At 53.9% G+C, this 63065-nt stretch overlaps 1 protein-coding gene and 2 long non-coding RNA genes across 4 annotated transcripts; 1 reads left to right on the forward strand and 2 right to left on the reverse strand.

The window, feature by feature from the left end:
• Positions 1-34128: 34128 nt before the first annotated feature.
• Positions 34129-44468, reverse strand: LOC133258627 (uncharacterized). Its single transcript, XR_009740116.1, has 3 exons — positions 44386-44468; positions 35583-35994; positions 34129-34763 (listed from the first exon to the last, which is right to left on the reverse strand). It is a non-coding gene; the product is annotated as an uncharacterized LOC133258627 (long non-coding RNA).
• Positions 44469-44515: 47 nt separating this feature from the next.
• On the forward strand, positions 44516-60452 carry SPACA7 (sperm acrosome associated 7). Of its 2 annotated transcripts, XM_061435400.1 has the most exons (6): positions 44516-44667; positions 47817-47878; positions 49305-49406; positions 52511-52606; positions 59610-59690; positions 60298-60452. In XM_061435400.1, exons 1-6 carry the CDS (start codon positions 44585-44587, stop codon positions 60312-60314), a joined length of 441 nt encoding a protein of 146 aa, XP_061291384.1. In that variant the 5' UTR covers positions 44516-44584; the 3' UTR covers positions 60315-60452. The 2 variants fall into 2 exon arrangements, 1 of the variants encoding a protein (XP_061291384.1); XR_009740117.1 differs by lacking the exons at positions 44516-44667; positions 47817-47878; positions 49305-49406 and adding an exon at positions 50330-50463.
• Positions 44550-48729, reverse strand: LOC133258630 (uncharacterized). The gene is made up of 2 exons (XR_009740118.1): positions 47817-48729; positions 44550-44667 (listed from the first exon to the last, which is right to left on the reverse strand). It is a non-coding gene; the product is annotated as an uncharacterized LOC133258630 (long non-coding RNA).
• Positions 60453-63065: the final 2613 nt, after the last annotated feature.

The raw sequence follows: 63065 nt of genomic DNA on the forward strand, positions 1-63065 counted from the left end.
TGCGCCCCAGGAGCCAAGAGCTGCACCCTGGGTTCTTATCCAGAACTTCCTTGTAGATTTCCTTTTTTTTTTTTTTTGCTATTTCGCCCTTGTTTTTTTCTCTGTGGCCTGCCTGCGGGGGGAGCCCCATCGGGGCCTCTTCCCCAAGCCGTTCTGTGTGCACTGAAGAGCCGCTGATGGAGTGATCCCGGTACAGCTCAGTATGCTGAGCAGGGACCCGGGTGTGAGCTCAGTCTGACGTGAAGCAGCCTCAGCACTTTGCAGCCCTTCCGAGTTCCCTTTTCACTGTGAGGAGTGGAGAAGCAGCGACCTTCTCTAATCTTATGAGCCCATGAATTTGTGGACTCTCCCATTAATTCTGCTTGTAAAGTAGCCAGATCTTCTCTGAGCTACACCCCATGTTGTAATGCTTTGTCAAATGTGGACAGCGTCAGCTGTTGTGGGTTTGGTGGTGTTTTCCTGCAAAGAAGAGATGCTGAAGTCCCTCTCCTCGGGGGCACCCGTGGATGTGACCTTATTTGTAAATAGGTCAAGGTGAGGTCACAGTGGATTAAACGGACTCTAATCTAATCCCTGGCGCCCACAGGGAGGATGCCCCTCGAGGACACCACCACCAGTCACCCAGGGAGAGGCCCGAGTGACCCAAGACAGAGGCGGAGGGGCGCTGCTGACAGGCGAGGAGCACAGGGTCCCCAGGAGCCGCCAGGAGCTGGGCGAGGCAAGGAAGGGCCCCCAGGCCCGTCGGAGGGGGCCCGGCCACGCCCACACCTCCCTGACTTCCGGCCTCCGCACCCCTGCTGTTTCATGCGTTTTGGTACTGCCTCGAGCCAACCAGCACCAAGACCCAGCCTCCAGTCCAACACCCTCCTCTGGACCCGCACATCTGGAGCAGGTGAGCCGAGGGCCCAGGAACCGGGGGCGCTTCTTTCCCCCACGGCCCTCTCCATCCTCACACGGATCCTCCTCTTTTCAGCCTTCACAGTTTCCTTTCTTCTCAACATCTCACTACAGTAACAGTGCTGCATATTGCGGGATTTTTAAAAATAGGCTTATTTTTTTTAAGATTCACAGTAAAATTGAATGGAATATACAGAGATTTCTGCAGGTTAGTAAGATGTAGTCTAAGTGTACATATCTTCATCACCAAGGAGAATACACTCCAGGCTTCCCTCGTGGCTCAGACGCTAAAGAATCCACCTGCCAATGCAGGAGACACAGGTTCGATCCCCAGGTCGCAAAGATCCCCTGGAGAAGGAAATGGCAGCCCACTCCAGCATTCCTGCCTGGAGCATCCCATGGACAGAGGAGCCTAGCGGACTACAGTCCATGGGGTTGCAAAGGATGGGACACAACTTAGCAACTAAACCACCACCGCCAAGTACAAATGTCTTCGTCACTTAGGAAAATACACTCCAGATTAAATGACCTGGTGGGGCTGGGAGGTCACTTCCTCAGTTTCTCCATCTGTAAAGTGAGTGGCGGGACAACCTCGGATTGAAATGCTGACCCTGCTGTAGCTCCTCCTCAAGGATCTTCCTAAAAGACAAGTGGACCCACACCCTCTTGGACACAAACTGTCCAGTTTAAGCCACAGTGAAGAAATTCTCCTGACAAAGTCAACAGAGACATTCTTCAAGAACCACGGGGACTGGGTTCTAAGCCCTCTGTGGGAACAGCCCCTAACAAGCATGGCCTTTGGCACCTAAACACGCAGCCCCTGACGGTGGGTAGAGGTCAGACGGAGACTGTCTGGATGTGGCTGGCACTGAGTGAGGACCCTCCAAGGCAAGGACACCATGACTTTGGACCACACGAATCTGGATGTGGCTGGCACTAAGTGAGGACCCTCTAAGGCAAGGACACCATGACTCTGGACCACACAAAGACCAGAAGGCCGGGAAGGTATATATTTTTTCCGCCAACACTCTTTTCTGATTTACAGATTTGTACTTCTCTTCTTTAAATGGTCAAGTTATTCTTGATGTGTAAAGACTAACAATGTCTTTTACTGGGAATAATCCATTTTAGATTAGAGAATTAATGTTCTCCTGGTATTTATATCAGTTCAGTTCAGTCGCTCAGTTGTGTCCAACTCTTTGCAACCCCACGGACTGCAGCACGCCAGGCCTCCCTGTCCATCACCAACTCCCGGAGTTTACTCAGACTCATGTCCATCGAGTCAGTGATGCCTTCCAACCATCCCATCCTCTGTCATCCCCTTCTCCTCCTGCCTTAAATCTTTCCCAGCATCAGGGTCTTTTCAAATGAGTCAGCTCTTCAAATCAGGTGGCCAAAGTATTGGAGCTTCAGCTCAGCATCAGTCCTTCCAATGACTATTCAGGACTGATTTCCTTTAGAATTGACTGCTTGACTCTGCTTGCAAGGGACTCTCAAGAGTCTTCTCCAACACCACAGTTCAAGAGCATCAATTCTTCGACGTTCAACTTTCTTTATAGTCCAACTCTCACATCCATACATGACTACTGGAAAAACCATAGCCTTAACTAGATGGACCTTTGTTGGCAAAGTAATGTCTCTACTTTGGAATATGCTGTCTAGGTTGGTCATAACTTTTCTTCCAAGGAGCAAGCGTCTTAATTTCATGGCTCTAATCAATTCCCGCAGTAATTTTGGAGCCCCCAAAAATAAAGTCTGTCACTGTTTCCACTGTTTCCCCATCTATTTCCCATGAAGTGATGGGACCAGATGCCATGATCTTAGTTTTCTGAATGTTGAGTTTTAAGTCAACTTTTTTACTCTCCTCTTTCACTTTCATCAACAGGCTCTTTAGTTCTTCAGTTTCTGCCATAAGAGTGGTGTCATCTGCGTATCGGAGGATATTGATATTTCTCCCAGCAATCTTGATTCCAGTTTGTGCTTCATCCAGCCTGGCATTTCACATGATGTACTCTGCATAGAAGTTAAATAAGCAGGGTGACAATATATAGCCTTGACATACTCCTTTTCCTATTTAGAACCAGTCTGTTGTTCCACATGGAGAAGGAAATGGCAACCCACTCCAGTGTTCTTGCCTGGAGAATCCCAGGGACGGGGGAGCCTGGTGGGCTGCCGTCTATGGGGTCGCACAGAGTCGGACACAACTGAAGCGACTTAGCAGCAGCAGCAGTTATTCCATGTCCAGTTCTAACTGTTGCTTCCTGACCTGCATACAGATTTCTCAAGAGGCAGGTCAGGTGGTCTGGTATTCCCATCTCTTTCAGAATTTTCCACAAAGTCAAAGGCTTTGGCATAGTCAGTAAAGCAGAAGTAGTTTTTCTGGAACTCTATTGTTTTTTTGACGATCCAGTGGATGTTGGCAATTTGATCTCTGGTTCCTCTGCCTTTTCTAAATCCAGCTTGAACATCTGGAAGTTCATAGTTCATGTACTGTTGAAGCCTGGCTTGGAGAATTTTGAGCATTATTTTGCTAGCGTGTGAGATGAGTGCAATTGTGTGGTAGTTTGAGCATTTTTTGGCATTGCCTTTCTTTGGGATTGGAATGAAAACTTGCCGGGGACCAGCCCCGGCTGATCCAGGGTATTCGAAGGAGAGACGGCATAGGCGAGGATCAGGATACGATAGCTTCAATTAGATATTAATTAGAGATACAAAGAGTAATAGAATAAGGATAGCTCAGTAGGAAAATTCAGTGGAGAAAAGAGGCTGAGTAGCTTGGTTTACGCGGGGGACCAATAAAACTTCAAGACAAGAAGTTTGCACCACTTACGTAGTCCGCAGGCGTCCTTCCGTTCTCCCGAAGGAGAGGAGACACTGAGGCCTCCCCGGTCGGATCTTAGAAGCCCAGGCAAAATTAGTAAGCTTGGTGGGTTCCACGCTCCAGATGGAGACTCAGCCAGAGGGAGAGAGAGACATGGGGAGACCAGTATTTCGAGAAACTGATCCCAATTCTTTATTTTCCAGAGTCTACTTTTATACACTGAGATGTTATGCAAAAGTCACGTGGGGTCAGCAGTCCTGACTTTTATCAAAGTCAGGTGCTTCATACAAATGTATACAGAGGTCTTAGGGGTGTTACATCATCTTCTGGCCAGGGGGGCCTGCTGACAATTTACGACCCTCTCCTTGTGACAGCGGTCAGTCAATCAGGACACTTATTTCTCCAGGGCTGATTATTCTCAAAACAGACGCCACCCAAATAAAGTTACATTCCTACAGGGTGAGGGTGTAGTGGGTTTTAGTTAAGGAAAGAATTTACTTAGCCTAAGGTCTAACGTGATTAATATCAAAGGTTAATACTTATTCCTTCTATATATTCATTAATGTGTGTAAGGGCAGGGGATGTGGAGACGTAGCAACAAACATTGGCTCAACAAATGAAAAACCCTTCACCAACACAGTTTCTAATTAGCCCACTATACTTATAGTTTTCTAACTTCTCTAAAGAACCTGTTTTTAGAGGGTTTAAAGCATCTCGTGCCTCTCACGGTTGGGAGGCTGTGAGCAATCACATGTGGCCCGACGAGCCTGTCAGGCAGGCTAAAGAACCTTCAGAGGAGTTTGTAGGTTAAAACACTCTTGTCACACCCAAGAGTTTTTATTGACTGGAGCTCTAGGTTAACTCCTTCTCTGAAAGAGGTGGTGGGGGACAGCCCCCCGTAAAGTCAGAGGTGTAGGTAAGAGCACAAAGTAGTAAAGTAGGCAGGCTCTGGTTATGGGGGTAGATGCTCGAGGATTTCCAGGGGGACTCCTGAGGCTCGATCCCGCCTTTGCGTATGTCGAGCCTCCTTCCTCATGACCTTTGTCACGGGCGGAGTACCTCACTCTGGCCCCCAACAAAAACTGACCTTTTCCAGTCCTGTGGCCACTGCTGAGTTTTCCAAATTTGCTGGCATATTGAGTGCAGCACTTTCACAGCATCATCTTTCAGGATTTGAAATAGCTCCACTGTAATTCCATCACCTCCACTACCTTTGTTTGTAGTGATGCTTCCTAAGGCCCACTTGACTTTGCATTCCAGGATGTCTGGCTCTAGGTGAGTGATCACACCATCGTGATTATCTGGGTCATGAAGGTCTTTTTTCAACAGTTCTTCTGTGTATTCTTGCCACTTCTTAATATCTTCTGCTTCTGTTAGGTCCATACCATTTCTGTCCTTTACCAAGCCCATCTTTGCATGAAATGTTCCCTTGGTATCTCTAATTTTCTTGAAGAGATCTCTAGTCTTTCCCATTCTATTCTTTTCCTCTATTTCTTTGCATTGATCACTGAGGAAGGCTTTCTTATCTCTCCTTGCTATTCTTTGGAACTCTGCATTCAAATGGGTATATATATCCTTTTCTCCTTTGCTTTTCACTTCTCTTCTTTTCACAGCTATTTGTAAGGCCTCCTCAGACAACCATTTTGCCTTTTTGCATTTCTTTTTCTTGGGGATGGTCTTGATCCCTGTCTCCTGTACAAAGTCATGAACCTCCGTCCATAGTTCTTCAGGCACTCTGTCTCTCAGATCTATGCCCTTGAATCTATTTGTCACTTCCACTGTATAATCATCAGGGATCTGACTTAGGTCATACCTGAATGGTTGAGTCCTTTCCCCACTTTCTTCAATTTAAGTCTGAATTTGGCAATAAGGAGTCCATGATCTGAGTCAGTCAGCTCCCAGTCTTGTTTTTGCTGACTGTATAGAGCTCCCCCATCTTTGGCTTCAAAGAATATAATCAATCTGATTTTGGTGTTGACCATCTGGTGATGTCCATGTGTAGTCTTCTCTTGTGTTGTTGGGACTGGATTTTTGCTATGACCACTGCATTCTCTTGGTATTTATATATGACAGCCTCATTCAATCACCTTCTGACCTAAAAATTGTATTTGTTTTAGGACTGAAATATGGACATTGTAACCTGAATCCCCTGTGTGAAGAATTCTAAAAGCAAGGGGTCATAGTGCAAACATTTTTTTCATCTTAAAAACATACACAAACAGGAAAAGAAAATGGAAAAAGTTCATGTCATACATGTGCAAAAATTCATTGTGCCAACTTCAGAATCTGTCTTAATCTGTTTTGAAATGAACTTGATCTTTGACACTTAATTCCTTCTATCAACAGCAAGATTCAAGGCTCTAATTTGTAGAGGTTTATAAAACAGGGAAAAAACTTTCTAAATATCAAGTGTTCAGCTGCTTCAGCTGTGTCCTACTCTTTGAGACCCCATGGACTGTGGCCCACCAGGCTCCTTTGTCCATGTGATTTCCCAGGCAAGAATACTGGAGTGAGCTGCCATGCCCTCTTCCAGGGGATCTTCCCAACCCAGATATCGAACCCACATCTCCTGCATTGCAGGCAGACTCTTTACCAGCTGAACCATTAGGGAAGCCCAAATATCAAATAGTGCTCACAGAACCAGAACGTAAATGAAGTGGATGTAGTCTAGTGCCAGATTTAATTCATTTGCACATACATGGAATCTTTTTTCCTTAAGGATCAAACATTTGGGGCTGTATTGGGATCTCCTTGGAACTGAAAGTTTTAGAAGTGGAGGCGCTGAGAAATTCTAACAGCTCTCGACATCTAAGCTCTTGATGGCGGCTCTGTGTACTCTCCTGCATCTTGGAAAGCTTTTTCTAAGTAGAAGACTTTTAAAATTCAGAAGTTGAAACCCCCTCTCTGCTGAAGAGAAGACAGAAGCCACTCTTAGGCATTACAAATATTATCCATCCTATGTTCAACATCAAAAGCTACAAACCAACAAAAAGACAAAATAGTCAAGGGAGGAAAGAGCACACAGGAGAACACACGTTTTCCCCTTAAAATGTCGATGGGTCTTCACAGACCCACTTGCAGGAGCCACAGGGCAATGGCACCCCTCCTGAGAGAGAGACCCCAGGCTCTGAGGACCCCTCGCCCAGCAAGAGGCTCAGCCCCTGTCCTCAAGCCCCTCCCCTCCCAACACTCACTTGGCTTCCAGAACAGCTTTAGAGCAACCCATGCACGTTTACTTCACAAGCACGCACTCGACGGCACACGCAACTTGTGCTTACTAAACATTTCTCTGCCTCGCCACACACCGCTGGCCAACGCACAACGAGATTAGCAGTGAGTACCAAAACCCAGAGGATAAATCAATTACACTTCCATGTAATTCTTTTTGGCTCTAAATTCTGTGGGCGTTTCTAATTTATAACAGTTTCTCTGGCTATCATGTTCCGATTAGCAAATATAGAAAAAAATTGTTGTACTACAGCAGCCTGGATGGCGTTTGGTTTTCCTTTTTTCTGTTTCCACAGTCCCTGAAGCTCATTCAAAGGGTCCACCCCCCATAATCCAAACAAAAAGCATTTACTAAATAACTAGTATAGTGATGTCTCACTCAAGTGATTTTAAGGACAAGTGAACAAAGATAAAACTTTACCAAGAAAACATGCTAACAGAGGGTCTCGGTGGTCTCAGGGTGAGTCTGAATTTTTGTCCAGAACATTCCTGTGATGCACAAGAGAGTAAGCGGGAAGGAGGGATGGGGGAGGGCAAAGACAACCAGAACTTCTAATTCAACCTTAGAAGGCAGGTCCACTCCAATCTCAACTATATTGTACAATAAAATTGATGCTTCATCTGATGGTACATAACACTTTTTACTATATTTGCAAAAGTGTCTTTTGGTTACATATTCCAAAACCTTGCAAAAACAAATTAGCAGTTTCTCATTAACTGGGCCTTTAAAAGGTTTAAAACGACTGGGTTTAGCTGTGGTAATTTAGTAATAATGCTATCTCGGTTTTGACTTCAGATTTTGGAAGCATCTATCTTTATGTCTGTCTTCCCCCAACAAAACCCCTAAAACAGGTCTTCTCAAACAATCTGTGGGGAAGCCCTGTTTGCTTTTTGATTCCAACCCATTGAAGACACTACTCTGCAAATTTAAATGAAGATAAAATGCTAAGAAAATAAAAAGCAAATACAAAATACCAGCCCTAATCAGAAGAAACATCCTGTGTCAAGTGACTGAAACGCTTTCTAGGCTGTCTCTCCATTTCCATGTTACCGTGGACTAACAAGCAGTTTGGAGCACAAGTCATCTGAGACGGGGCACTGCATCGTGTGGCCTAGACTGTGGTTCCCAAAGTGTGTGCCTGGGTACCCAGGGGTGCCGCAGTAAACCCACAGGACATGGAGAGACTGTTTGCATTTTCACAGGGAAGACCCTGGCTCTCAGCTTCGGTGGTCCAGCTGGTGCACCCCACAGACTAGCCACTGGCTGCACTAGTTCACCATTTTCCGTATCAGGCTGTACTCCATTCCTTCCCATAACATCGTGTTTGCAAAGCCTGATGTTCAACAGTCGCTGACATAAAAAGCAAGTATGCTCTGAAATCCATGTTGAGCAGGAAGGGACTGGGGCAGAGCCCAGTCTGATCACACGTGTCCACATGTCATTCAGCACCCAGTGGACATATGTCATCCCGTGGACATCAAATCCCCTTGATAAGGAATTCTGGAGACTGGAAAATGAAGCAAAAATATTGTTTCTTTTTCCTTCAGTTTCATAAATTCTCATTGTTTGGACCTAACTACCGAATAAACAGACCTGTTCAGGGTTTGTTCTGGCCTCAAGCACTGAGGAAAAAATCACTGCAGCTTTGCAGCCACCAGGAAGGAGCGGGTCACTCCGTGCTGTGCGTTCTGAGGGGGTGCCCGTTAGGCACTCACTAAGTGAACAGTTGACTCGGTCCATCAGTCCTCCTCCACCTCAGGAATATGCAGGGTCTCAGTAACCTCCCAGATTCCATGCAGAGGTTTCTGTTGAATCATGAAGATGCCGTAAGTGGTGCCCGCTATTCCCCCCTCACCTTTAAGTCTCACATGTCCAGTGGGAGACCTTCTCCTTACCTTGACACCATCCGGGACTCTCACATGCTATTTTGCTCAAAAAGGATGAGAATGAAGCGGTTGGGGGCAGAAGGTGATGACTGTTCTGGAAATTCTTATTTGTGGAGAAAGTCTCGCATCTTCCGGGTAACACATCGGTCCAGGGTGAAAGGAGGGCAGAGCCCAGGAGGGGCCTGGAGAGCTGTTTTGAGTGCGGGATGCAAACTGTCCGCGTTGTTAAATAACGAATTAAAACAGAAAGGTTTAAGTCTCCTCAGATTTCCTTCTCCTCTAAATCGTTCATTACTCCGGGGTGTTTTAACTAATGTTTTCCCCATTTGACATTTGGACCCACTCGACTTTTAAAAAGTCACAAATTGTCCCTAATAACAGCACAAATTATGTCAGCTGTTGACTATCACAGCATTTTTTAGCACTTTATCTTTTCCCCGTTACAGTGCAATCATTTTCATTAACCATTCCTCTATCCAAACAAAGTGCCCATTTAGCATAATAATAAAGCAATTTCCTGTTCATTGATGTTGACTGAGTCCACGGAAGTGACACTTGGTGGCTAAAGTCACAGAGCAGAAAAGCGCCAAGGCTCAGTAGAATCATCCGCCTAGCGCGGCCTGGGCTCCAAGGGGACATCCCCCCCTGCCCGGCATCATGAGGCTTCGGCACTGACCCCCCAACTGCAGGCGATGGGGAGCAGCTGACCCCCGGCACCCTTAGCCTCACTGATTTTGCCAGAAAACTGAATTTGTTGATCCAGGCCTCCTCTGTTTCCCTCCTCACTCCCAAGTGCATTCCCAGGAGCCATGCCACAAACGCTGTTCACTGCATACTTGGAAATTGACCTCAGATCCCCCTGGAGCAGATGAAAAGGAGGAGAGTGTTCTTATTTTTAGAGAAGAAAAACAAGCAAAAAATGTGATCATTCAAAAGAGGGAATCTGTTAAGGACCAGTCATCACAGCGGTGTTTGTGGCCCACTTCCTGTGCCTGGAGACACTCTCCACAGACACATGGGTGGTGCCAACCCTCACCACAAGCCCCGCTGAGTACCAGTGTCACTGGGACCTCAACCACTGCCAAGAACCGGGAACAGTCCCTTGGCACACCCACCAAAATGCCATCTTCATCAGCTTTGACAAAGCTCTTTGCAACCAACAGCTCCCGCAACGGCACTTGCGCTGTAATCCTTCAATTCTTAGTCCCACACGGCGGACACTGTCACCAGGGCCCAGGTGGGAATAGAGGGCGAGCACTGTGAGTCAGGGCGCTCCCGAGGACCCGGCGGATAAGCAAGCAAGCTAATGAACAGAGACGTCCGTGTGTGCCCACATGCGTCTATATACATTTCTACTTAAAGGTTTATCTCAGTGATCCTGGCGGGGGCTGGCAAACCTGAGACCCACAGAGCAGACCACAGGTGGGAACTTTAGGGGAGTTGATGCCACAGGGATTTCCTGAGGCAGAATTTCCCCTCCTCTAAGGAAACCGACCAGGGGAAGCCCAGCCACGTGAAGAAGGCTGACTGTGGGTGTTACCACGTCTGCAAACACCTCCTAGTGAGGTGCGGGTGTTTGACAGAGTACCTGGGCACTACCTGGGCACTGCGGCTGGCCAAGCTGCCACCCACGCTCTCACCACCAGGGCTCTGCCCAGGCTCACCAGGACCCGCGTAGCAGGGTAGACTCAGAGGCCTGGTCCAGTGCATGAAGAACACGGGCTGAAGCAGAGCTCGGTCCCAGCCAGATGCTGAGAAAGAGGTGTCCTCCCCACAGCATGCGACCCACCTGAGCCGAGTGAAGGGCGACCTCACGGGGCCAAGGCTGCGGGTCTGCCCTTAAGTACCGGGAACTTGGGGTGCCACCGCGTGCCTCTTTCTGACATATTCCTGCACCCCCAATGGCACCAGGCATGGCCCCAGGGAAAGTTTTGCATCTGGCTCAGTTGATGCTATTAAACAAGCCACCATCCAGGCAACATCAGAAATTACCAGAAAGAGTCAGGTGGGGTGGGAGCAGCCGCTAATTCAAGCCCCAGATGCCCCAGTTCAGGACGCAGAGCGAAGCAGAGGGGGCGGCCGGAGCTGCCGGCTGGACCCACCTCCCGAAGCCAGGGAAGATGGGGACCACCGTGCAGGTGGCCTGGGCAGCTCTCCAGGGACTGCAGGGCGTCCTCCTGCTCATCAGGAGGACTGCCTCCTGTCTCCCTCCCCAAAGTGAGCATCTTCAATGCCAGCCTCCATCTCCCTACATCTCTGGATAGGCAGGTCTGGGCAGTGAGATGGGTGACAGGAGAGGGGTGACAGGAGAGGGGGTGACAGGAGTGGGTGACAGTAGAGGGGTGACAGGAGAGGGGGTGACAGGAGAGGGGTGACAGGAGGGGGTGACAGGAGGGGGTGACAGGAGAGGGGTGACAGGAGGGGGTGACAGGAGGGGGGGTGACAGGAGGGGGTGACAGGAGAGAGGGTGGCAGGAGAGGGGGTGGTAGGAGGGGTGACAGGAGAGAGGGTGACAGGAGAGGGGTGACAGGAGAGGGGTGACAGGAGGGGGTGACAGGAGAGGGGGTGGCAGGAGAGGGGGTGACAGGAGAGGGGTGGTAGGAGGGGTGACAGGAGGGGGTGACAGGAGGGACGGAGGTGACAGGAGGGGGTGACAGGAGAGAGGGTGACAGGAGGGGGTGACAGGAGAGGGGATAGCAAGAGAGGGGGTGACAGGAGAGGGGTGACAGGAGGGGGTGACAGGAGAGGGGGTGGCAGGAGAGGGGGTGACAGGAGAGGGGTGACAGGAGAGGGGGTAGCAAGAGAGGGGGTGGTAGGAGGGGTGACAGGAGAGGGGTGACAGGAGGGGGTGACAGGAGAGGGGGTGACAGGAGAGGGGTGACAGGAGAGAGGGTGACAGGAGGGGGTGACAGGAGAGGGGGTAGCAAGAGAGGGGGTGGTAGGAGGGGTGACAGGAGAGGGGGTGACAGGAGAGGGGAGACAGGAGAGAGGGTGACAGGAGGGGGTGACAGGAGAGGGGGTGGCAGGAGAGGGGGTGGCAGGAGAGGGGGTGACAGGAGAGGGGTGGTAGGAGGGGTGACAGGAGGGGATGACAGGAGAGAGGGTGACAGGAGGGGGTGACAGGAGAGGGGGTAGCAAGAGAGGGGGTGGTAGGAGGGGTGACAGGAGAGGGGGGTGACAGGAGAGGGGGTGACAGGAGGGGGGTGACAGGAGATGGGTGACAGGAGGGGGTGACAGGAGAGAGGGTGACAGCAGGGGGTGACAGGAGGGGGTGACAGGAGAGAGGGTGACAGCAGGGGGTGACAGGAGGGGGTGACAGGAGAGGGGTGACAGGAGAGGGGTGACAGGAGGAGGTGACAGGAGAGGGGGTGACAGGAGAGGGGGTGACAGGAGAGGAGTGACAGGAGGGGATGGTAGGAGGGGGTTGGTAGGAGAGGGTGTAGTGATTTTCTTTCTCCCTTCCTTCCTTCTTGTTTTTTAGAAATGGAATTTTAAAACAGCCAGCAACTAAGGCAAACCCGGAGGATAACTGTCTCAACCATTTGCATAATGCAGGGCTCAGGGGGAGGACGCAGGCAGGCCTTTGATTTGTGTGACACAGTCTAAAACAGGGAACCCTGGCTGGCGTTAACCCGCGTCCTCGGAAGCACGATTACCACGCGCTTAGGGCCCGGTCTGGCTGCGCGTCCCCAGCCTGCAGTCTTGGGGGGCCGCGCTCTCTGCGGTCCGGCGCCCCCGCGGACGGTAGCGCTGTGCGCTCACGGAAGGTCACCCCTCCCGCTTTGGTCCCTGTTCCCAAGGCGCCAGTCCCGGGAATGGCCCTTTGTTCCTAACGACGCTGGTCCCCGTGCAGGCCGCGGGCCGGGAGCCGGTGGAGCCCGGGGTCTGCACTCAGCCCTGGGCTGCCGACGCCGAGGCTCCTCACAACCTGGCGTGGGCCGCCCGTGAGCCGCCCTTCCGCCCGCCGGTGTCCTCACCGCCAGCGGGCGACGCGGCTCCTGCGTCCTGCCGGCCCGGCTGAGGGGTGACCCGCGACTGGGCCTCGCGGGCCGCCGAGGGGCCACTCGCTGGTGCGTCCAACCTGCCGGCCTTTCCTCAGCGCCCGCCCAGGGGCCGCTCGGGGCCTCGCCCAGCTCCTCCGTCCTTCCTCACAGCGTCCGGGCTCTCACCGCTTCCTGTGGGAGGCGCGCATGCGTGCACACGGCGCCCGGGCGCTCACCGCTTCGCGTGGGAAACGCACGTGTGCACACGGCGTCCGGGCGCTCGCTGCTTCCTCGTGGGCATCAGGAACCTAAGGTCTCGACACCGTCTGATGAGTCAGGGGGGCCAAGGGCTCTGGGAAGGAAGCCCTGGGAAGCCCGAGCCCCCGTCTCCAGCCCCCAAGGCCACAAGACATCGAGAGACTGTCTGCTTTCTCTCTGCGGCCGAGGGCAGTGAGGTGCCGTCCGTGCTCGGGGAAGGGCCTGTGTGGCAAACACCCCACAGCGGGTAGAGAGCTGGCCAGGCGTGAGGAAGCCCTAACCCATCACCTAACCCTGGAGAGCAGCTTCCCAGGTGGCGCTCTTGATAAAGAATCCGCCTGCCAAAGCAGGAGATGTAAGAGACCTGGGCTCGATCCCTGGGTCAGGAAGATCCCCTGGAGGAGGGAATGGCAGCCCCCTCCAGTATTGTTTCCTGGAGAATCCCATGGACAGAGGAGCCTGGCGGGCTACAGTCCGTGGGGTCACAGAGAGTCAGACACAACTGAAGCGACTTAGCACTCACGCGTGCATCCACAGAAAAGTGGCCGAGGGCTAACCCACCCCCCTGGGCTTTCAGATGTCCAAGCAGAGTCCCAAGCCCCAGGCCCCTCTGGCTGGCAGGCTGGACCCTCTCCAACAGTCTTTCCACTCACACGAGGTTCCCGCACTCACCCTCCTGCGCTTCCACCCGGGACCATCTTAGGGTTTAGGGGGAGTGACTCAGGGAGAAGAGAAGGAGAAGCGCTGACCACCCCAGGGAGAGAAGCCGCGTGTCTGCCCGACTCCAACCCCACAGCCACCTGCTTGTCCAGGCAGGTGAGAGGGGGGCGGCTCGTGGCCCTGCCATCCACATGACCTGAGACCCCAAGCCAGGTCCAGGGAAGAGTTTTCTCCTTCAAGATGGCCCCTGGACACTCAGTTAGGATTGGGATAAGAACCACACTCTTCATTCTCTGAATAAGTTGGCAATTTCTAAGAATAAGGAGAAAAAATAAAACTTCAATAAGAAGGGGGTCAATTTTGTTAATATACAGATTACCTATAAAGGAAAGATATTCAGGCTGGCACTTGATTTTTTCAACTGCAGCACCAAATGCAAAATAGCAATAAAGTCGTATTTGCAGAGTTACAGGTAAAGGATGATGAATTATATGATTAGTCAATTATGGTTTAAATGTTAGGACAAATAAGCCTGTATTTAGATGGGCAAGAACTCAGAAACCATAAAGTCACTTCTAAAGAATTACTCAAGCAGGCACTCCATACAAGTGAAAAATGAATTAGTAAAGGAACTTCGCATGAAATGCAGAAAAATGTGATGTTGAACAAACAGCCAAAGTTACCAGGTCTAAACATCCATCGATGATGTAGAGCTGATGCAACAGTTAAGCCCAAGGTTTTGAACACATTTAATGTGTTTTGCTGGTTTTTTAGTTGTTGGGGCTGGAAAGCAAATTCAGGTCCTATTTATCCATCTTGACCAGATGCAGATTTCAACTTGTTCTTATCAATTAAGATTTCTAAATGTTTCTGGTAGGAGAAATGCCATTTGGTTGTTAATATTGATACACATTGCTTAACATTGGCAGATGTCCTGTGGATTTGAAAAGAGATTCTAAGTGTTTGTGGGGGTGATGTCGATCTACAGTCTAGTCCCCAAGATGGTGACAGTTTGTGTTTTCTTCTCAGTGTTTACATTCCCTACTTTTTCTTGTCTTTTATGTTAATTCAGTGTTGAACAGAAATGGTGATAGCCAGCATTCTGGAATTGATCTTGATTTTTGTGAGAAAAATTCTAAAATGTTTTACTATTAGCAATGAGCTTTGTTGTAGTTTAGAGTTTTTCTTTTTCTTTTCTTTTTTCTTTTTGCTGTTATTTGAGAGATTCATCCACTTAAACATAATTTCTATTTTAACAAGATTTTTGTGACAAATGTATATTGAATCTTATCAAATGTCTCTGAGAGTTTTAAGATCACAAGGCTTTTAATCTGGAAGGACACTAAACTCAACTCATAGGATTTTCTGAAGTTGAACCAACTCCAGAGAAACGCCCTTGGGTGGGGCCTTTGACGTATTTAAGGTGTTCAACTTGGGGTTTTGCTCAGGACCTGTGCCCTATGCAAATGTACGAATGCATGTGTTCACACTCAGTCGTCCAGTCGTGTCCAACTCTGCAACCCCAGGGACTGTAGCCCGCCCGGGTCCTCTGTCCATTGGATTCCGCAGGCAAGAATACTGGAGGGGGTTGCCATTCCCTTCTCCAGGGGATCTTCCCAGCCCAGGGGTCAAACCCGTGTCTCTTGCGTCTCCTGCATTAGCAGGCGGGTTCTTTACCACTAGCACCGCCTGGGCAGCGTGAGTACAGTCAGCCTGTAATTTTCACAGGGGATCCTGCCTCTTCACCCACACTGAAATGTGAATATTTTTGGAGCCCAGTCACTCGGAGACGTGTGGTCTTCCTTATCCTCAGCACAGTACATGACCAACATCAGCACGAAGCAGACATCTCTCACAAACAAAATCGAGAGGAAAATGACGGGAAGACAGAGGTGGGTCATGACCGGGGCCGCACCAATGATGCACATCCGCCGGAGGAAGCGGCGGGGGGCGTCCGGGGTCTCCCAGCCGCAAGGGCAGGGGTGGAGGCTGGGCCCAGCAGAGACGAGGGAGAAGCCGACTCCAGCTGTCCTCTGCCTCCGCGGGGCGCCGAAACCTGGTTGCCATCAGCTGAGTGACGGTCAAGCGCCTCTCTGCTTTCCGTGAAGAGCCCAACTCCGTGTAGCGGTTCCCGCACACTTAACGACAGTCGACCTGAGCATGTCACGCACGACAACCATACACACCCCCCAGAGGTTCTGACTGGGGCGCCTGTCCACCCGCTCCCGGCAGGGCGTCGCGGGGCGCGTCTCTGCTCCGGCCGGGTCCAGGTTTCTTATCTGCCAGCACAGAGCCCCTGGCTCCTCCTGGGCACACGCTAATCTTGTCGTAAGCCGGTCTGTGGGAGGGGCCGGCTTCCCCAAGCCGGGCACCTGGCTCCCATCCATGTAAACCCCTGGCCTCCGCGTCCGCAGTGACTCCAGGTTCACGCGGAGCCCTGCGACTCATCAGTTACTAACGAGGCTCCCCTCGGGTCTGCAGAAATGCCTCTGGACGCGTTCGGGGCCACACAGGGAGCCCTCTGCGCTTTCTGGACGAGAGTCCATGCGTGATGATGAGGATGGTGGTGACGACAATAACCTGTCTGATCTCACCACGAGCTGGACGCTGTGCTGAGACCACATGAACATCATCGCTCATCCTCATGGCCCCTTGAGGCCTCACTTTACCAATGAGAGTGCTAACTCCCAGAGCTTGCGGAGGGGCGTTTGCTCGAACAAAAGCAGCCTCGGTCGCCCAGGGGCCCCCCTTTTGAGCCCTCCCGACGGGCCCGAGGAGCTGCTGCGAAGGTGCTGGGCACGGCTGCGGGGCGGCCGACCTGGAGGAGGAGATGCTCGGTCCCCTTCGAGCCCCTCCTTCAGGGGCTGCTCTGACACCCCCCCCAGCAACCGACCTCCCCCCGTGTCCTGCAGGCGCCCTCCCCCGGGAGTGGGGAAGTCTCCCTTCAGCCAAAGGCATGTCCTGAGGAAGGGCCGAGCTGTGTGCCCTCGACGGGCCTGGGGGGCTCAGCCCACACTGTCCACCGTGGGGCCCAAGCTCGACCGCCACTGGACCAGAGGGAGGAGAGTGGAGAGCTCTGAGCGCCCCGTGCTTGTAGGAGTGTTGTTCATAACTCTGTAAGTTTTACAAAGATTTTTAACAGCAAGGGGTGAAAATGCCCCTCACACTCGACACAGGTGGAAATAAACTAAGGAGTGCGCCCGGGCAGGCGGGCCCACAGGGCAGCGGGTCCGGGCACCACGACGCGCAGCCCCGCACCTGCAGGGCCTCGGGCCCACGCAGCGCCTGCGGCCCACAGCACGGCTTTCTCCCGCGACGCGGGCGGGCTCGGGAAAACCCCGCCGCAGACCAACGTCTCTCCGGAGACAGCGAGAGGAGCCTCCTAGAGAGGCCGGTGAAGAGTCGCTGGGAAGGACCCGAGAATAAGAGGTAACGTCAACTGCGTAATGATGGCACAATTTCCAAATATTATGTGCGAGGCAGCCTCAAGACAAATATTTTTGAATTTTTAATGGAAAAATGGCATTTCTTTTATTTATTTTATATGTATTTTTGAGTGTTAACAAATAGTTCTAGTGGTAATTAGCATCTTTGTATATTTATTGAAAACCAGCACTAAATCTGTATATTTACAGAAAAACGCCTTCGACATAGATAATAGCACAATTCCATGTTTGTGAATTGACAGTTTCCTCTAAACACAGAGTAGAAATTCAGCAATTGTCACTACAGCTGTTTGTGAAAATTTGACAATAGATAAATAATGACTAGAAATCAATCTTTTCATTAAAATGCAAGAACGAAAAAATATCTAAAGGAATTTTATTATCCCTTTAGCAAGTCCAGGCCGGTCTTTAGGAAGCTCCTACACGTCGTCGTGGCCTTGTTTCTGTCTGTGGATGCCGAAGCGTCTCTTTCATTTCACACATGCGCGGTAGGGGCGCGGTGGGGGCGCGGTGCGGGGGCGGTGGGGGCGGTGGGGGGGCCCTGACTTCCTCCGACCCTTAACTCACCTTCAACATCCCCTCCTGACTTTTCCTGTCACTGAAGGCCTGGGCTGCACACACACACACTGTACACACATTCACACTCACAAACATGCACACACTGTAGACACATTGACACACACAGTGTACACACATTCACACATATGCACATACACTACACACATTCACACACACACTGTAGACACATGCACACACATGCACACACACCCTGTACACACATTCACACACATACTGTACACACATTCACACACGTGCACATACACTTCACACATTCACACACACACTGTACACATTCACACACACACATGCACACACACACACCCTGTACACACATTCACACACACACAGATGGCGGTTCAGCCAAAGTGTTCACACTCCTTATTCTGTCCACTGACCTGACCATCAAATGTGTTCCATATATAACCCTCCTCCCCCTCAAAAAATAAAACCAAAACAACAAACACAGACCGTTGGCTTACATCACAGCTGTTCATTCACTGACAGCATTGACTTAGACATTGTCTGCGCGGGAGAATTAGCTGTGTTGCGGGGTTTTCTCACAAGGAGGCAGGAACCACGTCTGAAGCGAAGGTGGATCAACATGATGAACCACACTCTCTTGGCCGCTCTCAGCAGGTAAACGCCACGGCCGAGTGGGCAGCAGCTGAGAAAGACCCTCTCCAATAAGTGTCAGCAGGGTCTGTGTCTGGTCCCGCTTGTAGGCATGAGGGCAAAAAACAAGAAAAAAGAAGAAAGATGCTGATTCTAAACCAACGTCCTTCCGAGGACCGGCCCGGGACCCCCCCTGTGGTGGCCTCTGGCGTTTCTTCATCGTTTCCATCCCACCCGCAGCACCTGTGCTCAGGCGCGCGTGAATGGACGCCCACCCTGAGCCACGGGGTGAGCTGCAAGGCAACCCTTGCACTGGAGGAGTGGGCTGATCCCCATCACCAAAGCCCAGCGTTGACAGACCTTCAATTTCCAGCTTCCCTTAAAGGAGAAATAGAGCATTTTCCATTTTGGAGCTGGAGACATTTCCTGCCTCTCTCCATTTGTACCCGTCTTAAACAGTCCAGTGGGGTGCTGCCTCTCACAAGGAAATTTTAGAAATGTAGCAATTCTTCAGAAATCAAGCAGCAAGCCCAGGTGTGTCTGTAAGTTGGCTTCACCCGTCCCACCAGATGAGGTGCCCGGGGCCCCCTCTGTGGCATGGCTTCCGTAACCGTTTGTCGGGTGAGCCGGCCAGGACCCTGTCTGTAGAATATGGTTCCCGTCTAGGTCAGCGTCTTAGGGGAGAGAAAAGCCCTTGAGCGCCTCTTCGCAGAGGTCTCCGTGCTGGGCCTGGCAAGGGGGCTGTTGAAACTGTTCGTCGGGAAACATCTCGGCTTACGAGCTGTGTGAGGTCCTTTCTGCTCGAGGCCGGGTGCTGGGCTCCCGGGACAGGCGCATGTACATCGTGGTGTACAGACACGTGGAGTGGAGAAGTGCAGGGAGGTGCCCAGGTCCCCTGGGGGAGCCAGGTGGTCTGGTGACTCCTTCCGGGTCTACCTACACCTGACCCTCCCCCCACTTTGCAAATCTTCAGTGAGACAGAGATGAGTCTAAAGCTGCTTCTTCCCTGATGGCTCCAAGCATCCAAGCAAGGCTCGTGGGCCAGAGGAGTTGATGTCCCCCACTCCCCTCCCCTCTGTGCAGGGCTCTGCTGGCTCACCACCCCGCACCCCAGAGCAGGTGTAAGGGTCAACCTCAGCACCCACGGGCTGGTGGGAGGAGGGGACGTCGTCTCCCCAGGGAGGCTGGGGTTCTGTTGTCAAATGAGGGGGCGTAGTCCTGCCACCCCCAAAACTCCCCTGAGCAGCCTGCAAGCTGTCACCGCTTCTGGTCTGCTGAGCAAAAGCCGTTGGGCCACCATCACCAGAAGTAAAAGCAGGAAGCTGCAATTCCAGCCCGAAAAGTTGCAAGATTGATGAAAATCCAGATGTAATCTGCTGTCCACACCCGTGATGGGGCCTCATCATAGAAAGAGGGGAGACGGGCTAGGAAAACGGTCATGCTCTTTTTGAAGAAAGCTGTCTTCCCCGTTTGTTTACAAAACCAAGTAGCTTTCTTCAGAAGTGGCAGTGGACGTGGTCAGTGAGGTGGTTTTATCAAAATGTCGAGTAACATACAACAATTACAATTAAGCACCGAAATCCAACCCAAACCAAGCCCTTTAAATGAACTCGAATGCATAAGAAAACATCAGACTGGTATAAAATGTGGGGTTGAAACGTTCCGAAATCCCTGGGGTGGTGTCAGTCACAGCAGCATGGGGTCTGGGGGAGAAGCCCCTCAGAGCCGGAGATGGTCTGCAGAATAAAGTACCGCGGGAGCCAGCATCCTGTGTGCTTTTAATAAAGCAGAGAGACGGCCCGGGCTCTGACAGCACTTTCTGCATATTCATATTTGGATTGTTGCATGTTTAACGTTAATGCTGTCTATTTTCTGCCTTTTAGGTGCTTAGGCGATTGTAACATTTTAACACTGCTCTGAAATAAGTGCTTTTTGTGAGAAGTTCATCCTCCAGGTTCAGACAGACTGCATTTCCTGGTAAAATTTTATTTTGCAATTATTACACGTTTTTTAAAACATCTTCATGCCACAAGATGCGAAGTCCAAAATATTTATGTTCCTGATTGTCAGCCTTTCCTTCTTATAGATGTCGAAGTGAAAGGAAAATAGACAACTCATTTTGTTGAATCAATACAGGCGTATTATCACAGCAAGATTATAATTCAGGTGCACAAAACCTGCATTTTCCGAGCCCAGCAAGGAGGCGAGTAGGTGCTCAGAGGCACAGCAGGTAACTAATATCAACAAAGTAGCCCAGATTCAAGTTCCAACAACAGAGCAGGGTCAAGCGGCCACCCACAGAAGCGGTGAAACGCAGAGTGAAGGCCAAAGTCCCCCCTAAGCCCACCTCCCAGCTCTGGAAGAAGTGTCCACCCAGGGACACGTCCGCAGCTCCTCCTGGCACCCACAGGACGGAGTCGGGGCGGAGGCGCCTCCAGCAATGATGACTGGCTTTCTGTCCAGAGCAGGCGGGAGATGGGCACCAACACCCCGTCTGACACCCCATCTCTCCGTGGCTCTCCCCCCGAGCATCTCAGCCGCCCACCTGTCACCTGGCACCCCATCTCCTTGTCGTCCCTCTCCATGCTGGGGTCTCTCTTCACGGCCATGGTCTCTGTTCCAGAAACAGCCGTGTAACAGGGTAGAAGAGACCTCAGTCACACTCGAGGAAAGCAGTCTTCTCAGTGTCTAAGCTCACTTCTGAACGCACTGAATGTACGTAACTTTGAATATAAATGCTGTGTCTGTGTTGGCTTACAGAGTCGGTCTCTAGAACTTCAGCTCCACACAGAGTTCCCTCCGATGAGTCAACAGCAGACCCCGGATATAGGACGTCTAAATGGGCTGCCGACCCAGCGAGACTCCGAGTTTGCAGGGCCAGCGTTCAGAGAGGAGAAAGCGCCGTGTTCACCAGCAGAGGCGTGGGCTGACCCTGACCTAGGCCACGCAGGGCCACCAGGGTGGCAGTGGGGACCCCAGGGTGTCTCCCAGGGAAGCCCACGCGCCCCGGCCTCACACAAGGAGCTCGTGCGGAGGTTACGAGAGTCTGAGTTTAGTTTAAGGAAATCAAGACGCTGTTTTCAGATGTGAGTCATCACAAGGCTCCCTCAGAAGACCATCTCGTCCTGAGGGCGTCTGCACGCGGGCCCCCGCTCGGCGCCAGGCCAGGCCTCCAACTGTCTGCCCCTGGGTGAGCGGCCTCAATCACGGGCACCAGGCTGGCCCGTGAGTAGGTGGGTGTGTGCCAACTGGAGCCTCAGGGCCACGTGTCCAAGTCCCCAGACAGCCTGGGGTCAGCACGGCTGGGGCCTCGGTTGGCCAGCACTGTGCACCCAATTCCTGGGGCCAGGGCTGGAGAGGCAGCACCGCCCAGCATGGCGGCGCCGGGACCGTCAGGGACAGAGGGTCTGGGCGCGGCTCCACCCGGATCCTGGCCTGACGGCCCCACAGCCGACGCCCCCGTGGGTGAGGACCGCCGGGGAGCGGGCATGTCCAGGTGCTCATCACTCCACACTCCCAGCCTCCCCGCCTGCCTCTACCCCTTTCTCCCCCAACCCCTGAGCCGACCTCTGACCGCACGTCCTCTGAGAACATAGCCACCTCCTGGGGATGGGGCCAGGGAGGCTCGGAATGCATCGGGGTGTGTGTCTCCACCCTTCTTAGGGGATTCAGAAGCCAGAAAGGTGGACTCTGGTCTCAGGTCGCTTCAAGGGTCCCAGGCACGCCCAGCACCCTGAGCGCCTGGGGTCTCACTCTGCCGTTGACACCGGCTGTGAGCAGCATGCAGAGACTGAGGACAGACCGGCCGGGCCTGCTCTCTGGGCCTCGGTGCTGGTGGGTCTGGGTGGGCGCTGGGCCTCTCTGCCGGGATCCCGCCGCACACCGAGTTGGCAGTGCCTGGGGTCGGGGCAGCCCCCTTTGCAGGCGGCCCTGGACACTCCCAGCACTTTGCGGGTGGTGCCCGCCGGCCACGGCCCCCAGGCCCGCCTGGGCCCTCGATGTCACCGCCCGCCTGGGCTCCTTCCCTGCAGACCCAGCCTGTGCTGAGCACGTGAACCCGTGCTCCTTAAGTGAAGGGAGCCATCTGCTTTTTAGAAGAAGACGTGGAAGCTGCTGTCCAAGCCTTGGGGACACCCCCGCGCTGTCCTGTGGCGGCAGGGGCTCCAGCTGTGCTGGCAGGTGACAGAGCCCGTCTGTGACTCCAGCAGTTCACGCTGCCCGACTCCGCGTCTCGACCCCACAGACGCTGACTCCAGGCAAGTGTTGGGCAGAGACCATGTGAATCCCCCAATCCCTAACCCCACCTCCCACTCACGGGACCCCCGCTTGGAGCTTCTTCTCTTCAAAGAGGCCTCTTTGCATGCGAGCTCCCCTGGGGTGTTCCCAATGCACACCCTCACGGGGCGGGGGGGCTCCCCCAGCGATCTTTGGGGCCACAGAGACCCAAGAAAACTGCTCTTCCAGCTCATGGAGGCTCTGAAGCTTCTCAATAGGCTCCTGGCCTCTGCAAACGGAACTGGGGACATTTATCAGCATCAAGTTGACACCGGCTCGGGTTAGATGTTAAGGCAAGCCTGGTGGATGTGGCAGGAAGGGGGCCCACGGGGCCATGAGATTGCGAGTGCCTCCCACGGCTAGGCCAGGGACTCTGGACTCTGTCTATGGGCCTGTGAACCCCCTGAGAGCCGGTGACAAATGCCCGTGGGCCACTCTACGAGGACCCAGACAGTCAGAAAGGACACCCCATCACTGTGCCTGCAGCCCCCGAGGCCACCCTCCCGGCCACACATGGCTCCAGGGCCGCCCGGGGCGCGGCACGGGGCTCTGTCACCACCATTCATGGGGCAACTTGTACTGAAAGCCAGTCCTTTCTGGCTCAGCAGACTCCAGGCTGCCTCTGGTGATTTTCGTTGCTTTAATTTAATTGACTTTAAAAGACCGGCAGCGTATTGGTAAACTCGCTCCCCTGTCACATCTCCAGGAGGGTTAACGACCTGCCCAATTATAGGAAGGGTCCCGACCTGCACCTGGTAATTAAAATTGCTGATCGCCTGCAGTTATCTGGCCGGGCTTAGAGGCTGAAGAGCCGTCTGACCCTTCGCCGCCGCGGGAACAATGTTTGCCGTCCGCCACCGGGCGCTCGGCCCAGCTCGCCCGGCCCATTAAGGGCTCCTAATGGGGAGCAACAAAGGCCCCGCGGCATCTGCGGGGGCGCGGGCCCCAGGTCTGCGGCACAGGTGCCTCGCGGGGCTGCCAGGAGCGCAGGCCGGGAGACGGGCAGCAATTAGGCGGCTGTGTTTGTGCAGAGCTGGCAGCGGGCCTCCAGCCTCCCCCGGGTCCCAGCCCCCCGGGGAGGGGACGCCTGCGCCTTTTGTCCCAAAGGGCGCTTGGTCAAAGGCCCTGAAAGCGGGTCTTTCTTCTCCTTTTTTTAATGTAGCTTCTCCCTGCTCCCACGCAAGTGGAGAGGCTGGGCAGCCTCGACTTCAGGAAGATGGGGGCTTCCCAATGTCGCTCTGAGAGGTCGTGGCTGAAGGGTTCACGGGCCAGGCGCTGCGTTCAGGCCCCCAGATGGCGGCTCCCACAGCCTCCCCCACCCCCCAGTGTCAGCACGGCTCCTGAAAACACACCCCTCCATGCAGCCCTCTTCTCCTCAGCGTTTAGGGGTGAGATGGTGCCAGTTTAGAAATCCGTGCTCCAAGTGGCCTCGACCACTTTGGACATAAAAGCAATGTAAGTCAGTCTATAAGCAAAAGATCTGTTCCAAATCTGGTGGGTCTCAATGCAGCAGAGAATGAGTAATTCATCAATGGAGCTGTAGATCCATCGATGTTAGCAGCTCATCCATGTTAGGGTAGTAACCACCTCTCAAGAAACTACCACTTGTCTGGACTTCCCTGGTGGCCCAGAGGTTAAGAATCCACCCGCCAGAGCAGGGACGTGGATTTGACCCCTGGTCCGGGAGGATTCAGCATGCTTCAGGGCCGCTGAGCCCATAAACCACGCCTAGAAAGTAGCCCCCCCACGCAGCAGTAAAGACTGAGTGTGACCAGAAAGGTAATAAAAATAGAAGAAGCCACCGCTTGTCATATTGTGGCGGAGCATCAGAGCAGCTTATCCACGTGTCCTTTTTCCAACCACATGTTGGAGGGAATCTGAACTGCCTTATACCTCAACCAAAACAACATAATTAAGAAAGAGAGGAGAATTCAGCACCCTTCTCGCTAAGTCACACATTAAAAAGACTTGCAAACATGTAAACCAAGACTATCCTCCTCATTAAATTTAATTTCGGTTTGGAAAATATCGCTTTTCATAAAATTATGCTATTTCAGTTCAGTTCAGTTGCTCAGTCAACCAACTCTGCGACCCCATGGACCACAGCACGCCAGGCCTCCCAGTCCACCACCAACTCCCGAAGCTTGTTCAAACTCACGTCCACCGAGTCAGGGATGCCATCCAACCACCTCGTCCTCTGTCGGCCCCTCTCCTCCCACCTTCAGTCCTTCCCAACGGCTGTGTTTGTGCAGAGCTGGCAGCCGCGCTGAGCAGCCGGCCTCCAGCCTTCACTGGGTCCCAGCCCCCCGGGGAGGGACTGCCAGGGCCTTTTGTCCTGAAAGGCACTTGGTCAAAAGCCCTGAACATGGGTTTTTATATTTATATAGTTATATTTATTTTGTATGATGTATTATGATTATAAATAAACATTTTAAATTATTAGTTCTAATATCTATTATTGTAACTATGAAAGTGAAAGTCGCTCAGTCATGTCTGACTCTTTGCAACCCCATGGACTAAGCAGTCCATGGAATTCTCTAGGCCAGAATACTGCAGTGGGTAGCCTTCCCCTTCTCCAGGAGATCTTCGAAACCCAGGTCTCCCACATTGCAGGCGGATTCTTTACCAGCTGAGCCACCAGGGAAGCCCAAGAATACTGGAGTGGGTAACGTACCCCTTCTCAGGCGGATTGTAACTATAGATAGGTGTAAGTCACCCAAACAAGAGCTGTCTGGTGTCTCAGTCGCTGTGGAGTGTGCAAAGCTGCCCACAGGCTAAAGCATCTGAGAACTACTGCTCCCCACCCTGAGTCGGCACCACCAAACCGCCAGTGGCGGAAAGGAGCTTATCTATGAAACAGGAACACACTCAGAGAACAGGCTTGTGGCTGCCAAGGGGAGGGAGCGGGGAGGGGTAGACGGGGGGTTTGGGGTTAGCAGATGCAAACGATCGTATACAGGACAGATAAAGAACAAGGTCCAACCGTGGAGCCCAGGGAACTGTATTCAGCATCCTGTGATAAAGCGTAAGGGTGAAGAACATGAAAGGGAGCGGACACACGGGCTTCCCGGGGAGCTCAGCGGTGAAGAACCCGCCTGCCAGTGCAGGAGACACAAGAGACGCGGGTTTGACCACCAGGTTGGGAAGATCCCCTGGATGAGGGCATGGCGACCCACGCCAGTGTTCTTGCCTGGAGAATCGCAGGGACAGAGGAGCCTGGCGGGCTGCAGTCCACGGGGTTGTAAAGAGTGGGGTGTGACTGAGCAACTAATGCTTTGACACTTTGCTCACTCATCTCGAGAGCTGTTCACCTTGTAGCTGGGTCACCGGGAGTAGACCTTCTGTAGCCCTTCCCCCACACCACGTTCTCTCTCGCTGAATGTGCCTTTTTCCTGTACGTATTTTACTTAAAATTCTCAAGGATTCAGAACGATCAGAATCTCTGTTTCCATCCTGGCCACCTGCAAAGCATTCCTTCCTTTCTCTTTTTTAAGGTCACGAGCCATCCAAGTCATGAGCAGGAGGAGACACACAGGGCCCCTCCGCTCATGTGCCTCCAGAGGCTCCTGGACCAAGAATGAAACAACGGTATCCATCATCACCAAGAATGAAAGAATGGTATTCACCGTGCACTTGTCATGCTAAACTGTTGATCTTCTCATCAGGAATCCCTGAAGGGAATGGGTCAACCTAGACAGCATATTAAAAAGCAGAGACATTACTTTGCCAACAAAGATCTGTCTAGTCAAGGCTATGGTTTCTCCTGTGGTCATGTATGGATGTGAGAGTTGGACTGTGAAGAAAGCTGAGCAATGAAGAATTGATGCTCTTAAACTGTGGTGTTGGGGAAGACTCTTGAGAGTCCCTTGGACTGCAAGGAGATCCAACTAGTCCATCCTAAAGGAGATCAGTCCTAAGTGTTCATTAGAAGGACTGATGCTGAAGCTGAAACTCCAATACTTTGGCCACCTGATGCAAAGAGCTGAATCATTGGAAAAGACTCTGATGCTGGGAGGGATTGAGGGCAGGAGGAGAAGGGGACGACAGAGGATGAGATGGCTGGATGGCATCACTGACTCGATGGACATGAGTCTGAGTGAACTCTGGGAGTTGGTGATGGACAGGGAGGCCTGGCGTGCTGAGATTCATGGGGTTGCAAAGAGTTGGACACGACTGAGTGACTGGACTGAACTGAGGGGGTCACTTTGGCGAGGTGGCCCCTGCAGGTGAGCCCACGGAGGCCGGGGGGCGGGGTTCTGGGCAGACATGCAGCGTCCCTCAGGACAGTGTCCCCAGCAGGCTCCACACATACAGGCCCCCGGGAGCCTGCCTGCCCCCGAGCGGGCACCGTTCCCACATCCCAGAGGGAAATGAGCACAGACGTTTGGAAACCAGGTGCCGTTGGGACCGGGCCTCCGCCAGGCTGTCCCAGGGATGCCTGAGCTCCATCGTCACTCCGGGGGCTCCAGGCCGAGACCAGCCCAGGGCTGTCTGGGACCCAGGGCTCTCAGAGGCCCCGGGACCAGGCTGTCTGCAGACCTAGCTGCCCCCAGGGATGCTGGAGGCCCATGCCCTCTGGCGGCCCAGCTGCCCTCTCATCCCTCATCAGAGGCTGCAGGGAAACCGCTTTGCGTGAGGCAGGCGAGAGGCAATTCCCTGTGATTGATAGCACTAAATATGAAACCGCATGTACCTTATCCTCGGAGCGGGGGATCAGAGGCTCATTGTTAGTGGGGAGATGAATGGAACTTGAGATAACCTTGGCAAATTAGGCGCATGTTAGCGTCAGGCTTTGTCACTGAGCAGGCTATAAATTACAGGCATATTGTAAGTCCGTAAACTCTTCTAATGAATTGAATGACAGTGGTAATTCAATGCGGGACATGCCAGCTTAACCCTTTTAAGAAATTAGCCCCAGGTCGCTACGATGGTACAAGCCATGATGCCTGCGAAGTTAGAGTCTGATACCTCCTGAGGGAGCATGGCCAGTGGATAGAACACCTGATTCAGTGCTCCGCAGACGGAAACGCAAGTCCCAGACCCTGTGGGCAGCTATATTACTTCACAGTTCACTCTTTTAGGAGTGTTTCCTCCCGCTTGTCATCTTCGTTACAGTCCTTTCCCCTGGAACGGTCCCACTGACTGTACGAGGGATAAGACGGGTGCGCAGTGCACTTCTGCGTGACTACTGAGCGCGTGGGGTATCTCGTGTGCTTGGGGGTAAAGGGTCAAACACGCTAACAGAAACGGGGGCAGAGCTCCATACAAAGGCACCACGGGCGGGGTCCTGCTGCAGTAACGAAGCGGAATTTATAAAAAAAAATAAGGTGCCAAGGCAGCCCCATGCATTTCGCAGCCGTTCCTGACAGGTAGGCCGCTGGTGACAGCCACGCGGGGAGGTGGGACACGGTTTCAGAATGTGCTGTATATTGGAGTAAAAGTTGCACGTAGAAATAGCTGACAAATCAGGGTTGATCAAAAGAAAAGTTTAAATTCGAATGGGAAAATTAAAGGTAATATGTCATGATTTAACATGTGTTGACATAGTGAAAAGCCTTCTTTCGTTCTTGTTCAGATGGAAGTAATGCAAAGCAGCACCCGCAGATGCGATTATTGCACGACGGGCACCTCTCTGGTGCCTAGTGTCACCAAACTAAGGATTTTAAGAACAAATCGCCCCTGTCTGGGTGCCCTTTCTCTCTTACAGAACACGGTTATCTTGTACTGTAGGTGTTCAGGGAGAATGTGCCTTTTATTTCCTTTATCTTGGGGCGAGCACTCTGCAGCTCTCCGCCACGGCGAGGAATTCCAGGCAGATTCGATGCCTGCAGCTCTTACGTGAGCAGATCCTAACTGGCGTCACTTCCTCTGCCTCCAGGAGCAGGTGTTCACGGAACACCCAGTCAAACTGAACTGAAGAACTTACGCCGCCAGGGAAAACGAGCAACAATCGTAGCTGTATTTTAATATTCCAACTGTGTCTTTACTCAGGTGGTCTTCAAGGGTCTTGACCAAAAATGTCGGATAAGAGTCTGTTTTAGTAACTTATGAACTGGGATCACTAAAGAATCTGAATCATTTGCCTAGAAATCTAACTCAGGAAAACAAGCTATGAAGCTGCTGTTTGCTGTTATGTGAGAAACTAGAGATACGCTCTGCACTGTGGGCTTGCTGTCCTTCTCTGGGGCTGCACAGACCATTGTGTTAAACCAGACCTTCATCTTTGTCAACGGGCATCCTTTCAGGCTGTGGGCAGAGCAGATGTCTTCCTCTGGGAGGTCAGTCTTGAGGGGCACTGGCCCGGGCGCCCCACCCGGCTTCGGGCCCCTCCTGAGCGAGGCGACAGGTATGGGTCAGGGTCAGGGAGGGAGGGAGTCCTGCTTGAGGGCACCCTGGGCTTGTGGTCCCGGCTCCTGGCCGCCAGCCGTGGCGGCAGAGCCCGCGGGCACAGCTGGTGGACGTTGCTGGATCCTGTGAGTGAAGAAGTGCTGTTGCTGTTTTAGTAAACAGAGGACATGGCAGCCCTCGGGGTCACAGCCGCGAGATGGAGCCCCCAGGGCACAGGCCCAGGCCCAGGGAGGTCTTCCCACCCTCAGGAAAACGCTAAACTCCTTAACCAGGGGCGTCTGGGTTTCCTTAGTTAACAGTAACCTTCTGCCGTTCTGACCACTGGTCTGTTTCTGGAACGATACATCCGGACCCCTCCCTCGCCTGTTCCGAGGATGTCTCAGAGCCATCTGAGAGGCCTCGTCCTGGGATGCAGTCCTCAGGAAGTCCCCCACATAAAACAGGATCCTCAACTTCTGCATGCGTGCATGCCAAGTCGCTTCATTCGTGTCCAACTCTCTGTGACCCCATGGACTGTAGCTGCCGGGCTCCTCTGTCCATGGGATTCTCCAGGCCAAAATACTGGAGTGGATTGCCATGCCCACCGCCACAGGATCTTCCTGACCCAGGATAGAACTCACGTCCCTTGGGTCTCCTGCATTGGCAAGTGGATTGTTTACCACTAGCGCCACCTGGGTTGTTTTTAAAAAGAGAAAACGTTGAGTGCTTCACCCCGAAGCCCATGCACTTAGCGCCTGGCCCTCCCCCCGACCTGACATTTTAGACCCAGTCCTCCTGGCTCTGGCCTGCCGCGGAGGCCCACACACCTGTGGCTGACACCCCAAGGCCTTTCCCTAGGGAGCAGGCATGGGGGGCCCACAGAGCCTTCTCACCTGCTGCGGCCGCTGTGTGCAAGCGACTGCCGGGGCTGGGGGTCAGGGGACGTGGGCCCGGCTTATCTAGGGCAAACCAGTTTGAAGCCAAATATAATTGTGTAAATTGAGTCATTTCAGATTAATTCTGCTAAAACCACATCATGGAACTAGAGCATGAAACTAAACCACAGAAGAATGGTTTTCAGAAAGAAACCAAAGTCTCTCAATATTGGGTTCACACCCAGTACCAATGACCAGGCATCACAACGGGAGCTGATAAAAATGAACGCAAATACAGAGATCAGGTACCACAATTTGAAAATAACAAAACTTCAGTGCCCCTGCTATGCAATCTGGTGGGGTGGGGAGGAACACTAACATATTCTGACTCCCGTTGGAGTCATACTGAAAACCTCGAAAGCATATGTATTTACACCCGAGAGTGTTAGGGCAAAACTGAGAGCAACGTTAGATCTGAGCAGAGGAAGCCTAGGCGTGTGGGAGGGAGTGGAGTCAGGTTTCCTTCGCACTGAGGTCCCGTTTTCAATCCAGTTCAGCCCAAAACAGACGACAGCCGTGGAGAGGGAGCCAGCTGACCGAGCCTCCAAGTCACACCCAGAGAGCCTGCACACACGTGTATAAATCACAACGGCGAGCTGCACCTCCAGAATTCTAAGACGGGGCCAGGGTGGCGGGATGAAGTTAAGGAAACTGGCCAAAGGCAGCAACGCCTGGTCTTTAGCTGCACTGTGCGGGGTCTGGTCTCACCATCAGTCCTGGGCGTCCGTCCCCTGGGCCCACAGCTCGGGGCCGCCTGGCCGGGCCGGGCGAGAAGCGCCTGACGCCATCTGGGCGAGCCCAGCACCCACGTCCCCAGGGACACACCAGACTCAGCGCCTCCCGCCCTCGAGCCTCTGTCTGTCCGCCCCGGGTGGGCGCCTCTCCCAGCCTGTCGTAGGGGGAGGCCGGGGGAGGAGCCCGGGCCCCGGGAGCCCGCACAGGCCCGAGGTGGGAAGAAGCAGCCTCCAGCCGGCGCCCGCAGACGGCCCGGCCTGAGAGCCGCCCCCCGGCCCGTGTGGCCGCCCCGTGTGCGCAGCGGGCCTGGCGCTGCGGCTGCCATTGTAGAAAGTCGCTCTGACCACGCGGACCCAGGAGGGCTCCATAAGGAGTGCACACCAGGCCGGCCTTACAGCAGCGGGATCTGGGTCGCTGCCCACTACCACTGTCTGCCCAGGCCCAGTCTGCCCAACGATCCTGAGTCCAGAACAACCCGGACGGGACTCTCCTGGGGCCCACGTCAGGACAAACCACAGGAAGGTCTGGATGCTTCGAATCGCCTGAACCTCCACACTCCCTGCTCGTGCTGATTCCCCTCCTGGGGGCTCAGACACCCGACACCTCACCCCAAACCGGCCATCAGCCCGCCCCCCCACAACCCCCACCCCGGGCCCACCTGGCTGCCGTGGAGAAGGCCCACCGCCCCGCTGGTCTCCAGCACCCAGCAGTGCCCCCACCTGACTCACGACTGCTCAGCTCCGTGGGCTCCTGAAGGTGGGGCCGGCCTCCCGGCTGGCAGCCCACCTGCCCCACTCACAGACCCCCCTCCTCGAGCGGCTCCCGCCCACGGGACCTGCCCACCCCCCAGGAGCAGGGCACGCCTGCGGGGCCATCCCACGATGCTCCCAGGCCAGAGGAAGGCCACAGGCTGCTGGGGTCAGAACAACATCCTCTTCACACCTGCGGGTGCAGAGCTCCAAAGCCCCTGCAGCTCTAAACCCCACCGCCAGCCACAGCCATGCTCAGACTGTCTCCCAACCCCTCACCACAGGCGGCAGCGCCAGCACACTGGGCTCGCTAGCCGCGCCTTTGCAGCTCCGTGTTCAGGCGTGTGTGTGTTTGTGGATGACTGTGGTGAATGGGCATGGTTGTGGATGGTTGTCCAACATTGTGGACGGTGGCCATTTGTTGTGGGTGGCTGTATATGGTCGTGGATGTTGTGTACAGTTGTCCATGGTTGTATATGGTTGTCCATCACTGTGGATGGTTGTCCTTGGTTGTGGATGGCTGTAGATGGACGTGGATGGTTGTACATGGTTATGGATAGTTCTGAGTGACTGCAATGGTTGTGGATGGTTGTCATTGGTTGTGGATGGTTGTCCTTGGTTGGGTGTGGCTGTGGATGGCTGTGGGTGGTTCTATATGGTTGTGGAGGATGGTTCTGAGTGACTCCAATGGTTGTGGATGGTTGTCCCTGGTTGTGGACGGTGGTGGATGAGCATAGCGGCTGTCTGTGGCTGTTCTAATGGTTTTGGAGTGCTCAGTTCATCTCACCAACTTCAGGTGGGTGAGTCTCCACAAACACTGCAACCCTTTGGCAGCCTCCGGGGCCACAGGCTTTGGCCCAGGACCATCTGAAAGTCGCTCCACCCCTTAAACTCCAACAGGCTCCCACGGAGGAGGTGCCAGTGTTTGTCCATTTAATCTTGCTCTATTACATTTTCTTTAATGCATTACATTTTGAAATATATGCTATTACTAACTAATTCCCTTTTACTACAGTTGATTTTGATTAATTTCCCGTTAAGCATAACACGGGTTTTCAGGAGCACAAGTTATTCATATTAGCAATGACTCTTATTCCAGAAAATGCAGGTTACAACCTTTTTTCTTACAAAAGGGATGGTGCTGGCTTGACTGGGTCGGGGACCGCATGGCCCCACTTGGGCGCCCCTTCGAGTCACCAGCTGATAGACTGGGCTCAGGGAGGCGGCCCTGTGGCCACTCAGTGGAAAACACACAAGCTTCCCGTGGTAAATAGGTCACCCTTCTGATAAAGCAAGCAGGCCATCTGCAGTCTGCCTCCGCCCACACCCAGAGGCTGCGCGTGTAACAGAACTACCGGAGTTCTGCACGCTGACCCGGGTGCACAGAGCCGGCCGAGAGCCGGAGCTCCGACTTCAGCATCAGCGCTTTCAGAACAAGGAGCACTCGGAGACTCGAGGCTGAGCTGGCCCAGCGCCTCTCGTCCTTGGAACCGCGCGTCTGCCAGGCATCGTGGGGACAGTTACTAAGGACGAGCCGTCTTCTTCTTAACCCCCAAACACTCATTGTTTTCAACCAAACGGCAACCAAAGTTTTTTTCAGATATTCTTATTAGCCTCCCCTCTTGAGGACGCTTCATCTGGAGACTTCCCTTGACTCACCCTCTCTGAGCCGCCCCCGAGGAGCCGGGACCTTGCAGGGCCGCCCACGCTCAAGGGCGCGTGGGCGGACTCCGGGTCATGTTTTCAGAAGGAAGACTCTTGGAGCTTCCAGAAGTGAGGGCAGCGGGAGGGGACGAAGTGAGAGGCCCCAGGAGGGTGAGGAGCGTGAGAGACGCGATGGGCTCAGCTCCAGGCCCAGGGGGCGGACAGGTCACCATCCAAAAGCCACGAGCTGCTCAGCAGAGGGGACGATTTCTGCGGCCATGGGGACATGCCATCTCGCTAGCCCTTCCAGGCTCTGCACTTTCCACAAGGGCCAGGGGGAGGTCTGACCACATGAAGGAGCCCGTCTGGCCAGGCCCAGCATCCAGGGAGGGACCAGCCCCTGCAAGGGAGCCTGGAGCCTGGCCAGGGAGCAGCCGGGGGCGGGAGGGTCAGGGAGCCACAGGGAGAGGCAGAGGGCACAGCAAGTCCAGACTCTGACCCCCAGCCCCAGGGGCGGCGCCAGGCCCACCTCGGAGGGGCCTTGGAGAAGGAGCTACTGCCCTTAGAGCCGCCAGACAGGAGGCCTGAGGAAGTGACCACGACCTCTGACTCCTCCTCCACTCCCCCAGCAGGAGGACCCCGGCAACAACACCCACGCTACCCTACCCGGTATTTGATCCGCATGCCTCCCAGGGGCTGCAGGTCAGCAGGAGGGTCTCGGACGCCCAGTCAGGTGAGCTCTGTCTGGACGGTGCAGCCCCCCGGGGGCTCCCGCCCACCCCGCTGCCCCTCCACCTCTGCCCTGCTGCCCCTCCACCCCCCTGCTCTGCGTGCCTAGGCCCTGGCCCTTCCGGCCTTCCCACCCTTCTCCCCCTCCTGCTGCACCCAGAGAGGGGGTGCCCATCCAGGACCAGGCAGTGCACGGGCGGGAAGGAGCCCAGCCTCAGGTCCCCGGGGCCCGAGCTCCCCACAGCCAGCGGGCTCAGCCCGGGGGGCCCCGGGGGCGCGGGCACAGGAAGCATAACTGCAGACAAACGCATCTGAGCCTAGAGCAAGCCCTGCATTTCCTTCCCTTCAAGGGAAATTTGAAACTTCCAAGTTCAAAACAACTCCGTTGTTCAGGTTTTTATTAACTCAGACGTTGCCTCAGGATGCTAAGTCAAGGTTTTCCGCCCCGGGCCACGGGCTGTCCAAGGAGTCCGTGACCAACTGCAGAAAACGCCTGTGAGGACGCGAAGTCGAGTCCCCACCACGTAGAGCCAGGACGGCGGGAAGCGTCACTGGGCCGGGCCAGGGATCTGTCCACCTGGCTTCCCAGGCTAAGGACACGGCATCTTGCTTTTCAAGATCAAAGTTAGTTTTTAAAATTTTACTCGCTTGTTTCAAATAAAAACGTGAAGACACGTCCAAACAACACCATTGCTTTTGAACCTGCAGTCGATCGGGACAGGTTTTGGCAGGGATCATCCAAGCCTGGCTCCGTGGCCCACAGAGTTACGTTCCCCGGTTCTGTGCGCTCCAAGAATACAGATCCAGATGCTGCATTTTCCCACCCTAGCCACCAGCCGCTGGACTTTCTGTGCTTCAGCAGTGGCGCTGGCCCATGACCTGCTAAGCGCTTGGCACGAATCTGATCTCACAATAACATTAGCCCTGGATCCCTCGTCCCCGTGGAAATGATATGGCCTCTCCTCTCCACTTCCTTAATGGCTCCTCCACAACAAAGCCGCAATTGAATGACCAACCTGGCCATCAATGAGATTTGGAATTAGATGTACCGAGTGTAAATCAATAGAAAAGAAATCAAAACTAAAAGGCCAGGATTATTTTGCCGCTCACTTTGTGCAAAACAACTTTGCATTGAACCCCGAGGCCACCTGGAGACTCCAGGACAAGTCTGCATGCTGGCTCGGCCACTAATGTACTGAAGAAGATTTTATGAGCAGACTCAATGACAGGTCTATTACAATGGGATCATAAATCTGGCCGGTTCACCTCCAAGAGCAACTAGATAACAAAATTAGACAATTCAAGATTCCAAGTGTTCGATTCTAAATTGAAAGGGACGATGCCCTTGGAAGGATCTCAGCTGTGTCTCCTGGGTTCCTGACTTGGATTTCCATGGAATTTCATGTTCCTGGGAATTTTAAATGCATCGCTTTCTCGATTCTATGGGGGTAGGGGTAGGGGTGGGAGGGGGTGGCATGCGAGGAAGCCCTCCAAGCATATGCATCGTGAGGACCTTTGGCAGCTTCCTCCCTCCGGGACAGGCGGCCCAGAGCGCCGGCCCTCCCCCAGCAGACCACACCAGGTAGGGTCCTTCCGTCGTCTCTGGTGCCCACCCCGGGCCTGCATCTTCAGACTTGCCTTTATCGCGTTGGGAAAGCCATTTTCCAACCCACTCAGCTCTTGGATATCAACAGCCGATAAATGATTAACAGGCTACCCCTTCCAGAAGCGTTTCATGTGACGTGGTACCCCCATAGCATACTACTTTAAGCAGAGGAAGAACTCTCTAACGGTGAAAATTCAACCACCTGAGCCAATAAGAAAACGGTTTGTACCTTTGCGGTTGGAAGGAGCTGCGTACTGTGTCGCCATCTACAGTTGGGTCTGGGAACTGCGGGTCCCTGTGGCGTTTCCACGGCGGTCAGCGGGGCGGGGCCGAGCACAGCTATTGCCCTGTCCTGAACTCGCGTCCGTCAAGAGAGCCGTCTCTCCCGCACCCTTCCTTCTAGTCCCAGCGCACGGGGGCTTTCATCTATCCTGCATCTTGTGAAGAACATGGGTGCTCACAGCGGAGCGTGAACGCTGGAGGGCGGGTGCTGGGGGCGGAGGATTTCGGGTGAGAGGAGCAGCAGACGCAGCGGGGTCTGCGCTGTGCTGGGTCAGCAAACGAGAAAGCGGTTTCCACCCATTCGTCCCTGCAGCGTCTCACGGCAGGCAGAGTGAGCTTTTCTGCTCAGGTGATCTTACCTGGAAAGCACCAGAGTGACAGAAAGAGATCTTAGCACTTTAAAGAAGAAAAATAACAAATTCGACCTCTTTTCTGGAATCTCTGAGGTCTGGGACGCACTGACCTACGTGAAGAATAGAAGAGAGAATTTCTCTGGGAAAACATGGGAGAATTGAAACAAAACATAAAATGGTGTTAAAAAAGAAAAAAGTGTGTGTGTGTGTATTTAACAAATAAACACATGACCAATCTGCGTGTTTTGAAATAGAGCTCCCTATTTCTATTTTGCAAGTGAGATTCTCTCTGTGCCCAGACAGCAGTAACTGATAACCTGTGATATTTCTCCAAGAATGATTTCAGGTTAAAAAAAAAAATGTTCCATGTTAAGCTGACATTCTCACCAAATGTACAATTTTACTGCCAGTTCACACGTTCAGCCAAAATTCCCTGGAGTTAATTATACATTATCTGCACACGTGTGTACACATTCAGTCTCTTCATATCTGTACACATTTTCTAGCACTTCTGCTCTGATTCGTAAAGAACCTTGACTGATTCACTTTAGCCCAGAGCTAATCCTACACCGTAGGGCTAAGTATAAAGCAAGTGACATTCTCAAACGGGTGACAAACATGAGAAGGCTGGGACCGTTAAGTGCTCGTTAGCTGCGTGTTGTCACATTAACTACGGGGTGTAGCACCAATTTTCTCTTCTTTGTCATGAGCCAACACTCTCCCCTTTCACGGAGCAAGTCTCCTTGCGATGCCATGCCCCGCGCACGCCCGGCTTCAGCTGCGTGCGTGTGGGGTCCTCTGGGCCTTATTTCCTTCACCACAATGTTAGCGGACCACCGGCAGAAAGCTGCCCACCCCACGTGTGCTGGTCACAGATGAGTGACTGAAATGGTCAAGTATCAGAAAGGAAATCTAGCCACGCTACCACTCAGTCCACACAGCGCCCACAGCCACAGCCGTGGACACTGGTTTTATTTCAAGTTGCGACTTTAGGATCTTTTTGGGCGGGGCATGCCATGTGAAATGTGGGATCTCAGATCCCCACCAGGGACTGGACCCGTGCTCCCTGCATTGGAAGCATGGAGTCTTAACCTCTGGACCTTGAGGGAAATCCCAAGGGTTTTCGAATCCTAAAGACAGTTATGAGACCCAGACATGTAGGATCTCCAGTTTCAATTCTTAGTCGCTTAGTCCCAGTAACTAGGACTGACAACTGGATTTGTGAACGCTCCTCGAAGAAGGCTGGGGTATTCGCCACGTCTGCTTCCACAGTGATGGGGAAAGCAGCAGTCAGGCTGGAGCACACGCATGACTGGGAGTGCTGCTGGTTTAGAAGCATCTTTCAGGTTTCTTTACCCTGTTTCCCTGTTTGTCTCTCTCTAGTTAATGATGTCCTTTGGGGGAAAAAACCTGCAATTAAGCTCAGCTAACAGAGGTCCTACTCCATAGCGGTGTATTTCACAAGGAGTGGGTCTGGATAAATATATCTAGCACAATATTACATCTAAGCCCTGATTGCTTGATACTAGTCTATATAAGCAATTTTTTCTCTTTTTTGTAAAGTGATCTGTACTCAAACCACTGTGTGTTTTGTAGAATATATTGATTTTTGCCAAACTTATTCCTTAAAGCAATACTAGGTTCTTTATCTGAATTCAAAAGACTTATACAAAACAGAGCCTGCAAATGGAGGTGGTCTTCTAGGCCAGTCTTTGCCTGGAGATGCTCATAGCCAAGCATCTATGCCAGACAGCCGAGAGACAGGGTCTCATTGCAAGTGTGTGTGTGTGTGTGTGTGTGTTTTAGTTATTCAGTTGTGTCAGACTCTCTGTGACCCCATGGACTATAGCCCACCAGGCTCCTCTGTCCATGGGATTCTCCATGAATACTGGAGAATACACTCCAGAATACTGGAGTGGGTATCCAGTCCCTTCTCCAGGGGATCTTCCCTACCCAGAGATCGAACCCAGGTCTTCTGCATTGCAGGTGGATTCTTTACCAGCTGAGCCACCAGGAAAGCCCTTATTGTATGTAGAAACATGTAAATAATTGGATTTCCTGTAAGAGCAACATTAAAACATCTTCCTCTCAGAAGACGTAGACCATGTAGAGACAAGGAAAATGAATGGACGGATGGGTGGACGGATGGGTGGATGGGTGGATGGGTGGATGGGTGGATTGATGGGTGGATGGGTGGATGGATGGGTGGACAGATGGGTGAATGGGTGGATGGGTGGATGGGTGGATGGATGGGTGGATGGATGGGTGAATGGATGGGTGGACGGATGGGTGGATGGGTGGATGGATGGGTGGATGGGTGGATGGGTGGATGGATGGGTAAATGGATGGGTGAATGGATGGGTGGATGGATGGGTGGATGAATGGGTGAATGGATGGGTGAATGGATGGGTGGATGGATGGGTGGATGGATGGGTGGATGGATGGGTGGATGGATGGGTGGATGGGTGGATGGGTGGATGGGTGGACGGATGGGTGGATGGGTGGATGGATGGGTGGATGGGTGGACGGATGGGTGGATGGGTAGATGGGTGGATGGGTGGATGGGTGGATGGATGGGTGGATGGGTGGACGGATGGGTGGATGGGTGGATGGATGGGTGAATGGATGGGTGAATGGATGGGTGGATGGATGGGTGGGTGAATGGGTGAATGGATGGGTGAATGGATGGGTGGATGGATGGGTGGATGGGTGGATGGGTGGATTGATGGGTGGATGGGTGGATGGGTGGATTGATGGGTGGATAGGTGGATGGATGGGTGGACGGGTGGATGGATGGGTGAATGGATGGGTGGATGGATGGGTGGATGGGTGGATGGGTGGATTGATGGGTGGATGGGTGGATGGGTGGATTGATGGGTGGATAGGTGGATGGATGGGTGGACGGGTGGATGGATGGGTGAATGGATGGGTGGATGGATGGGTGGATGGGTGGATGGGTGGATTGATGGGTGGATGGGTGGATGGATGGGTGGACAGATGGGTGAATGGGTGAATGGGTGGATGGGTGGACAGGTGGATGGATGGGTGGATGGATGGGTGGATGGGTGGATGGATGGGTGGATTGGTGGATGGGTGAATGAATGGGTGAATGGATGGGTGAATGGATGGGTGAATGGATGGGTGGATGGATGGGTGGATGGATGGGTGGATGGGTGGATGGGTGGACGGATGGGTGGACGGGTGGATGGATGGGTGGATGGATGGGTGAATGGATGGGTGGATGGATGGGTGGATGGGTGGACGGATGGGTGGATGGGTGGATGGATGGGTGAATGGATGGGTGGATGGATGGGAGGATGGGTGGACGGGTGGACGGATGGGTGGATGGGTGCATGGATGGGTGGATGGATGGGTGAATGGGTGGATGGGTTGACGGGTGGATGGATGGGTGGATGGATGGGTGGATGGGTGGACGGGGGGGTGGATGGGTGGATGGGTGGGTTGGTGGGTGGATGGCTGATTGGTGGGTGGATGGGTGGATGATTGGATGGTTGGATGGATGGACGGATGGATGAGTGAATGGATGGGTGGATGGGTGGACGGACAGATGGGTGGATGCATGGGTGGATGGGTGGATGGGTGGACAGACGGATGTAGAGGTGTTCTCAGGGGTCTCGTTACTCAGACAAAGCCCCCCTGCCGCTTTCTCAGCATCTCACTTTTGTCACCCACCTTAGAATTCCTGGAGGGGAGCCCTGTGAATTCAGAGCTATTACAGCCCACTGGGGTCAGACTGGGGTCAGACTGGGGTCAGACTGGGGTCCCTAAGCACAGTGCCCAGCACTGCTGCTGGGCGGCACAGGGCTGTTCTGCTTGGACTCGCTTCCCATGGACCCTTCCCAGGGGAAAGCGTCCCCAGAAGGAAGGCCCACTGGCCCGCATGACTTCCACGTGAGACCAGGTCCCTCCCGACCTTTACAGCATCGGCGTAACCAGTCTCTACAGTTAATCTGTGAAGCATCCGAACAGTGACTGGCACAGTTCATCTTTCCCAACAAGTCTATTTAAAGCTTTCTGAAGACAAAAGTAAGAAGACAATGGCACAGATTGCGGAGCCCAGAGAGAGAGAGAGAGAGCGGGAGAAGGCACGATGGAGCGCAGGCAGCTGGGCAGCGTTGCGGCCCTTGGGCTGGCGGCACGGCGCCTGAGCGCACCCACGTGGCTGAGTCAGCGCCACACGCCGGCAGAAGGCTGTGTCTGCAGGGAGCGGAGGTGCCCACGGCGCTCCTGCAGCCACAGTGCTCTCGTTCTCTCGCTTGGAAGAGTTTACAGTGTAAGAGCCAGCCTCACCCCCACTTTAAAACAACCGATTATATGGCCTTTGCCAAACTTCGGGTCCACTGGCTATTTCACAAGTGAAAACAACTGCGAACGTGCTTTGAAAATGATCTCAGGACTTGCTGTGACCAGGGTCGCCCCCCGCCCAGACCCCAGGAGGGTGGCATGAGCCAGAGATAAATGACCCAGCCCCTTGGGAATGGCCGTCCCTGTGGGACCAGCCTGTACGTGGCTAAGCTGGGGAGGAAGTCAGCCCTGTGACTGGAGCTGACCTCTTGACCATGGCTGCTCTGAAGCATAACCCCGCGGGACACAGGCCCCACATTTCACAGAGAGCCTGCATGGCCTCCTATGGCGTGGACGTTGGAGCAGATGTCCTTTTCCCTGTTCTTCCCGCTAGGTACCACGAAAAGGCTGGACATCACAGACGAGGCAACCGCAGGAAGCCTCTGGAACGAGCAGACAACTCAGACACTCGAGGACCTGAGGACCAGCCTGGCCAGGAGCCCCTAGATCTGCGGTTTGGCCCAGGGCTCCCACCAGGCACCAGAGAAAGCGGCCAGCCTGGAAACACCCAAAGATCCGAACGCAAAGGCCTGCTGTCCAGCCTAAGGACCGAGAGATGGGTCGGCTCCCCAAGGTCAGCAGTGTCTCCACAGTAAGGCTCCTCTCTAGCCAAACAGCACAGAAGACATGTGGACCTGCCCCGAGCCCACCAGCAGAAGGTGGCCTACACCACCATGGAGCTGAAGACAAGGCGGCCGGTGCACCTCTGGGGTCAGGGTGGAGCAGGCTGAGAGCGGAACCCAGGCTTCCACCCCGGCTGACGGTAATAAACACCCCAGCCTGGGGGCAGCGGCCTGCCTGCTACGGACAGGTTTCAGAGATCCACGTCTTATAAGGTGATCCGCACGCCATCCACATTTCCGTAGACGACCGACCATCTGCCACACCAAGAAGCAGGAAAGCGACAAGTGGAACAAGAGCAGGAGCCCAGCAGATGCCAGCCCTGAAATGCCAAGCGTGAGGAGTCTCTGAAGAGGATGTGGAACCAGCGATGGCAAAAATGCTTCAACAAGCATTTACAAACGCAGTGGAAACAAATGGAAAATAGAAAGTCTCAACAAAGACAGAGAAGGTTTCGGCAAACAAAGAGAAAATACAAGGCCGAAGCATTCAGACATTTCAGAATTAACAAACACTGCATCTGAGAGAATTTAAAACTCAAGATGGGCTCAACAGCAGAATGGAGAAAAGAGAAAACAATCAGTGACAAAAAGAGAAAACTATGGAAATTTCTCAGTATGACTGGCCATCTTAGCAAGCTAATGAAGGGGCACTCAGTCATATCAATCCAGGCAGAAAAACACATTTAACAAGTCTCCTCAAATCGGTGTACAGGTGTCACACAAATTCCACCAAAATATCTTGCAGATATAGAGCAGACCATCCTAAGATACACTCGTGTGTGTGCACTCAGGCACTGCAGTCATGTCCAGCTCTTTGGGACTCCGTGGACTGCAGCACTCCGGGCCTCCCTGTCCTTCACCATCTCCAGGAGCTTGTTCAAGCCCGTGTTCATCACCGTGAGTGGGTGATGCCATCCAACCATCTCATCCCCTTCTCCTCCTGCCTTCAATCTTTCCCAGCATCAGGGTCTTTTCTGAGTCAGTTCTTCACATCAGGTGGCCACAGTATTAGAGCTTCAGCTTCAGCATCAGTCCTTCTAGTGAATATTCAGGTTTGAGTTCTGGGATGGACTGTTAGAAGTTAATCTAACCTGTCTTCTCCGGGAAGCCCATAGGTATTTATATAGAGATTTATTTTAAGGAACTGACTCACAACTGTGATGGCAGGGCAGGCGAGCAAGCTGGAAACCCAGGGATGAGCTGGTGCTGCCTTCCGTCTGCAGAGTCCCTCCTGCCTGGGGAACTTCAGTCTTTTTTTTTTTTTTTTTTCTATCCAGGCCTTCAACTGATTGGACAAGGAGCACCCACAATCACCCAGTTTATTTTTTAGTTTCCTCTCATGCCTAGCATTTACTGAGCACCTAACACATGCCACAGACTCTTCCATGCACTTTCTCTCTGTATAGCTTTCCCTCCCAATTTGGAAAACAACGTGACATAAAACTTCACACTAGAAGCATGCTCAGGTGTGAGGTTCAGAGATATACAGTACAGTCACGGGCCTGTCCAGTCATCACCCCCATCTATCCCCATAGCTCCTTTTTAGAAAAAAAGACATTTCTTTGAAGAGCAGAATATACTTAGAATTATTAGCTTCTAAAAAGCCCGTTACCGCCAACCTTTAACTCTGTAATTTCATATTTTATACAAATAAGTTAAACCGTTTAATGGGAACAGCCCCATAATTCTCTTTATCTTATGAAACAGAAAGTCTGTCCCCTTTAAACAGTCCCCATTCCACCCCTCCTCCACCCTTCTGCTTTCTATCTCTATGACCCTGACCACTTCAAGTATTTCATATAAGTGGAATTATACAGTATATGTCTTACTGTAACTGCAAAGCCCCCCACTTTAAACATAAATCTCACTCTGAATAGCCTCACAGAAACATCCAGAATATTGTCCCATCCGTGCAGGCGGTGTGGCCCACTCAGCCTGGCACACGCAGGCGCCAACCAGGGCTCTACAAGTCATGCAGGACAGGCAGGACGGGCTTCGAGGAGGGAAGGCAAGGACTACAGCCCAGGAAAGCGCGCCTCCCAGGAGCAGGAGGAGGAAACAGCTCCCCGGGGCCCCCGGGAGGCACGTGTTGCTGCGCTCACCTTCACCGTCGTCCCGGGACCCTGGCGGGGGCTTCCACCCCCAGAACCCGCAAGATGACAGCTCTGGGTATTTGGAGCGAGTCTTCAGGACACCCCTGCCCCAGGCGGGGCTACCCACACCCTCACAGGGAGACGTCCAGAGCTTCCTGTGTGTGAGCCGGCTGGCTCTGCTTGGTCTGAGCTGCAAGTGGAGGCTAAACCTCGGGAAGGGAAACTGTCGGTTTCTGATCCGGTCCAGGCGGGGGCTGACCTGGATGGTGACTGACAGCTTCACCTCCGGGGCTGGTTACTGCAGCCAAGCTTCCACCTCCTCGGTTTGCTGTGGGCGGTTCTTTCCCTCCAGACGGTCACCGCAGATGCTGGCTCCCCTGCTGCCTCTGGCTGCCACAGACAGCGGCTCAGACTGTGGGTCCTTCCATGGTGCTGTTTTCCCCTCGAGGATGCTGGTCCAAGATCCTCAGACCACTGACTGGCCCGTGTAGGACACGAACCCACCATGCCACCTGCAAACGCGAGCTCTGTTCACGTTTAATAAGGCTACAGACGCTGCAACGTTCGCAGCATCCTCCAGGGCCACTCCTCAAGGTGGACTGCTGCCCGCACGTCCACACTAGCTCCCGGTATCCTCGAGAAAAACAGCCAGAGTCCTCCAGCAGGTGCGCCGTCTTTAGGCTCCGTCCCAGGCTTAGGGGGCACGGCTGTTGCGTGTCCAGGACCACCACCCTGTGGCTGGAGGACTGTCCACCTGGGCCCACCCCGCCCTGGGGGAACCAGCCACCCCACTCTGACCCCAGACACGGGAGGTGGTCCAGGATTGCGATGTGGGATGGCTTAAGGCCCACGGGCTTCCCTGGAGGCTCAGTGACAGAGTCCACCGGCCAATGCAGAAGATGTGGGTTTAATCCCTGGGTCGGGAAGATCCCCTGGAGGAGGAAATGGCAGCCCACTCCAGTATTCTCACCTGGAGAATCCCATGGACAGAAGAGCCTGGGGGGCTACAGTCCATGGGGTTGCAAAGCCGGACATGACTGTGCACACACAGGGCCCAGCTGAGCCCGAGTGAGGGCCTGCCATGGGGTCGTCTCACCAGTGCGAGTGGAGCGAGATTCCCGCAGGGGTGGAGAAGGGGGCTGGTGCTGCAGGGCTCTGGGGACGTGGGGAGGCCTGGGCACCACCCCTGCTGCCCTGCCGGCTCCAGCTCGCGGCTCGGTGAGCCCCAGCCTCCTTCCAGCCACCTCTTTTGCCCGAAGCTGAATTGCTAGGTTTTGCCAGGTCCCAGGGCCGACAGGCCTGAAGAAGGAGCTCACCAGGGGTGAGGAGAAGGGTCCCTGCTCCCCTCGGCCCCAGGGGACCCCCTCTTCCCCGTCACGACCCCCCACACGGGCAGGACCCGGCTCCTCTCCTGCCGTGATGTCACACACCCTGGGCATTCCACTGTGTCCTGGAGACGGAGGCGGGAGAAGCTGAGGGGCCTTCAGGAGAGGGTCCTCCTTCTGCTGGAGGGGCATGGCGGCCACCACAGGAGTGACCCTCCTGGTCCTGCTGCTCTACTGCGGGCAGGGAGCCGAGCTCCCGCCGATCAACGTGACCTCAGGTACAGCCTCAGCGCAGTCGTGGCCGGGAGGAAACGGGGCCCCCGAGTGAGTCCGGGGGCAAGGGGTTCTCCCAGGCCCTTCCCCTGAGTGCCTCCCCAGATTTACCACTTATTCCTGGAGGATGGAGCAAGCTGCACAGCTATCCTATATTCCAAGAGTTTTTGGATGGGGGAGTAGCATGCATTATATACTTTAACTTTTACGATCGACATTTATAGCCTACCCAAAAGTAGAGGAGTCGTGGAAAGAAGCTCCATTCCCTGGCTTCAGTTGTACACATTTTGCCATCTTGTTTGGCACACACACACACACACACACACACACACACACATACACACTTTCGTGGTTATTGGAGTATTTTAGCATCGCCCAAAATGTCTTATGATTCCCTGCAAATGCGTCTTGCTAAGATAAGGGCATTTTTCTTTTACGCACCTTGAGCGTCACTGAAGCACTAACAAAATGAAGAAAGCTCCCAGGCAGGGCCAATCCTGGCCCACGCCCAAACCTCCCCCCGGGTCTCAGAACGTGCTTTACAGGCGGCGGGTTCGAATCCCACCCAGGCAAGCCTCGTTGGGCTCCGGCCGCTGCATCCCGACCCCTGGGTCGAGGAAGGCGACAGTGGACGCCGCCCTCCTGGGACCGGATCACTGCCCGAGGACTGCAGGGGGCGGGGTCCCCCGTGACCCCACTTTTCTGCCGGGAGACCTGAGCCCAGGCCCCCTCCCACCCTCCTCAGAGGGACGAGCCCAAGGAACGAGGCCCTGCCAGGCCCCCTGCACGGTGCCCAGTGGACGAGCAGCCCTGGAGGTCCCCACAGGGCTCGAGCAGCTCTACCAAGAAGGACACGGCCTCAGCCCGGCCCCAAGTGACCAGGGAGGCCCAGCCCACTCCGGGTCTGGCGGGAGGGCAGGGGGTCCCCTGCCTGACCTTGCCGTGAAGAAGCTGGTGTTTCTAGCGATCTTTCCTCAGGACACTGAGTTTTGAGGCGCCTGCAAGGAGGCATCCTCTGGGTGCTGGGGCACGGGGTCTGTGACGGGCAGCGATGGGGGCTCACCCCGCGCTGGCTCCCCGCTGCCACGGCTTTTGTGGCTCCCCGCCCCTGGCGCCCGCGGGAACGGCTCCCACCAGGACTGACCCAAGTCTCCCGACGCAGCCCTAAGCCTGTCTGGCTCCTCGTCCCGACAGAGCGTCCATAGCAAGCCCGAGGGCAGCTCAGGGCCGGTCCCGGGCCGTGTTCTCTGCTCCAGCCTTCAGCCTCGGCGGACATTGGGCTGGCCTGACCCCGAGGGCAGCTCAGGGCCGGTCCCGGGCCGTGGTCTCTGCTCTAGCCTCAAGCCTTGGCGGACACTGGGCTGGCCTGACCCCGAGGGCAGCTCAGGGCTGGTCCCGGGCTGTGGTCTCTGCTCTAGCCTCAAGCCTTGGCGGACACTGGGCTGGCCTGACCCTGAGAGAGCTCAGGGCCGGTCCTGGGCACAGTCTCTGTTCCAACCTCCAGCCTCGGCGGACACCGGGCTGGCCTGACCCAGAGGTCAGGAAGGGGGTGGCCCTGGCCCCGGGAGGGCAGAGGTCACTGTCCTGCTTTCCCCGGGTGGAGCAGAGCACACCCGCAGCGCTCCACGGCGAGCCCGTGCCAGGGCCAGGATGCGCACGTTCAAACACGGAGCAAGCAGCGTCGTCCCTGCGTGGGCACAGGGCACAGGGCACAGGGCACAGGGCACAGGGCCTGCGGACCCTGGACGGCGGGAGGAGACGCAGGCGGACAGGCAGCCACACTTGACGGGCCAGGCAGGCGTCACAAACATCAATATTTCTCTGCACACGCGCACGGCGGGCTTGCACAATGGCCCCATTATAATTAGGGACAGACGCGAAATGAGAAGAATATTTTTAACAAAGCGCTCGCAGGAGCAGCTGTGCCCATCCGTAATGACTCGCTAACGTCGCCTCCGAAGAGGACTGTACTTTTGTTTGCGGCGCTGACGGAGGTCAGCACACTGGGAAGCGATTGTCATCACAGCACAGACCTTTCTGTGCAGTTTCCCTGCATTGTTCTGAGCCCGCGTGTGCGCAGATGAGCGATTGCTATGCAGATTGTCCATCATTAAAACCATTTCAAAATCAGCGTCGTCATTGGTTTAGTGCTGGAACTTGAACGCCTGCAGACACCACCTGAGCGCTCTGTGTGAAGCAACGGGAAGGTGGCCTTGCCTGGGGTCCAGGGGGCAGCTGTCTTCTCTCTGGTCTCCCAGGGTCCTGGGGGCGGCCATCTGCTCTCTGGTCTCCTTGGGGTCCTGGGGGTCCTGGGGGGTGGCCTCTGCTCTCTGGTCTCCTGGGGGTCCCTGGGGGTCCTGGGGGCGGCTGTCTGCTCTCTCATCTACCCGGGGTCCTGGGGGGGCAGCCGTCTGCTCTCTGGTCTCCTTGGGGTCACCAGGGGTCCTGGGGGTGACCGTCTGCTCTCTGGCCCCCCTGGGGCTGAAGGACAGGGCTGATCTTGACCTTGAGTGGAGGACGTGGACCCCGACACCAGCTCTGAGAAGAGTGGGAGGCGCCCTGGGGGTGCAGTGGGGACCAGTGCTCAGGGTCTCTGCACCCTGCCCGGCCCCGCATGGCTGATTCAGGTCAGCGAGGCCGGGAAGGTGGAGCCAGGGGTCTAGGGCCCCACGGAGGACTGGCTTCCAGAGGCCAGCCCCAGGGGACCGAGCCCCCCAACGGGATTGCTGTTTATAGACGAGGAGCCGCAGAGGCTGGACTCTCAGATCCCCAAGCAGAGGGGCAGAGGGCAGGCGGCCGTGCCCGTCTCCCTTCCTCCACGTCACGTCCTCAGCCCCAGACAGGCTCGCGGCTAGAACCTGTCATCGGGGAGGAGAGTGTGGTTTTCACAGAAGGATGCACATGCCCCTTCTTACCCTCCCCGAGGGCGGTGCCAGTGAGCCTGCCCAGGAGCGGGGTTGGTTCCCAGAGCAGGGCCACCTGTCATCACCCTCCAACCTCCTTCCAGACGAGCCGTGAGTCCCCAGATCCTGTGCAGGGCTTCCCCCCATCGAGCAGGCTGGTGGGCCCACAAAACCAAACCTATTTGGAGAGAAGTTGGTGCCAGTTCGAGGAACATTGTTAACCTACGAGGCTCCTTATTCCCCCACCTCAGGTTCAACCACTGCAACGAACAATACACAAGTTCAGGAGGATATGCCTGGAGTATCTGGTAAGGAAACTCCTCCTCCCAAACACGGCCGTCTGGGCGGGGCGGGGGGCTGGGGGCCGTCGCCCAGACACCCTGGTGCAAGCCGCACAGGCAGGGAGGTGGCCGGGTCTGAGGCCCCACCAGACGGGAGTGGTGACAGGGACGCCGCTGAGCGGGGCTGCAGCTTAGACCTGGGGCTGTGGTCAGGTGCCCACTTGGGGAGGACCCTGCTCCGCAGGTCAGGGAGCGGCTGTGACTCACGCTGTCCTGGAGGGTCTGACGGTGCCGCTGCGGGTGTCTGGTCTCCGGGACCGTCGCGGGGACGGCGGTCAGCGTCCTGCAGGTGTGACGTCCAGAGCCCGCCGGCTGCCCTGAGGGCACTCACACAGGGGTCAGTGTGCTCGCTGTGTGATGCAGGTCCGGTCGTTGTCCATTTGCACATTCAACATCTCATTTCTCTAAAGGGAAAGTTTAAAGTAGAAAATACACGAGGTTTAAAAGCACAGGCGTTTCTCACCTTGCACGTCTGTTGGGTTCATCGCTACCTGGGATTTTTTCCAGAGACAATTACGTGTATGACACCCACAAGTGTGAACATTTCCATGTGTCTCCACATGAGCTGGAACCGGGGGCCCAGCCGGCCTCCTTGCTGGGATCGAGGGTCTCCTGGGATGTGGGACTTCCTTGCTAAAACAGGAAAAGCAGGGCAAGCCGGGGTGGGCTGGTCACCCCACTGGGCGGGAGTCAGCACACACCCAGCGCGTGGACAGGCTGGTCGGCTTGGCCGCGGGGTTTGAACCTGGGCCTCGGCACTGACGTGTGTTCACATAGCCCCCACCCTGGCCCCTGACTGTGTCAACCATGTCCTACTCGCACGGCTTCATTTGAACCTCAAACAAATCCTGATGAGGTAAGCGCAGACCCCGTCGTATAGATGAGGAAGCCCGAGGCCCGAGAGACGTCAGAGGACGTCCGGTGAGCACAGAGCCAGGTGTGGTCCAGGGCTGCCCGACACCAAGGCCAGGGCCCGTGTTAGACGCTCCCTGGGCGGGCGCGGGGATGCACAGGCAGAAAGCAGGCCGGCCGCCTTGGGTAGAAATCAGGAAAGACGCTCGCACCTGCCTGCCTCCCAGGGCGCAGATCACAGAGGCGGGGTGTCTCAGAGGGGACAGAGCGGCCCCTGGGGCAGAAGGAGATTCATGACCAGGCAGGGTCAGGTTTCCAGCATCTTGTCTCCAGCAAGGGTGTCCACGTACCCGGATGAGCTCAGGTTTCCAGAAGTTACTTAGGGAGGCAGTGGTCTCCCCGCGCCTGAACAAGGTTTTTAGAAACCAAGTCCGTCTCCCCATGTCCTTGGGTCCCTGTGTCCAGTCCTGCTCTCACCGACTGCCTTAGGGCCGCGCGGAGCAGAAGGGTGTAACAGGCATCCTTGTGTGCTTTTCCCAAGATGAAATTCTAGTCAAGGAGATGTTGGAGCCAAACAGATCATCAATGCCTAAAATACAAAGTGGTGGAACAACGGCATCAACAAGATTATTCAAGGAGAAAAGCAAGTATTCACCTTTTCGAGCCTTAACTGCCTGTGTTCCTGGAGGTCTGCGGTGTGTATGCACAGTCCTATCTGGGCAGCATCTTTGAGATCAGCTACTCGTGGGGCAAAGGCAGATGGAGATGTGAAGGACACAGTAGTCCCATATTTTCTGTAATCTTCCTGAGGCAGGAAGGTCAAACCCAGACGGGCAGAGACAAGCTCCTGTATCTGGGAGGTCTCTGGGGGCACGTGCAGGAGAGGCCTGGTGCTTGGGGTGCATGTGGGGCTTAGCCGCCGCAGGACCCCAGGATGCATGCAGGCCAGAGCTTCCGACTACCCCGCTCCCCTAAGCCTCCTGAGAGCAGGGGCGGGGACTTGACTCCAGCCGACGGGACAAAACTAGGGTCTGAGTGGACTGGCCCCCGGCCACAGAGCTGGTAGCGAACAAAACAGCGTGCTTTTCCCAAGTGCAGTTTTGCTGTTGTTCAGTCGCTCAGTCGTGTCCGACTCTTTGTGACCCCACGAACTGCAGCACGCCAGGCTTCCCTATCCTTCCCCATCTCCCAGAGTTTGCAGCTCAGCGTAGTCCAAACACACAGAAAAGAGAAATAGCACCCTGAGGTCCAAACAGAACACGCGGTTAACCCGCAACAACGGTGAGAGCCGTGTGTCTGAAATCTACAACAGGGCATGGAATGCGTTCAGCAGCAGGGAAGGTCAGCGTGTTCTTGAAATTCTGCATCCAGACGTCAATGCCAGTTCCTGGGATCACCTCTCAGAACATCCGCCAAACGGCTGGGTTCACAGAGGTCAGAGAATGCCCGCCTGTGCGTGTTGACTCACTGGAGCACACTGTCAGGAGAAGCTGGAAAGCGTGTTAGCGTCCCCGCCTCAGGTTCCAAAGTGCAGAGTGGGTCAGAGCATCCCTGCATTCATGCTTTCCCCCGTTTCTTCCATGCTCCTCCTCAAGATGCCCGCATTGATGAGAGTGACCAACTCAGTGTTCCTGAGGGTTTCCACGAGTTTGCAGACTTGTCACCAATATCTCTGGAGACTGAGGACAAAATTCTCAATGGTAAATGCACCCTGGCAGGCCCCCACCTGAGCTCAGATGTGGTGGGAGGACTGCAGGGTGCAGACAGAAACGCCTCTTCCCGGAACGAACAGCCCAGGCTGGAGAGCGAGGCTGCTTTCCGCAGATCACCACTGCTCGGGAGGGGAGCTGCCTAGAACACGTTCTGGCCGGCTGGTTGAGTGTCTCTGCAGGCGGGGCCTGGGGATGTGCATTGCAGCCCGTCCCCCAGGCTCTCCAGTGAGCTGGCGGCTGGTGTTTGGAATATGGAGCAGGCAGAGGGCTGATATTTCTAGCGTCTCGGAAGGCATTGCACACTCGGACTTGTTGGGTCGCCCTCAGTCCGGTGTGGTGTTGGCCAAGCGGTGGCGTTCTGTTTCTATCAGGCACCTCTGCTTATTGATTGGGATTCTGCTTTAGAAAGAGCTTGCCCTTTATAAATATGTGTGCATGTATGTGCATACTTAAATGCTTCTTAATATCCACTCACACTCATAAATATTTACTCATTCTGTCAATTTTAGCACGTTAATGCGTTATTTTCTTTGTCCACATTGCCCCGAACTTGCCTTGGAACGCCTTCTGTTTAGTTTCTCTGTCCTTCGTTGCCCCGGCCTTTCAGGCACGTCCTCACTCTCTGGCAGCACAGCACGTCCTGGGCAGAAGCAGACTCAGACACACGCGCACACACAGATGCCCACACGCACAGACATGCACCTCTGTGCTGGGTCCCGTCTGCCTCCCTGCTCCCCTTCTTTCACTCTAAACCACAGTGCACCCCTCGAGCACCACAGGGTTCTTCCAGGACCCTTCTTGAAGCTCCTTTTGGTACCACTTTGTCAGAAACCTGGCCCCCACTTTCCACAACATATTCAATCACTGCTTAGTCCTGGATTCAGGATGCTGCCCCCCAACCCTAGAGAAGACCCAGGCTCCCCGCTGCAGAATGACACCCGTGATTTAGGGTGGCCCGGGGCTGCCCCTCCCTACCAGGCACTCCACACGTGGCTTCTTTCCATCATCAGCTCCCTGCTGCTGTTTGCTCTCCATGTCAGTTCCTTCTTCCTGTTAATTATAAACACTTGTTTACAGACTTCCCGGGTGGCCTAGACGGTAAAAGCGTCTACCTACAATGTAGGAGACCCGGGTTCAATCCCTGGGTCGGGAAGTTCCTCTGGAGAAGGAAATGGCAACCCTCTCCAGTATTCTTGCCTGGAAAATCCCATGGACAGAGGGAGGAGCCTGGCAGGCTACAGTCCATGGGGTCACAAAGAGCCAGACATGACTGAGACTTCACTTCACTTCATTTATGTTTGACTCTGTGGCACCCCCCCACCCCATGACCCCACCTGGCCACAGGGGACCAGCCTTGTCAGTTCCACCCTGTCCTTGCTGGGTCTCGTTTTGCACAGATGAGGAGATGAGGGATATTCGTGTGTCCCTCCTTTATTGCTCCAAGGGTTCACACCGTAAATCCCCTCTAGCCTTTTTCTCCCACTCAATCTTGAAACCTGAGCATCACTCCACGTGAGGATGGTCTCGTCTAGCTCTCGCAGCTGCGCGGTGTCCACAGGGTGTGAGCCACTCTGCTGCTGCTGCTGCTGCTAAGTCACTTCAGTCGTGTCCGACTCTGTGAGACCCCATAGAAGGCAGCCAACCGAGTGGGCAGAGTGAGCCACTCTAGTGCCCTGTTACCTGTGCACCGCCTGTTCACTCGTTTCCACCCTCTGCAGCTACGAGCACCACACACACCGCTGCAATGAACAGCCTGGCACGTGTGAATGTTTCTGTCGTTGGCGATGAATCTCCAGGGAAAATTCTTAGGACTGGGATAAGGGGTCAAAAAAGGAGTGATCTGTAATCTTCGTAGTCAGATAACGCCTGACCCTGGTATTCATTATACATAGTAACTTCCCAAAACACTTCCCAATAAAATCTGAAAACAAGAGTGGTGTTTTAACCCAAACTTCTAAAAAAAAAGTATGAGCCAAGATGTAGATAAATATGTAACCACGCAAATGTTTCCCCTTCCCCATGTTCTTCATCCAAGAGCCCAGTGTGGACACGTCTTACGGAACCAGTGGCCCAGAGGGTCACCACGAGTCACGGACGTCCTCAGGCGCTGCAGACAGTCTCCACAGCAACGGTAAGAGCAGCTCCCTCCCCGCTCGCACCCGCAGGCAGAGGAGAGGCTGTGGGACCCGGCCTCCCCTCCGTGCGTGCTCACGCTTGTCAGCTACCGCCAAGCTGACAGGTGAGGAGCGTGTTCCCATCTCGTTTTAATTTGCAATTTTCTAATTAAGAGTGAGTTTGGACAGCTCATATTTTAAAGGCCATTCTTTTCATCAAGGTCTTTCCTTTTATTCCTTCCCTTCAGTCATTTTTCAAGGCTAATGTTTAAAATACAGTTGAAACATACGGTATAAACTCTGTAACTCGCTTCTTCAGGCGACGTTGTAGCGATTTTCTTTTTCGCTTCCAGTTGTATGAAGGCAGAACTGACACGCCTCACTGTGCTCGCTCAGGTGTGCAGAGGACTGTCTGACTTACACGCGTCACGGAACCACGACCGCAGTTCGGGAAGCTCCCTGAGTGCCCTGCTGGTGTCCACGTTGAGGAAGCCCCAGGAGAAGCAAGCCTCCGGGCGCTTCAATCCTGACAGAGAGAGAACGTTCTAATTCCATTCCTTTACATGTCGCTGTGCAGTTTTCCCAGCACCATTTACCGAAGAGATGTCCTTTCTCCGTTGTATAGTCTTCCTCCTTCGTCGTGGATGAACTGGCCGTAGGTGTGTGGGTTTACTTCCGGGCTCTCTTCTGTTAAACGCATCTGTGTGTCCGCCGCTGCATCAGTGCCGCATGGCTTTGATTACTGTGGCTCTGTAGCGCTTACCGGAAGCCCGGGAGGATTATGGCTCCGGCTTTGTTCTTTTTCCTTAGAATTGCTCTGGCAAGTCTGGGTCTTTTGTGGTTCCGTGTAAATTTTAGGATTATTTGTTCTGGTTCTGTGAAAAGTGTCATGGGTACTTTGATATGGATTGAGTTAAATCTGTAGCTGGCTTTGAGTAATATATCCATTTTAACTGGACTAATTATTCCAATCCAAGGGCCTATCTTTCCTTTTTTTCTTGGAATCTTCAATTTCATTTATCAGCGTTCTATGGTCCTCGTCATATGTCTTTCATCTCCTTTCCTTTATTTCAGCATCACTTTAAATGCACGGCACATACTTGGGTATTGCTTTCTAGGGAGTGTTACCAAAAACTAACTTTAATGCCTGAGTTAAGCTGATGGGCATCGCTGATGTGACTGGTAAATCCTGAGAGTTCCACATCGACAGAATTTTAAAGCAAACTGGTAACTATGGGGTAAACCCAAACAAGGATTCCTGAGTCAAACATTAATCAAATGAGGTTTAATATGTGGCCGTTGTACTCCGATTCGGAAACGGACTGAGGCTCAGGGAGGCTCGTCTTCCTTCCTGTGTTCCTTCCTCCCACGCTGTCAGGTCGCGGCCCCGTGAGGGTGACACCCACGTCTCCGAGAAGAGGGCTGCTCAGGACAAACCCGCTGCAGCTCTGGGTGGTCAGAGCCCACTGCGGTTTCAAGTCCACCCGAGCACCCCGTGAGGAGGCTGTGGCCCTGGAGAAGCCACAGCTCAGGTCCTCCGGCGTCTGAGCCTACACTGACTTTTGCTCGGGCAGGGCGCCTGCGGGCCACACCAGAGCAAGGCAGCTCTCATCTGTGGCTGAGAGTGCGTGTCTGCTTGGAACCTGATTGTCGGACAGGAACGTGGAGGGAGATTCACCCAGGGCAACAGCTCAGCTCTCGGATGTGAGATCTGAGGCCACACAGCCCCGCCTGGGAAGTCCTGGAGCCAGAGCCCGGGAACCTGCAAGGGGCCCCTCTGGGGGATGCCAGGAGAGCCCCCAGCAGAGAGTTTCCCAGAGGCCACTGGGGCAGGGCAGCGTCTCTGACTGCTCCCCACCACACTCCTTCCTGCCTTTCTCTTGGGGGCTCCACTCCCGCTTTTTAATGAGCCGGAAACGTTCCCACAGAGAACGAGGCAGGGTCTGCCTTGCCGGTGTGTGTTCACGGTGGAACTGACATGCTCAGTCTAGAAGCAAGCAGCCAGCGCCCAGAGAAACAGACTTATCTAGAAGTTCCTCCAGTTGCCAGAGATAAAGCCGCCTCCATGAAACTGCTCCTGATCCTGTGACACTGCTTCGCCTCCCTGAACTTCTGTGCCATCATCTGTGAGCTGAGGCTGCTGCTGTTGCTAAGTCACTTCAGTCGTGTCCGACTCTGTGCGACCCCAGAGACAGCAGCCCACCAGGCTCCCACATCCCTGGGATTCTCCAGGCAAGAACACTGGAGTGGGTTGCCATTTCCTTCTCCAATGCATGAAAGTGAAAAGGGAAAGTGAAGTCACTCAGTCGTGTCTGACTCTTAGCGACCCCATGGACTGCAGCCCACCAGGCTCCTCCGTCCATGGGATTCTCCAGGCAAGAGTACTGGAGTGGGGTGCCATTGCCTTCTCCGAAGCTGAGGCTAGCGGTAAATAACTCATCTACCAACGCAAGAGGTTTGATCCCTGGGTCAGGAGGATCCTCTGAAGAAGGAAATGGCAACCCACTCCATCCAGTATCCTTACCTGGAGAATCCCATGGACAGAGGAGCCTGGTGGGCTGCAGTCCACAGGGTCTCAAAAAGTCGGACATGACTGACCATGTTGTTGCTGTGTTCATTCTCTCAGTTGTATCTGACTCTTTGCAACCCCGTGGACTGCAGCACGCCAGGCCTCCCGTCCATCACCAACTCCTGGAGCTTGCTCAAACTCATGTCCATTGAGTTGGTGATGCCATCCAACCATCTCATCCTCTGTCGTCCCCTTCTCCTCCTGCCTTCAGTCTTTACCAGCGTCAGGGTCTTTTCCAGTGAGTCAGCTCTTCACATCAGGTGGCCAAAGTACTGGAGCTTCAGCATCAGTCCTTCCAATGAATATTCAGGACTGATTTCCTTTCGGATTGATGACTGAGCATACACACACACAACAGAGCTTCATCTGTAGAGCTGTTGTGAGGATTAAATAAATACAGGTAAAGAACTTGGGCAGACAGAGCCTTGATTGTAAGAAATGTCGGCCTTCATGAAGGTATAATTTGCATGCAGTGAAATCCACCTTCCTTAGCGTCCCGCTTCCTCAAGTTCTGACAAATAGTGCCGTGTCGCCAGCGCTGAGAACAAGACCCAGAAAAGGCCCGTCGCTCGGGTACCACGCCTCCGTGTAGTCAGCCCCTTCCCCTGCCCCCCACAAAGGCCGGCCTGCTTCCCGTCCCTCCGACGTTGCCTCTCCCGGAATGTCGACACGAGGTGAGGTGTCGCTTGCTGTGTAGACCGAGGCTGGTTTCCTCCGTCAGCAATTTGCCAAGTCACGTGGGCGTCTGCCGCCTTCCTCCTCCTCCGTGACGCTCCACTTGAGCCACAGCTTGCTCATTCCTCACCAGGGGAATGACATTTGAAGTGTTGTCAGGCTTGGGAATGATAAATAAAGCCACTGCAACCGTCTATACAGTAGCTTTGGGGTCAAGACAAATTTTCATTTCATTTAAATAAACATCTAGAGGCATGGTAACTGCGTTTTACTTTGTAAAAAACTGTCGAAACAGATTTTCCTGGACCCTCCCCAATATTTGATATTTCGACTATTTAACAAATCTAATGAGCCTGCAGGAGCATCTCCTTGTAGTGCCAGTTTTCATTTCTCTAGTAACCAATACGTGAACCGTGAACTTCCAGATGTTCAAGCTGGTTTTAGAAAAGGCAGAGGAACCAGAGATCAAATTGCCAACATCCACTGGGATCATCGAAAAAGCAAGAGAGTTCCAGAAAAACATCTATTTCTGCTTTATTGACTATGCCAAAGCCTTTGACTGTGTGGATCACAATAAACTGTGGAAAATTCTGAAAGAGATGGAAATACCAGACCACCTGACCTGCCTCTTGAGAAATTTGTATGCAGGTCAGGAAGCAACAGTTAGAACTGGACATGGAACAACAGACGGGTTCCAAATAGGAAAAGGAGTACGTCAAGGCTGTATATTGTCACTCTGTTTATTTAACTTATATGCAGAGTACATCATGAGAAACACTGGGCTGGATGAAGCACAAGCTTCAAGATTGCCGGGAGAAATAGCAATAACCTCAGATATGCAGAGGACACCACCCTTATGGCAGAAAGTGAAGAGTAACTAAAAGGCCTCTTGAGGAAGGTGAAAGAGGAGAGTGAAAAAGTTGGCTTAAAGCTCAACATTCAGAAAACTAAGACATGGCATCTGGTCCCATCACTTCATGGGAAATAGATGGCGAAACAGTGCAAACAGTGTCAAACTTTATTTTGGGGGGCTCCAAAATCACTGCAGATGCTGATTGTAGCTATGAAAGTAAAGGACACTTACTCCTTGGAAGGAAAGTTATGACCAACCTAGATAGCATATTCAAAAGCAAACACATTACTTTGCCAACAAAGGTCTGTCTAGTCAAGGCTATGGTTTTTCCAGTGGTCATGTATGGATGTGAGAGTTGGACTGTAAAGAAAGCTAAGAGCTGAAGAATTGATGCTTTTGAACTGTGGTGCTGGAGAAGACTCTTGAGAGTCCCTTGGACTGCAAGGAGGTCCAACCAGTCCATCCTAAAGGAGACCAGACCTGTGTGTTCATTGGAAAGACTGATGCTGAGGCTGAAACTCCAATACTTTGGCCACCTCATTCAAAGAGTTGACTCATTGGAAAAGACCCTGATGCTGGGAGGGATTGGGGGCAGGAGGAGAAGGGGACAACAGAGGATGAGATGGCTGGATGGCATCACCAACTCCATGCACATGAGTTTGGGTGAACTCCGGGAGTTGGCGATGGACAGGGAGGCCTGGCGTGCTGGGATTCATGGGGTTGCAGAGTTGGACACAACTGAGCAACTGAACTAAACTGAGTAACCAATAATGTTGAGCATCTTGTCCTGTTTATTTGCCTGTAGGAAACGCCAATCCACCCGTGTTCTTACCTGGAGAACCCCATGGACAGAGGAGCCTGGTGTGGGCTACAGTCCATAGGGTTGCAAAGAGTTGGACACGACTGAGCATGCACGCATACACATATCTTCTTCGGACAAACCTCTGTTCAAATATTTTGTCCATTATTAGTTTCTTTTCTTACTGCATTTTGAGAAGCATCTGTATGTTTTGGATACAAGTCCTTCATCAGATATGTGATTGGAAAATATTTTCTACCAGACTGTGGCTTGCTTTTTCATTTGCATAACATTGCTTTTCAAAGATCAGAAGTTCTTAATATTGATCAAGTCCAATTTATCAATTTTCATTTTCTGGATCATGTTTTTGGTGTCAAATATGCGAAATCTTCACCTAATTCAAAGTCACAAATACTTTCTGTGTTCTTTTCTTTTACGTTTGGGACTATGCCCAGTTCGTGGAGCACATTATGAAAGGTACGGACGTCTTGCGCTGTCTTTCTCGCACATCGAGGTTCCACGGTTTCAGCACCGTTTGCTGCCCGAGCTCAGCTTTCTCTGTTGAGCTGCTTTTGCTGACATTTTGTTCTTGAGTTGCCAGACGGTGTCAGTCAGCCGATGGCTGGGTTGACTGGGTCTGTTTCTGGGCTCTCTCTTATCCCACTGACAGAAGACCCCTTCTTTCTCAGGTATCACACTGTACCAGCCACTGTGAGATCACAACAGTTGAAATCAGGTAGTGTGAATCCTACTTTGGTCTTGATTTTCTAAATCAATTTAGCTCTTCTGGTTCATCTTCTCATAAAAATTTAAGACACAGCTTTTTAATTTCTACCAAAAAAAAAAAAAAGTCAGATGTGGATTTGATTGGGATTTCTGCAACTCCACAGACCACTCAGGAAGAAGCCGACATCTGGACACTATCTAGTCTTCGAACCCACAGTGACCTCGCTTCTTTAGGTCTCCCATGACTTCTCATTAGTGATTAAAACCGTGCATACATTTGATCATATTTATACATTACTAATTCTTGGTGTTGTTACAAATGGTACTTTTCATCCCCAGTTGTCTGCTTCTAGCGTATGGAAGCGTGATTGTTTCACACTGATCCTGTAACCATCACCCTGGACAACTCGCCCTTCAGTTCCGGGAAACCGCCTGCAGAATCGTCAGGATTTTCTTTATGATCATACCATCTGGGAACAATTTATATACATATACACACATATATACCTTCTATTTATTTTTTTTGCCTTATTACCCAGCTCCAATACAATGCTGAATGTTAAATAGGAGTGGTTAGAATGGACATTCTTCCATAACTTAGAGTGAAAACATCAAGGACGCTTTTACTAAAGATGTCAGCTGTGGGCATTTTTAACAGAGTCCTTTCATTAGGCTGAAGAAGTTCCCTTCTCCTCCGAGTTTATTGAGCGTTTTGATGGGTGAATGGGTGTTGAGTTTTGGCCAAGTCTGTTTCGGTACCTGTTGTAGGCACAGTGAACTTTTTTGTAAAAAGCCAGACAGTAAAGAATTTAGGCTCTGGCGGCAACGTGACTCCTGCTCTCACTACTTACTGTATCCTGGCACAGAAGCAGCCAGAGACAATGCACAGAAGCCTGGGTGAGCTTCTCATTCAACAAAACTTCATTCATTAGAAAGGTGCTGATCCACTCTCATCAAGAGAACAGAGGCAAGGAACAGAGGTCACAGCTTTTAACATAATAACTTACAGCCCTTAAGTCCTCGTTCACCAATCGCTGATCTTTGGAAATGATCAACTGTTTTGTTAATGCTGTTTATATCATGAATTACACGAAATTGATTTTTGAGTGTTGAGCCAGCCTTGTGTTCCCAGAATAAACCCAGCTGGTCGTGACAGTTTCATTTCTATACATCCTGGATCCAGTTTCTAAGATGCACTGAACTTTTCCACCTGTACGCCCTGGTGATGGCTGCCTGGAAGGAAGGATGTCTCCCGGCCCTGCCCGAGGCCACGAGCACGTCACGAGCTCTGTGAGGTGCTGCTGCCTCGGAGCTCATGGTTTTCTAACGTTGAAAAGATGTTTGGAAACTTGCCTTAACTTTCAAAAGACTTGACTGTTCTATTAATTTTTCCCCCAGGAAAGAAGTACCCCAAAACTGATCAACAATTGAAACAATCAGTTCTGGACACGATCCTTCAAAATATCGGGAAATCTTCAGGTAAAGCAAACAACGATGTGGTGACAACAGGGGTCACCCCCCTGGTGAGAAGGGAAGCACTGAGCCCACTCGGAGGACCCACGGGAGCCGTACGCGGCTCTGGAGAGGACACTCTATCCTAGGGGGACCCTGCGAGCCCCATACCAGGGTCCACAGTCCCGGGGTCACCAGCCACCTGCGGGCTCCCCACCCTCCTTGGCTGAACTGAGCGAGACTGAGCCTCTTTCCAGAGATAACGGGATGAGGGGCACTGTCACCCACCCACATGACCCGGCGCACAGGCCCAGGGAGGTCATTGCACCGGTGGGCAGCCACGCCCCCCGCCGCCGGCACCGCCCGCCTGGGACCTGCTTCCCAGGCTTTTTCAGACACATCGGCCTCTGCTTCTCGTGCCTCTGAAGCTGCGGTTCTGCTCTTCGCTCGCTAACCTCCCCTAAACCCACGCTCCCTCCTCCTCCTCCACGCACACTCACCTCGTAGCCTCACAGCCCGTCCCCTTGCTGCCCGCAGACCAGGGCACTGCCAGTCGAGCCGCTGGGATCCCACGGGAGGCTCAGGGCAGGGGTGCAAGTCCTACAATTTCTCAACGAAATCTCTCTCCACACAGGAAACTCTCTCCAGTAAGTGGCAGAGGAATAGAGCGGCCCAGAAGCGTCTTGGAGAGCAGTCCAGGGCTGTGCGCTCCAAGGGAGCCCCCTGAGCGGGGCACCCAGACTGCGTGAGCACACACCCACCCTTGGCAATAAAGAGCATATGTATGTACATACGTCACGCTGGTAACCGCTCCGCAGAAGGACAGAGTTCTGTTCTGTGACCTTAAGCAGTCCCTTTAAATGTTAAGCTAGAAGGTGAGGGTAGGTGGTTTTCTTTTAGTTTTTGTAAAGAAACAAGAAACAAACATTTGAGAAGAGCATGGAGACCTGCCTCTCTGCTACAGGGCAAGGCTTGAGACCCTCGAGGATCCTGTCCATGAAGAGCCAGTCTGAAGGCCTGATGTCAGCCTTCCCACCTCCCTCTTCTGGCAAGAAGTGTGCACACATGTGCGACATGCATATGTGCGTGCATGCACACACACACACACACGCACACACACAATGCCATTGCATCGCCACGTTCACCAGGCTGGGGAAACGCAAACTGAGGCTCCATGCCGGTTTTATGAAATGAGCGTGGGAACACGGAGGAACATGGTGGGGGATGCAAGAGGATCTGGGAAGCAGCACCTCCGTCTGACCCCCGCTGCCCCCACCACGGCCGGCCAGGGTACTTTGCTGTGCTCCTTCTGTCTGCAAACCCTCCACGGATGTCTTTCCATTGGATCCCATTCAGCTGATAAGGCGCTGTGTTCAGCTGAAAGTCAACCTCTCCGCGGCTAAGCCAATGTGTTTGCAGAGACCTCCGCTGCACAATTACCAGGGCAGTTTGCACTGCCTTTGTTGAGCTGAAGAAGACAAGAAGAACTCTAAGGGAGGGCGACCCAGGGAAGAAGGCAGGACAACCTGGGATGGAAAAGCTTGTCATTTACTAATTTGATCACTATCTCTACACTCCAGCCTTACACGCGGACGTCGTCCCCACCAAAAACCTGAACTGGGAGGAAGCAAGGTCTGCGTGGCGGCCAGGAGGAGGGGATGGAGACTCGAGGGCCTCGAGGCCACCCCCGGCAGCCCGGTGTGCCCAGGAGGTCCAGGGCCTTCATGGAAACTCTTGTCCAACTCTCACCCCAAGCGAGACTCAGCACCAGAGGAGGGCTAGAGGTGGGCACCAGCTGCCCACGCCTGTCAGACCAGGTCCAGAAGGCCTGGGTCACAGGGGTGCAGCTGTCCAGAGAGGAGCAGGCAGAGGCCAGGCCCAGCCCCCGTGGGGTAACGAACCTCCAGTGGGACCAGCCCTGTGCTCACAGGGGCGTCTCCAGATCCCCGGGTAACACGGAAGCCATGACAGCCGCAGGGGACGCCTGGAGCAGGGCAGGTCCCCCGCGAGGCTGGTCTGCACTCCGGTGGGGAGGGGAGGCCTGACGGAGGCGGCCAGCCGGCACCCCGCGAGGCAGACACAGGCTGTCGCGCTCTCTGGGGCCCTCGGGGGTGGGGGCCGGGGCGAGGTCAGTGGTGGAGCTGGCGAGCCCCTGGGAGGACACCAGGCAGAAGCCGCCGTCAGCAGCACGAAGCTGGGCTCCAGGCAAGCTGCTGTGCGACTTTCGCTCCTTGCATTTTTATTAAAACCTTAAACTGGAAGAAAGGCAGAGAAATACACTTCTCTCCTTGAAGAGACACCTGGCAACATGGCCTCAGAACAATATCCATAATCACTTGGTCGGATTTCCATAACATCTGACTCAATTCTCTGGAGGCAGAGATCCCCGTGTGCTCACGCCCTGCTCCCCGAGTCGGCAGGGCGGGGCAAGGCATGAGGAGGCTGCAGTGGTGCACCCCCGCGGTGCCCCCTCCAAGCAGGCGGGGGATCTGACCCCAAGGCCTGGGGCGCTCAGCCCCAGCGCAGGGCCAGGTGACCCCGGCACGGCACCTGCTGTGCCTGGGTGCCCCCAGAACACACAGCAGTGGAGACGTCCCTGGGGCGGGGGGCCTGCACCACCCCCCTGCCCCGTGGCTTCTGTGGTTTCCGCCCCTCTCGCCCTCATGCGGACCTGGCGCCCTGTGACCCAGTCTGAGTGTGACTGTGGCTATTCGACCCAACTCTTTTCCCTGCAAGTGAGGTTTTCCGTGGGCTGTGCCCTCCTGTCCCAGAGTCCAGTCTGGAGGACACGACCTCCCCAGAGATGGGGCGTCGCCCATCATGGGGTCTGCTGGGGACCAGGCCCAGGGGACAGGCCATTCGCCCAGCAGGACAAACAGCGAGTCCTCTAGCAGGAGCTCAGCCTTGGGGCTTCGGCCTCAGCAGCTGGCCTCCCTGGGTGGCAGCAGGGGCAGCGGGGGTGGGGGGCTCCTGTCCACTGAGCACAGGCCCCCTGACCGAGGACCGTGTGCTGGCCCCACGCAGGCTCTCCCCCGTGACGACCTGGAAGCTGAGAGCAGTGATCATTTTCTGGTGGAAGCAGTGACCTCCTGGGGCTGTGAGGGCTCCTGCCTCCAAACAGCTCACTCACAGTGGGCTCTCCCCTCCCCCACCCCAGGTGGAGCTCCCACTCAATGCCAACTCTTCTGGGCAAGACCCTGCTGGGTGACAGGCTGCTTGACCCTTGGGGGCCAGACCCACAACCCATCCTGAGGTTTGAGAGCCTCCACTGGCCCCGGCCCGCAGCCCTGGCCCCGGGAAGCTCCTCCTCAGCCCACAGGCCAGCTTGACTGCTTGACAGCTCTCTAGATGCAGAGCGGCGTGCGAGCGTGCTTTCCGCCAAGGACTCATCTCTGAGAGATG

Source organism: Bos javanicus, chromosome 12 (genome assembly GCF_032452875.1).
Source record: "Bos javanicus breed banteng chromosome 12, ARS-OSU_banteng_1.0, whole genome shotgun sequence".
NCBI classification, from domain to species: Eukaryota; Metazoa; Chordata; class Mammalia; order Artiodactyla; family Bovidae; genus Bos; species Bos javanicus.

Coding starts and splice junctions, on each gene's coding strand:
- SPACA7 (XM_061435400.1), top strand. CDS start 44,585: ATGGCGGCCACCACAGGAGTGACCCTCCTGGTCCTGCTGCTCTACTGC. Junction 44,668..47,816: donor CTCCCGCCGATCAACGTGAC/CTCAGGTACAGC, acceptor TTATTCCCCCAC/CTCAGGTTCAACCACTGCAA. Junction 49,407..52,510: donor AAGATTATTCAAGGAGAAAA/GCAAGTATTCAC, acceptor TCTTCATCCAAG/AGCCCAGTGTGGACACGTCT.